At 35.7% G+C, this 72,089-nt stretch overlaps 2 protein-coding genes across 4 annotated transcripts; one reads left to right on the top strand and one right to left on the bottom strand.

The window, feature by feature from the left end:
* Nucleotides 1-27,113: 27,113 nt before the first annotated feature.
* On the top strand, nucleotides 27,114-68,314 carry LOC109044970 (rho-associated protein kinase 2-like). 3 transcript variants are annotated; one of them, XM_042737114.1, is made up of 31 exons: nucleotides 27,114-27,961; nucleotides 47,413-47,494; nucleotides 49,085-49,185; nucleotides 50,038-50,175; nucleotides 50,828-51,088; nucleotides 52,155-52,299; nucleotides 52,389-52,527; nucleotides 52,639-52,730; nucleotides 53,699-53,858; nucleotides 53,998-54,058; nucleotides 54,256-54,267; nucleotides 54,369-54,497; nucleotides 54,575-54,802; nucleotides 55,644-55,890; nucleotides 55,974-56,080; nucleotides 56,344-56,503; nucleotides 56,765-56,925; nucleotides 57,552-57,736; nucleotides 57,881-57,950; nucleotides 58,042-58,145; nucleotides 58,371-58,557; nucleotides 58,662-58,755; nucleotides 59,033-59,127; nucleotides 59,239-59,430; nucleotides 59,518-59,686; nucleotides 60,031-60,101; nucleotides 60,928-61,016; nucleotides 61,164-61,242; nucleotides 61,379-61,637; nucleotides 62,199-62,412; nucleotides 63,493-64,761. In XM_042737114.1, exons 1-31 carry the CDS (start codon nucleotides 27,863-27,865, stop codon nucleotides 63,761-63,763), a joined length of 4,401 nt encoding a protein of 1,466 aa, XP_042593048.1. In that variant the 5' UTR covers nucleotides 27,114-27,862; the 3' UTR covers nucleotides 63,764-64,761. The 3 variants fall into 3 exon arrangements, with proteins under 3 accessions (XP_042593048.1, XP_042593051.1, XP_042593050.1); XM_042737117.1 differs by lacking the exon at nucleotides 63,493-64,761 and adding an exon at nucleotides 65,743-68,314 and having other exon boundaries at nucleotides 27,116-27,961; XM_042737116.1 differs by lacking the exon at nucleotides 63,493-64,761 and adding an exon at nucleotides 65,356-65,730 and having other exon boundaries at nucleotides 27,116-27,961.
* An 18-nt stretch (nucleotides 68,315-68,332) lies between these two features.
* LOC109100736 (solute carrier family 66 member 3-like) lies at nucleotides 68,333-71,425 on the bottom strand. Its single transcript, XM_019114164.2, has 7 exons — nucleotides 70,979-71,425; nucleotides 69,249-69,331; nucleotides 69,094-69,163; nucleotides 68,955-69,012; nucleotides 68,678-68,798; nucleotides 68,560-68,601; nucleotides 68,333-68,477 (listed from the first exon to the last, which is right to left on the bottom strand). Exons 1-7 carry the CDS (start codon nucleotides 71,122-71,124, stop codon nucleotides 68,386-68,388), a joined length of 612 nt encoding a protein of 203 aa, XP_018969709.1. The 5' UTR covers nucleotides 71,125-71,425; the 3' UTR covers nucleotides 68,333-68,385.
* Between the last annotated feature and the right edge of the window lie 664 nt (nucleotides 71,426-72,089).

Here is a 72,089-nt window from a genome sequence, read left to right as displayed (position 1 = left end):
GCTGCGGCGCTAGCAGTATATTCGATTTGCTGAAATCTCTCCATTGAAGGTGGAGAGAGAGTGCCGGAACATGAAAATGGTAAACACTCAATAACCATGTAACACTAAAATACTAAAAATTAAGTATCATGGTAAAAATAAAAAAAATGGTAATCATTCAGTATCGTGGTACCACTGTTGTACTGTAAATGATGTGTTATTGGATTCTGTGAATTTAGTTTAATATAAAAGTATGATGCATTAAAAGCTTTTGAACAGATGCTTCTCTACAGCCTCTGTTTGGGCTTTGATGGTAGAAATTAGCCTTTTGTACCAAACCAGTATGAAAATGTGCACGTTTTTAACACAAAATTGCTTCCCTTTTATGAGGAGTTATAGAGATGGACTGAGAGAGAGAGATGCTCAGGTACTTGTTGTGACAAGCTGTGCACGACTGAGCCAGTGGAGGTTTACTGTCTATTACTGCAGCACACATGAAATGTGACAGTGTGTGTATGTTCGAGTGTCTTTTCAAAGCAGTGTCCCTGTGTGTGTTGAATTTGATGTGTGAGATTCAAATGCCTGCAGTGTAACAGCTCTAACATAGCAAGACCTGCCGCAATGCAGTGCATGTGTGTATTTGTGAATTCAAAGGCCATAATCTCTTTCAAATTTATTGCAGAACAAAATGCAATCTCATTATCACTCTCCCAGGCCATCTGTAGATAAAATGAAAATAAAGTCCTGATGAAACATTTAAATAAACAAATTTTGAGGTGGTCCACTTGATTTTCCCAGCCGTGCCATAAAGATGTTTTTTTTTAATGGTTTGTTTGATCTGTTTCAGCCACAGAAGAAGCGTTAACAACAAGTGCTGCGGTTGTTGATTTTATCTCATATGCTTGTTCTGTATTGAGCTCGTAATTGACTGTAAACCCATCACACCCTGAGTATGTACTGCACACATTGCAGCATATTTTTATGTCCTTTCTGAACTTATTACTGCTTGTGGTTGGAAATGCGATGTCTTTGCAGAGTGGAGATAAGAATGTAATCGACCACTGGTAAATTCATTCTGTTATTTAAATTTTCTAGAATCAAAATAAAAAAAAAAATTCTAAAAATATACATAATATTAAATTAATTTTCTAAAACAATATCATTAAGTGTGTATGTGTATATATACAATAATACTGTGAAATATTATTACAATTTAAAATAACTTTTAGATTTTAATATATTTTAAAGTAGTAAAAATCAAGTTTTTAACGTTATTAAAGACACACCATGTGCTAATTAATCAGTCAGTACCATTTATGAGCATTTTCTCTTTAAAATCGGGGTGTATCAATGTCTCAAAAACGCAGTTTAAAACAGCCCCTTGTTCTTTCTGTTACAAACATGAAATAAATCCCATCAACCTGCGGGGCGAGGCTTTTAGTGAGCACCAATCGCAGTATGACATCGAAGTACCGCGAGAGCAATTCAAAAGTGTAAAGAGACGTCTGCTCTCCAATCAAATCGTAGAGCTTCACTGAATATAACGGAAATTTGTGATATCACAATGAACTAAGATGAGTTTAGCTTTTTAGTGATTATAAGCGGAGCACTCTTGGCACGTTGTGTATAATCCATTTAGAATTTGAATAAATTCACTCTCTCTCAGGTTCCTCTGGTGCAAAAGCCCCTATATCAATGGATCTGCATATAACGAGGTAAGTATGTAAAGTTAAATTTAAGCCATTTTGAGACACAAAAGCTGTCGTCTAAAGATGTGAATATGTGAGTGATTGTGGAAAAGGGAAACGCTTGAGGATTTGTGAGAGATGTCATATGGTCCATTATTAGGCTAATTTAGCATTACGCTAATTATACAACCTTGATATCAGCAATGTCTTGCCCTGCTGATAATACCAATCTTAACTCTCCCTTCTCATCCTTTTCTTTGCCTCTTCCTCTTCTTCTCACATTTCACAGCTTCCTTTGAAGCCCCAGTAGAAGCAGAAATAAAAATTCGTTCAGATTGCCTTCAGCTTCGAACCCAGAGACGCTTTTGAAGAGCTCGTTTCCACAGGAAAACTCTGACCACCGCACATGGAAGTTCTTGTGCTGTTAGCATTTTGAGTTTCATATTGAGAATACTGAAATAGATCCGCATTCAGCAGTGAGTCTTGGGTAAAGTTCATCTCATCCTTTAATATCCCTGGAAATGAAAGAAGAAACCTCTCTTCTCCATTTCACCTCACACCACTGCAGTATATATTATTACAAATGTTTCTATAGATAACTGTAATAGAACTGCATTAAATACTATATAATTCAAGGTCTTGTGTGACAGGTAGCCAAATAAATGCACTTAAAGCCAATATATATCTGAATTGGTGAAGTGGAGAACTAGACAGATGCCATTACACTGAATACACATTGCAAATAACAAACAGATGCTATTTCCATTGTATATTTTTTTGAATAATTTCTTCTTTTTATTTTACATTTTAAATTAACACTTCTTTGAGCATAAATGGAAATAGGGAGAAAATGTGATTAAAAAAAGGTAGACTCAAGTTGGTTGCATGTAAAGCTAAATCTACTTTACTTGGTCTGTCTGACTTAGTGTTTAATGTTTATATCTAGTATGATGATATCTAGAAGAGTTTCTCTTATGTTTTTTGAGTTTTGTGGTTACCATTGTGCTAGGGGAGCTCGTGCTTAGCCTGTGGGAGGCTACATGATATATTGCAATATATGTGTGTTCCTTCATTCAGTGAGCAATAACTCTGCTAATGCTAGTACTGAGACCAGTCTCTTCTTACTTGCTCATCTGATATTACATATGATGGTAATAAATGTATTTGTCTTTAACATGCTGTTGCTAGTTAGTAACTTAAATCTATAAAGTAGGTTTGACAAAACATTTGTTTTAATTAACTTGCTTTAGTCTTCTTATACAGCCCTAAACTAATTGCATGGAAAATGTTTCCTTAATTTTTTTTTCAGACAGTGGTGGATGGAATTAGTGTAAATAGCCTTTGCCAACTGGCTACACTCTAAGAAAACTTAAGTTAATTTGGAGACATTTTGAAGGATTTTACACAGTTTAACCCGTATTTTTGATTGTTTTGTGTTTTAAGTGAAGTCAAGTCACCTTTATTTATATAGCACTTTATACAATATTGTGTCAAAGCAGCTTTACAGTATTAAACAGAAAAATAGTGTGCAAAAATAATGCAAAAGGTCAATAGTAAATACTAAATTTTCCAGTTAAAGTCAGTTCATCATTGATTCGGTGATGTCATCATCCAACTCAGTTCAGTTCAAATAGTATCTGTGCAATCAAGTCGACAATATTGCCGGAAATTAAGTAATTTAGGGCTAAATGAAGTTACCATTACACTTTCCATTTTCCGTGGATTTTTTATTTGCACTTATTTAAAATTGAAACTCTGTAAAGTAAATGCATACTCTTTACATATTTAAAGCCAAAGTTCTCCATTCACAATCCATTTTACACAATGTGATGCTGTTTCAGAGGAAGATGAAGTTTTGTTAAAAGATTACTGGAACCAACATATTTTATTATGAATGATGTGCATAAAAAAGTATAAAGTCCAATTGATTTCAGTTTTATGATAAGCTTTACTCTGCAGTGAATAATGCACATGCACACAAACACCCTCTCTTGTTCTCTCTCTCTCTTTGTGTTGTTTGCTTCACATGACTGTAAGAGGACAGCAGGTGAAACTGGATGGCTATTATATTTTGACCTTTACATGTCCTCATCCCCACCTCTATCAGAATCTCTCTCTCCATCCCTAACAATATCTTTCACTCTCTTTCCCTTCCTCCCTGGCTCTCTTTCCATTTAATTTTTCTGTTCAATGGTCTGGTGGTATTTAGAGTTTCCTGCTGAGCTGAAGAAGATGGAAAATGTTCAGAAAGAGAAAAGTGCTATTACTTTCTTTCCTTCATTCTTTTTTGTGGCCTGTGCTCTTTAAATTGATCAATAATCCATGGGCTCAGTGGAGAGGTTGCTGTGTGTATTTCAGTGAGAAAGAAAAAGAGTTTTTCTCTTGCAGATGGACGTGGGGAGCAGCAGGAAGCCTTCTGCCAGTCCACTCAACCTTGGCAGAATCATTTCTCTGTCTCACAGACAGATACAGAAGACTCAATTTACATGTTTTTAATATTTAGTGAGAGTTTCCAGAGACATTGTGCTGGTGGCTGCTACAGCTATTAGTACATAACATGTACAGCTATGCTCTTAGCAGATGTGCTCCTACCAAAACATCTTACAAGAAAATGCATCTGTCATGCTTGTGAATATTACTGTGTTTTTTGAAACATTCAGCACCAATGTGTGTGTGTGTGTGTTTGTGTGATAATATTAAAAATGTCAAACCTTCCAGCTTTTATTTAAATTTTTTTTTTGCAGCGACTCATTTACATACAGAATATATTAGATACTGAACATTTATTATTTGAATAATATACAATTTTGTGTGCTTTATGACTATTTAAACCTTTCTTTAGCTTGTTCTTTCTTTCTTTCTTTCTTTCTTTCTTTCCCCATCGCTCTCTCTTTTGTTCTGCGTTTTCCTCTATTTCTGTTATCTCTGCCTAATCAGGTTGTTCTGATGGTGACCTTTCTGTTGTGGCAGTCCACAGCACAATCAGTAATGGACATGTATCAGTAATTAAAGCTCATACACACAAACAGAAACAACATCATTAAATGCTTAGCAAACTTTTATGTGCTACATTTGTGATTTGAGAGGGGGACTAGAAATGCAGTGTATCGCTTACCACCGCGCACACACACACACACACACACACACACACACACACACACACACACACACACACACACACACACACACACACACACACACAGAGTGGGAGGTGAATGACTCAACATCATATCAGACAGCTGTGACTTCAGAGGTCTGTGGTCGTGTTGCTTTACTTGGAAGGGAGGTGATTTTTCAGTCCTCAATTATTATATACAATAAAGGAGAGCTTGTTACCATCCATCTTCTCATCCCTCCATCTTCAAGCTTCGGAGACCAGAATAAATGTAAATGGCTTTCAGAGCATTGAAAATGCTTCTATTTTGCCTTCTTCTGTGATATATTTTACATTATAAATTAGCATGTCATTAGCCTAAATGAAAATCTAAATTAAACAAAAATATACATTTCAGAAAGTCACACTATTTGGTTTGTTATTCTTTTGCTTTCATGACAGCAGCTCTTAAGCTGCATGAACTTCACACGTTTGTGTAAAATCTGGTGATCATGTTCTCCAGTATGATATGAGAAACATCCAAAGAACATCTTGTGCTTCAATGAAAGCAAGAACATATTACCTTTTGTAGAAATGTCCCTTCTAGTGACCTAGAATTGTGTACAAACTTAAATATTTGCAATGGATTGTGTCTTTTTTTTTTAATAATACTTTCAAGTCCTTAAACATTTTTATTTATTAAGTATTTATTTTTAGATTTAAATGAAAAAAAAATCAGATTTTGAGCGTGCGCTCAGACATTTGGTCACTGTGATTGTATGATTAAACAAAACCATGAGGAAAAGAAAGTTTGAATCAGTGGAGGATGCTTGAGGATAAACTTAAATGTGTGTGTACAGTATGTGTGAGATAATATGTATGTGTGTGTGTGAACTCCAGAACATTTAATAGGACGGTCTATTTTCAGTGAGGCTCGGTGAAGCAGGTCTGCTTGGCGAGAGGTTAATGAAGGAAGGGAAGACTCATCTAAATTATTCACACCATCCCCACTCCTCTTTTTCATCAGTCTATCACTGACCTCTACCTCTCCTCCAACTGCCCAGAGATATTAATGCCTCAACCTTTAAAACTTGATTTGTCTATGGTATGATTAGTTTTGTGTTTGTTGTCAGACAGACTTGAAGTTTATTCCGAAACGCACAGGCAGCATTTTGAAGGGAAAATAGATATTTGAGCTATGAGATTTGGATGTGTAGATGGTGCATACGTATAGAATCTGCTCTTCACAGAAACTGGTGTGCTTTTTTAAGGCGATTTTGTCCATATTTCCTGGAGTCTGAAGCGGGTGCAGTTGAGAGATGAGTGAAGGGCCATGGGGCACGACTATGAATAAGCAGTCAAGAGTGTCTTTGTGAAAGGTTTTCTCAGACTGAATCTCTGTGTAGGCTCTAAAGGCCCTCTGAGAGCTAAGGGACTCCTCTTGGTGACGTGTACAGAATACTCTGTATTACATTTTACTAAGCACCACTGGTTTGTGTGGCCTTACTGTGACTAATGGGCACATATTAATTGCAACCTGGAGTTCAGTGCCTAATTTTTAGTTGTGATTTTTATTTTAGTGTTTATTAATAGATACAAAATTGTTTTACTGTATTTTTGATAAAAATGCAGCTTTGATGAGCATAATACTTGGTTCCTGGGTCGCCTTTACTTGACACTGAACTTGCATTAGGTTTCCATCTTTTCTGGCTTCCTAGTGCCTTGTTGACGTTTGCGTTTTAATAGCAGCAGTGACTTCTGAAAGGTAACACTGAAAATAACAGTTCACTTCTCAGCATTAAGATTCGAAATAGCTCTACTTATCGGCTTTTTGAGTCAGACTGTTTTGTGTGTGAAGAGTGAAGGCTACTTTGAAGAGTTTCCTTCAATCCGTCTTCTAAACATTGTAGCTGCAGTTTATAAGGGTACCTCTACACTTCAGTCATGGACATATTGCTTATAAACTAGTGCAGTCCCTTAGGCAGCAGTGGGGAAATTTCAGGAAGGGTCCTCAAAGGTCCACTTTTCTTTACATTAAAAGGTGCTTTTGACTTTCACTTTACATGAAATCAATTCTAGTTTAGACTTTGGTGTGAAATAAAGCCTGTACGGCACATATAGGAAAAACTGATTTGTTTAATATAACCTAATGTGAAAATTAATATTTGAAACTCAGGGCATATGCAATTACATGTTTGGCTTTATTTTATTTATTTCATGTTTATTCTTTTACGCAGTGCTGCTGTGGTTTTTGCAGTCCCTGAATGGCATGTTAATTTATTTTATCACTGTATATATTTTTCCCTGCAGACAAGTGAAATCATGTCGAATAATCTTGGGAAACAGAATTGAGCCTGATCTTCGGGCCATTAGAAGAAAGGGTATATTTTGAAAGTGATTTCTAGATGTTCTTCCTCATGAGTCCAAACAATGGACCTGTATATTGTCACTGAATTTAGATAAATAATCCTAAAGAAATAATGTTTTGAATAGTATTTAAAACAAACACACACACACACACAAAAAAAAAAAAAAAAAAAAAAAAACACACACACACATTTCAGTCAATTTTCTTTGTAAATGATTTTTATATGACTAGATATTAAGTGTTCAAGAGATGCATCATGCTATTTACACCTTTGTAAAAAGAGCTAAAATATTTTTGAATGTATAGGTTTTATATATGCTAAATTTTGCAGTAAGTCAGTCATATTAATATTAATAAAATATGAACAAAAATTCAATTAAGAAATTCAATAGTTAATGAATATTAATAAAAATATTTTATTATATTAATAGTAATATAAATATAAGGGATTATTATTTATTTATTATTTATTTAAAAAAAAAATTAACAGTGTGAAGGCCTGATGCAGCAAGGAAAGCAAATATTAAATCATGTTGTTTTCCTTACTGCATCACACCTTCACACTCCTTTACAATTTTAATATCTTGAAATCCCAAATCTATGCGATTTACCGAACCCTTTTCACTCTCTCCTGTCTCTCTGTAGCACATGATGCTGTTGTGCAGCTTTCTAGGATCTACAGCATAAGTTCAGTGCAGTGATTAAAGTGCTAAGTCTTGCTCAGAAATTGATTAGCCTCTATAGCGTGCCCAGGGACAGCACATTACACCATAAAATTGCCGTAGACCAGAGGTACATGGATTAGAATGGATCAATACTAACAGAGATAAACACACTTAAGAATAAAACATGAACTTCCAGCATGCGGCATCCATGCAGTTTTAGATAAACATAGAAGATTCTTCAGGGACCATGTATGAATCTTGCAGTTTATGAAATAATATCAATTTCTCCCCATTTGCACCTAGAATAACAACAATGCAGACTCAGAACAGAAAAAAAACCTCAGGGAAAATGACCTTCTGGGGAGTCTTTTACAGCATCTGAGTGGGTTGCACGCCTACAGTGCTGGGTTCAAGGTCAGAATAATTTAAGAGGAAATGACAAGTGTGAAGCAGCCCCTAAAGTGATCATTAGGGGAAAATGAGAGAAAGGAAACACATTCTTTGTCAGACCAGAGGAGATAACATTAAGTGAAAGAGGAGTTCTATATCTCTGGAGGGAGGGATGCTGTCACAGTGGGCTTTAAAGCGTTTGTTTATCCTTAGTAAATACACATCAGACTTCAGCTTCATGCAGCCAGACTGTAAGATCATGGTTTCTGGCAAGACTTAATATGACAAATTAGCATATAAAGCAGTGAAGTGAGAAATTACTGCATGTTGAACTCTGCATCTTTGTCTGCTTTTCATGTTTTTGTTTTTTTCCTCCAAAAGAAGGAACATTTCCTAGACAAGACCTCCTCTTACTGATGCGTTATGGGTTGATAATCAAAGTACATTTAGGTAAATTAGTGCAAATGGCAAATGTACATAAAAATATATCTAAAACCAATACTATTTGTGTCAAAAATTACTTAAAGAAAGCAATAATTTAGTAAAAAAAATTAATTCTATCATTATTTACTCACCATCATTTTGCCTTCCATGGAACAATAAGTAAATACTGTAAATATAATTTTATATTTTTATTCATTTTATCTTATTTATTTTTTAAATATATGCCTTAATTATATTTGATATAAAATATTTATATATATATATATATATATATATATATATATATATATATATATATATATATAATATATATATATATATATTAATATATATCTATATATATATATATTTAATTTACATTTATATATAAAATGTATTTAAATATATGTACAGTTTTTCTTAATATTTAATTTAATTTTTAGTTTTAGTTATAAAGTTAAACTAAATAATAATGAGAAATTTTGCTTTGGAAACTAGCCGGAGTAAAATAAGTTTTTTATATTTTATTTTATTTCAGTTTTTTATGGTTATAAAAAGTTTTTATGGGTTTTGTTTTATTTAACTATAACTCTAAGATACACTGTAAAACCCAACAAATTAGGATAATTGTCATTTTAATTGAGGAAACCAATTAGCTTAATACATTTAAAGGGGTCACTGGATGCTACTTTTACAAGTTGTTTGAACTTGTTGGCAGTGTGTGTACACAACCACCCTATAATGATAAAAATCCACCCAGTGTTTTTTTTTTTAATCTTGTTAAATAATTTTCCCTTTATCAAATCGAGCCGATCTCAGATGCCTATCTTTGTGATGTCACACAGACAGGCCCCTCCCACGACAGTTAGACTGACAGTAGCGTTTCAGCACAGATTGGTCTGGTGTCTTACCTTAGACCCACCCTGAGTGAGCTGTCATCAGTCCACTATTGTTTCACCGCCGGATGTAGACAAGAATGTCTCCTAAGCAACTGAGTTGTTCTGTTGTTGGATGTAATAATGAACATAGCAGTAGTCATTTACTCCCAACATCTGAGCCGCTGAAGACGCAGTTGTTTACGTTTGTTTCTGAAGGGAATGCGCCCCGATCTATCTAAATGCGTCTATGTTCACGCAAACAGTCCCTCAGAGAACTGCTCGAAAGAGAGGGGCGGGGTCAGCAGAGCTCATTAACATTTAAAGGTAAATACTACAAAAAGACTTGCTCTGAAAAGAGCTGTTTTTGACAGGGTAAAAAAGGTGTGTTTTACACTAACATTGAAATTTCACTGTATCGATTAAAACCATTACATTTAGAAACATGGACTCAACTAGAAATCTGTTGTAACTCTTTCAGTTTGAGTTCTGCTTAATATCAGTCATTGACTTCACATAACTTTTTTTCTATTAAGTGCAGTGAAATTAACCTGTTTGATTGAATTAATTCGGCTTTTAGGTTTCACAGTGTATAATGAAATCATAAAGTTAGTCCATATTGTATTAATATTCACTGTAATTATGTTCCAAATTGAAAAACTCAACTTTTCATACTTTTTTCTTCACACAGTGTATGGCGCTAAAAGACTTAAAATATAGTGCACTAGTTTTGTGGACCACTTTTATGACTGTTCTTTTTGTCCTCTTTGGAGCTTGACAGCCCCATTCATTATGTAAAGAAATATCAGCATATACTTAAAAATTCCTTTTGTTCTGCCTTAAGCTTCACATGGGTTTAGAACTACATGAGGGTGAGTAAATGAGGACAGAAGTTTCATTTTTCATATTTCTTTTCTTCTATTTCTGTCGATAATTCAGACACACTGCCGTGGCTTTTCCATTAGTGCGAGAGAGATGTGGGCTCCCTCTCACCTGTCGGAGTGGGAGTCTGTTCCCCGCTGACTGCACCGTAAGGTCCCCTGTCTGCAGCTACAGTCTGGACGATTGTCCTGAATGAATCAGACACTGATTCACCGATGTGACCCGAACACAAATGGGCTTTCACAGAATGGCTTTAAAAAAAACAGAACCTGCGAGAGAATCATGATTAAAGTTCCTCAGGCCTTTCTCATGATGTGCAACACTTTTCAGACTGAGAGTAGAAAGTGCAGATGACTTCCCCCTGTTTTTCTCTTTTTGTTCATGAGCTTTAAATAACAGCTCTTTACAAAGAGGTACGTTTATGGTTGCAGAGAGAGGGGTTGGGGGTCTTGTTGCCTGGACAACGCCATTTGAGGACCTGTCAGTCGTCATTTTGGCGTGATTATCCTCCTGCTGATCGTCAGTTAGATGCTGTGGTGGTCAGAGGAAGGAAGCAAGGTTGAGAATTGCTCCCCTGTTTAGCCGTTTACCTGTTTGTGGAGAAGCTGGGTTAGTTACATAAGTTCATGTGAACTTGAAAGCTGCTTAGGTATGGAAATAGACTGTTTTATATGTTTTTTTTTTTATAACCTCTTACATAAAATAAGAAATAAAAGTATAGCCACATGTATTTGCAATATTGTTCTTTTAAAATTGACTAATTTGCATATATATATATATATATATATATATGTGTGTGTGTGTGTGTGTGTGTGTGTGTGTGTGTGTGTGTGTGTGTGTGTGTAAACATATGTATATTGTATATGTATACTGTAATGTATAACATTCTCTCCCATCAAGCTCTTTATGTCTTTTACTGGTTTGTCTTTCTTTTGGGCGATAGTTTACATCCATCTGTTAAATGTTTTATGTTCACCAAAATATTTATACTAAAATAATTAGCAAATAATTAATACTACAGTACATAGAAAAATATTTCACTTCTCAATGCCATGTTTAACCAATAAGAATTGAACTGAATTGAATTGAATTGAATTGAATTGAATTGAATTGAATTGAATTGAATTGAATTTAATTTAATTTAATTTAATTTAATTTAATTTAATTTAATTTAATTTAATTTAATTTTATTTTATTTTATTCACACAGGAAATATATAAAACATAATACAGTACTTAAACAAGGTCAGAAAAATAAGTACTAAATAAATCATCAAAAAGAACCGTCAAAATATTTATCTGTAAAATAAATGAGTGTGCAGATGTTCTCTTTACTTGTGTGATGTGTTTAAAGCACTCCGTGAAGATGTTGTTCTCATTAAACTTTGATGTGCTGCCTAGACTGAATTTACCAGAAGCATCCTAGGTTCTGTCAGGTCCTTGAGTTTTGCTCAGATAAGACTTCTAAAATATTCTAAATAAATAAATAAGAGCAAAACCTGTAAACACAATATTCTGCTTGCTAGTAATTCAGTGCGTTTGAGTGCAACATATTAAATGGCTTTTTTAGCATGTGCAAAAAGTGTGTAATACTTAAAGGATTTCTTTTGAAATACTGAGACACTAAAGGCTCTAAGGTTTTAGAAACACACTTTCAGACTTTAGAATAATTTTTTTTTGTTCTCAGGGCCTCCTTTGAGCAGAATATAACTTAGTGAATCCCGATCTGACCTATGCAGAGTTCTGATTCACATCCTGCAGTTCCAATACATCGATTTCTCAGTGAGTCATCAGCTAGTCCAAAACAGTATTTATATTTTAACAGAGTGTCCCATAATCAATTTGTTTGGCATCTGAAAAGAATATACGATGGGCGAGATCAATTTATCAAATAACGTTCTGACAGAAAGAGGTTTGTTGTGACACCGAAATGCATCTGGCAGTGCTGATACTCCCACAGGCCCTGTTCCTCCGGCTGCGCTGAGACTGCTCTGCCAGACTCTCTGTGAACATTTGCACACGAATAAAACGAATGCAATGGCAAGGAAGCAGAACTTTATGACTGACACACATTTTCTTAGAGAGCAAAAAGTCCATCTGACAGAATTCTTGTAGATTTACTAAAGTTTGGACAAGGATTGAGCAAAGAGATGTAGCGCTACCACATGGAATGGCACAAATAATGACTGTTTTCAAACAAGTTTCCAGAACACTCTCTTCCACTGTCATCTGTCAGATAAACAGATAGTCCCACCCCAAACTCACGCCATTGGTTGACTCAGTGTTGCAGTGTTGGGATCTTCAAACACTCAAAGCAATGTTTTGAAACCACTGTAGTTTTACACTTTCCAGGTAAACATTCATTTATTTTATTTTTTAGGTTTTTTGGTTTCTTTTTTTTAAGTTTTAGTAATTTTATGAGTAATTTTACTTTTTTCAGTTTTAGATTTAGTAATTTTTGGTTTTCCATCTAATATTTGTGTTTTATATTTACACTATTTCAGTTAGTGAAATGATTTTTAATAGTTATAGTTTTAGTTAACAATAGCAACACTGGAAAAAACCCCCAACACATTTATATTTGTCTCTATATTCACATGGGTTTGCAGAAAGTATCTGAATGTGCTTTTACTTTTATATTTTTAAGAAAGTATTTTCAGTTAAATGCTTCAGCTTTTAAGCAGTGGCTGGATTCTAAAAGTTGCCTTTTTTAGGTTCTGTAAAACAAGATTTTTCATTTTCATTTCATTTCATAAAATAAAATGATTACAGTTATTACAAAGACAATTATTTAATTTTGCAAACATTGTATTAATATATTTTTTCACACAAATCAACCTTATACGTATAGTACACACATACACACACACACACACACACACACACACACACAGTAAGTATACAGCTGCCTTTATATTTTATTAAAAGGTCCCTCACAAAGAGATCATATACGAGGATCCATGGCATAATAAAGTTTGAAAACCTCTGCTTACAAATATGACTATCATGGACTGCCTGAGCTTTGTATGACGCAACAAAATGTTTCAATAAGAGATTTATATTTTTGCTCTGTTGTATTTCTGATAGGGAGTTTATAGTAACCATTGCTTCCCTTAGGAATCACATCCTTTAAAGATATTGCATTGTGGATCCTCTTGTATATTTCTCAAACACCTGCATCACCTCTTTACTTCAGTGAGAAACTCCGCTGTTAGAATTACATAATCTTTCATGCTGTCCTGACCCACATAAACAAGCCCTCAAAATGTCCTTCAAGCCTATTCTACGCTCCATGAGTTCTCTAAACAGCGCATCAAAAGAAATCCCTCCTCAGAATAACATTTTTCTTTGTAGGATTACTTTTCCATCATCTTTCCATCCTCTATCGGAGCATCGCTTGCTTTCTCTTGTGGGTTAATCTGTTTGCTTAGTGTCTTGGGACAGATTCTCTGTGTCTTGGAGAGCCGGGAGCCGAGCAGGGTCTGGTGTGGAGGTGATAACTCTAAAAGGATTAACTTCACAGAGAGAGAGAAGAAAGAGAGACAGCCACAGAGAGTGGGAGAGTCAGGGGAGAGTTGGGAGAATTGGCCTGAGAGAATAAAACTGGCAGTGTTAGAGTAAGTCAAGGACAGTCTGGCTAGTAACTGGGCTGCTCAAATATACACAAACACAGTATTATCAGAGTTAATTACAGCTTTCTGTGTGCCAGAGCACATGTGCCCTCTCCTTAACATGGAAAAACCCCATTTAATACTAGTCTAGTGCTTCTTTTCATTGGCGTATACAACAGTGAAGATGTTAGCATTAATTCCTGAAGTATCATAGTTTTTCTGACTGACATTTCTTGCCTTTTTATGCACAAAAAATCAAGCCCCCTGTCTTTTTAAATTATACTCTTGAATGAAACTCATTAGTTGTACAAATAGAAGTAATTGTACAAAATATATCCATTTTTATTTCCATGTTTGTCTTTTGTTTTTCATTGACATTTTCCATCTTCTAGTAGTTCTAGAACTACTAGCTCATGTTAACTAGTCTTCTGAGTTATGTCTGCAGTAGGCCTGTATGTATTACTTTACACCAGTCTGTTTCTGTGGTAACATTTCCACACTCCTAAATATGACCCGCACAAAACGAAATGCTTTACCTCTCAGTCATATGGCCTTTTGGGCAGGCCTTGGCCATTCAAAGTGGCCAAGGTTCACAGACCTTCTGCTGTCAATCTGAAGGTCTGGCTACGCAAGACTACAATTAAAGCAACTGTGTATTTTTGTCTATCCCTCTACAGTTAAGTGAGTGGAATTCACTGTTGTATATATGGATATCTGTATGCATCCATTTGTTGCTGACATGAAGCAATTCACACTTTTTGTGTAATTTTGTACCTGCTCTCCAAACTTTTAATGCTTCCAGAACAGACCTTGTTTGCCTGCAGTGTACCATCAGAATGTTTTTTAAAAAAATAATAATAATAATAATTTACATAGACTTGCTTTAAGATGTCAGTCAGATGATCGCTTTCTGTCTAAAAGCATATTCTACTATAATGATAATAACTAGTGTCCACAGCAACAGATGATAACATTCTGTTTTTTTATAAACGACCACACAGTTTTGTCGTTTGCCACTTTAAATGCTGGAGTCAGGTGAGTTCCGATTGGCTCAATGTTTTTATCTATAAAAAATTTACTCTGAAAGAGGTTTCAACAAAATAATTTCTATGTGTAGTTATCATTATACAGTTATATATGTGTAGTTATCATACATATATGTAGTTGTGGTGTGAACTTTCCTATTCTCATAGGTTTAGAATGATTATTAAGACTTTACATTTAAAGTCTATAAACTTTATCGTTATCTTGGGTGTAAATTTGTCTTAAGTAGGAGGTACTTGGAAAGAATAAGATGCAATGAGAAATAGACCTCAAGCCACATCAGAAGCTGGCTGCGAGAGACGAAGGTCAACTTGTCTCAGACTGGGTGGTTTAAAGTGCCATAAACTGTGCTTCTTAAAAAGGTGGTTTATTGAATGTATAGATCCAATGACTTGTTCCATTAGTTCTGTTTCTTAAGAGTGTACAGAAACTAAGAGAACAAGAGGTCAAAAAGATCCTTTGCAGTCTGGAGCCCTTTTAGTTCTACTGCCTACTGATTAACAAAATAAATACCCTGGATGCATCTCATTTGGACAGATTAGCACAGTAATTAAAGCGATTTGGAACAGAAAATTAAGCTTTGTTTGTTCCATCCGAGGTGCCATAGCTGTATGCCAATTTACTAAAAACAGAATGCTGCTTTTCCTTGATGCATGACTTTATTCAGTAGCGTGAATGATTGGCGGTGTATTACTTTTGAGGTGATGTGCAGCGTTATGGCAGCTCTATTTTTGCTTTATTATTAGGAAATCATACGTGATGTCGATTGAAGTATGAAATCCGGCTGGTCAGTGTGTGTTCCTTGCTGTTACATGTGCATTTTAATGTTCTTATGATTTTGTTTTGGTTGCCTTGACGTCATCACTTCCCTAATTTTAGAGCGTGGTTGGTATGTTGTTGCTTGGTTACCAAGTCGTATGCTCAAGCTTCCTGTCGCCTGAAGAAACTTGAGGTGTTGGGAGAAAAATAAAGAGGCAAAACAACACAGAGACGCACAATGGTAGAGAAAAAGAAAGCATTTGACGTATGACAATCTCCATAAACAAAAGACAGACTAGTGCTTTTAAAGTGTTGTACTGTCATTCTTATTGAAATCATCAGGTTGCCCTGTCTTTTGTCATTCTCTTCTCCCTCTCTCTTTCTTTCTATCGCTTGCTGGTTTTTAATTACTGTCTTCAAGCATGTAAAAGCCCATAAATGCTGAATACAAACAGAGGCCTGTGTAATTAAATGGCTGATTAGTCGTATCTAAGGGAAACCGTGAGGCAGGGGCTCAATTCAGCTGCCACAAGTTATCAAACCCAACTCGCATATGCACTTACAAACACACCCACACTAATACTTGCATTAAAATGAACACACACATCCTTCCATCTTTTCAAATACACACAAATATATTTCATTTCCAATGGCTTTGCAGAAGTAATTGGTGAAAGGTGTGAGCAAAGAAAGAGAAAGGGACAGAATGAAATAGAAAGGGAATAAAGAACACAAGGTTTTACCGTTTCCTCTGCCAGGCGGGCAGCAGCCGTTCGCCCGATTTGTCTGCTTTGCGGCAGGATAATTACAGTCATCATGCCTCCATCTCTCTGTGGAAAGGATGCAGGGAAAAATAGCAATTATATAACAGCTTTAGAGAGGGTCATCAGACTGCAACCCCAAGGGACGATTTTGCTGTAAAAAGTAACTGCGGATTCCATCCCCGGTTCATTATCAGTCAGGGGTCAGCATGGTGTGTGATGGAAGCCCCCCATCTTGTGTGGGAAGAAGAATTAAGGAAAATAAAAGGAAGAATGACACGGTGGTGTCCTTATTTGACCCCTTTTTCTGTGTTTTGAGATTTCTGGAATTATTGTAAATGGTTTCTTCTGTTATTATGTGTAATTGTTGAGCGTAGACCCCTGAAAGATGTTTTTCTTAATGTTATAAAGTAACGTTTTTGTCTAATCTACCTTGACTGAATCTTTTTTTCTTGTTTTTCTTGCTTGGAAGCTTTCAGTATGCCTGGGCTTCATCAGAGATCACAAGCAGAAAAGCATTTGGGCTGCTAAAAAAAGCCAAGTGATTTCCAGTCAAGTGAGCTCTTGATTGCGAGGTGATTTGTGTCACTTTTTTGCACTTCCCCTTATAGTTTAGACTTCTTGTAAGGCATAAAGCAAGGTGACAGGGAGCAATGTAACTGCATCTGTGCAACTAAATCAAGAATGGAACAGAAATTGTTTGTTGGTGAAATTGTGTTCTTTGTGCATCTTTGAACAGAATATCTAAACTCACTGAACAGTGCAACAGGAGTTGTTGCATATTATTTTGGGGAGACTGAAGCTAGTTGTCATGCATAGAAGTTGTCAAATTGATTTTGTTTCAGCAAACATAAGGTTTTGAATCTAGAGTTAAGTGTGTGTTTTCTAGCTGTGGTTTTATATGTCGGTTTTAAACATCCTTCTTAAATGTTTTGTGAGTTCTGTCTTTCAAACAAAAAATGTAACATCATCATATTCTTGGATTGTCTTATGGTAAACCAGTGAACACACACACACACACACACACACACACACACACATACATACACACAGTAGAATACTTTCAGACTAGAGTCAACTATATGGTGAACTGAAGTGTTTTTCATAAGTGTGAGCCAGGTAGGGGGAAGCTGTCACATATGTTTCAAATGTAATCCTTTTGTAATTTTGTTTGACAAAAACAATTGCTTGGTGTTTTATGACACTTTTTTAAACATTCTTGTTTTTTAGATAATAATTTTACTGTTTAAATTATAACTATAACAGGCTATTTAATGCTAGTTTACCCCATATACTGTGCAAAAACATGCCCATTATTGCATGTTAAATGTACTGTGTCTGTTAAATGAACTGTATCTTTTCCTGGTCTTTCTTTTTCAGACTTTTCATGTATATGCCTATAGAGAAACTGACTTTAAAGATAAATCCACTTTAAGCAATATTCACAGGAGTAAAATGCGAGAGAACTTACCCTGATCTCTGTTCAAATGTTCATTCCACCACACAATTCAATATAACACACACACAGTAGAATACCACACAATTCGATATATAAATCAAATTGCTCTAAATGATCAATTTTCAGTTTTCTGAATGATATATCATGACACGAAACTAAAGTTCACTTAATATGACAACCGCAATGACATTTAAAATTTTTGATTATGTTATAGTGACTGTCATCTTTTTAAAATGCCTTTAAATGTAATTAGTGTTTTTGCCCCAATAATAAATGTATAATAAAAATGTAAAAGGCATGCACATCCATCCAATATGGATATTCCGTATAGGTGCAATGCAATAACCAATAAATAAATAAATAAATTCAAACACTGAAACTAATGCAACATTTCAATTAGCTCTTCATCAGACATTTTGTGCTTCATATAATTTCTCTCAGTACTTTTAGAACATGTTCAAGATCAGTGAAACTCATTTAAAATGAGGTTAAATAAATTATAGGCCTGCCGGCACACTCTTTTAGCTGCCAGGTCTGACCTGTGATCAGGTGGAGATGATGAGGGGAAAGGCAAGAGTGTTCATGTCCATCTCTCTATTAATCCCGTGTGACTACACTTTATTGAGGAGAAACATCTTGTGCATATGTGACTGTGATGTTTCCCTAACTAAAGAATCCATAAACATGTGATTTCAAAAAAATCCTGAAGGTGTTTTGGTATATGATCCTCCTGTATCATATGTTCAGAAGATGTTCATATGTTCATATGATGTTCAGAAGCAGTTAATTCTAATCCTAATCTTTATAAGTGGTTGTTCTTTTTGTGCCTTTGTCTCTTGGTGACTTTGTTTACATTGCTGGTTGTCATTTGATATACAGTCGAACATTTCTTATAATCAGACCAACATAGTAGCATCACATATACGACTGACAGGGTACTTTAAAGGATTTTAGGAATTGGGAATTTTAAAGCAAATGTATGAATCACTTAAGATCACTTGTACCTGCAAACTTTTGGTTGAGAGAGTTTTCTGTTTTACAGCAAATGGTAACATTGTCACCTTTTTGTTGATTTTTATATGTCTATAATTGACTGATTGTTGTATCTGTTATGCTATTTAATCGACAGGATGACTGACTGCTGTCAGATGTGATCACACTGCTGGAAAAGAACCTGCGGGAGAATAACACACAATCACATGCGCGCACACAGAGAGAGATTTTGGTGTATTTTAGTGCATTTCAGATTTATATTAGGTGATTTAATCAAAATAAGCGCCTGAGTACGATATAAATATCATTTTTTTCCTTAAATTACTTATCTATGGTTATATGGTGTATTGAATGATTGAATTTCCCTGGGACAAAGAGTAATGTTTAATTAAAATTTCTGAGATATTAAGGATACCAAAGAAACCACATCTCCCTCTAAACACCCACATGCAATTTCTCATGCCAGTGAACATTTCTCAGGCATATATTTAAGTCTGTACACACACACACACACACACACACACACTGACTCACTGCTAGACACACACACACACACACATACCTGTTTGTCTGCCTTTTTTTGCTGTTTTTTCCCCGCTGCCTCTCACACATACACTCTAGTATCATACAGCCAGCATTAACATGATGTTTTCTCACCATCTGATCAAAATAAAGTCACTTTGTGAATGTGTAGGAGGTCCTTTGAGGAAATAGGGATAAACTCTTTCTAAATTAATTAGCAGTCTCCAAAGACCAGATCAGAAAAGCAAACTCCTGATAGAACTGTGGATCACAGTCTCAATCAAACGACTTTTAATGAAATGACAGTTTCAGATTGGTAAAACCAGCCAGAAATAGTCCTTCTCTGATCTTATTGTAGCATTCAGAAAGGGATTTCATCTCTCTCGCTCTCTACCTTTTCCAACAATTTTGTCACCTTGAGTGAGGCTGATGGGAAGATGTGTGTGGGCGTTGTGCGTCAGGAATCGGATATCTATCCATAGGAAAAATTGCCTCTAATCATTTCATTAAATGCATTCATGGTGAAAGGCAGTAATTGGTTGGGGGTGATGAGTAAGCCTTGCCTAAAATGGGCTGGAAGACTACAGCACCCCACAAAGCTCTTGCAAATCAATATGGAGGTTGGCAGGATGTTTAAAAGCTGGAAAGTATGGACCTCTCCCCCTGCTGTGGTCGTGACTGTCTGACATGCCTTGGGTATCCTTAAAGTTTTTGATAATGGTTATGAGACGCTTTCTATCCTAAAAATGTATCTTGAGAAAATATCAGTATTACACTTTAAAGCAGAAGCAAAAGTTCAAAACATGAAAATTTTGTAGATGAAAGCTTATTTTCTATGAATAACTTAATCTGTACTGACAGTATCAGATCTCTCAGAGAACAGTTCTTAAAATAAACACTTTTTTCTCTATAAAGAACCTTTTGTGCAAATGTTCCATGGATGTTAATGATTATTTATAGAACCACAAATGCCAATAAAGAACCTTTATTTACGAATTTATATAATCTATTATCATCATCAGGCTAATTTTATAGAAATACACTATTTGTGTTTACATGTTTTTGTGTTTTTTTTAAACAATAGATCCATGTGACAGGACTGCATCCCAGTCATATAAAGATTCAATTCATAAAATCAAATCTGGCTTAAACTACAATTCAAGCAACTGAAAAAAGAAAAAAAAAATACTCTTTGAATAAATTTAGGCAGGCTGCTCATAGCGTTATTGCTCCTGGCTATAGTTTTGACTGCTATGACACAAAGTTGGCCAGTTCTTATTGAAATAAATTGATATGGAAAAGATCTTCATAATTTTAACCAGGTTATTCAAGCCCTGTCCAATATGATGTTCTCTATCTGCTATGGACATTCTCGTTTCCATTCGGTGTGCAGAACTGGACCTGTCTGACTCACTGCAGGTACAAACATCACCTGCACCCCAAAAGCTGAAGTCAGAACTACTGTCACAGTGAATCATAGGCTTTGCTGGACTCAGCTAAATTATTTAACGCTGTGACATGGTATGTGAACTCAGTTCATCCCACAGTCCTGAAAGAGAAAGGCAGAAACTGTTCTCTAAAAATATTTCATTGAGAAACTGTTAAACTCATACCATTTCATTATAGACTCAAAATTATAATTATAGGCTTAAAATTGTTCTTTTTTACTTTCCTCCCTCTCTCTTTCTCCCTGTCTCTTTAATTTACATTTGGGTGATTAACCTGCTGCTGCTGCTTACAAGTTGGCAAGCAAAATATGGAGTATACCGCCCCCTTTAGGGCAACAGGAAAACAAGCAAAACATCCCATAAAATGAGCACCTCCAACAATATTAAAGAAACATTGCATAGAACTTCAAAGAATTAATAATATTTTTCAGACAGCGGATTTAAGCACCACAATAATCTGGTCAAATGCTGGTCAAAAACCATCTAGACGTAATATGGCATGCTCTAAGAAAACAACTCAAAGCAAATTTACATGTTTCACTTAGTATTTACTTGGTACAACATACAATTTAAAATAAAAGCATGAAATTGTATTGTTCTGCCATTTAAATGATTAAAAAAATACACATTTTAAATATGTGACCCTTGAGCACAAAACCAGTCATAAGTAGCATGGGTATATTTGTAGCAATAGTGAACAATACATTGTATGGGCCAAAATTAAAGATTGTTCTTTTATGCCAAAAATCAGTAGGATTTCCATGAAGATATTTTGTAAATATCCTACTGTAAATATATCAAAACTTTGATTAGTTATATGCATTGCTAAGAACTTCATTCGGACAACTTTAAAGGCCATTTTCTCAATTATTAGTTTTTTTGCACCCTCAGATTCCAGATTTTCAAATAGTTGTGTCTCGGCCAAATATTTCCTATACTAACAAGCATACATCTGTTACGGAGTGAACAGATAAAGAGGCTTGCGGATCCATTTGCAAAGCTTTATTTAAAGGCGTGGTTAAAACAGGCTAGGGTCAGACAATGGCACACAGGTATATTGAGGGCAAGACAAAAGAGTAGTCCAGTAAACAGGCGTGGGTCAAACGAAGGCGAACATAATCCAACAGGCAAGACAATGAGAGATAATCCAGGTACACGGCAATAGTCCAGGCAGGGGCAAACAGAGTCTAAATGGCAAGATAAAAAGGTAATCCAAAATACACAGGCAAGAATCTGAACACGGGAAAGTAGGCAAGACAAGACTAGACTAGACTAGACTATACTAGGAAAACTAGAGCAGGCTCCATGAAGTAGCTATCAGCTAGGATGGCGATATGTGCTTACAATACTGGCCCCTGAACTATGGTTAGAGCCTCTTATTTATTGTGTGTGTGATTGGCTACAGGTGAGAGTGTGATTAGTAAAATGGAACCTGGGAAATGTAGTCCAGGGTGACATGTACCAATCTGTGTATTGTGAGAGTCAATGTAATGAGAAGACGACCTCTGGTGGCGAGCGGACGGAAGACCACGGACAGGATTCATGACAACATCTAAATGATGATGTAGAAATATCAATTTCCAAAAATTGACCATGGTTTTGTAGTAAAGAGTCATATATTTCAAAATGTTTTACAAAAGTAAAATTTAAGAGAAAGGCTATGTAAAGCAGTATTATTTTAGTAAAATTGGTATACTATCATATTTTTGTTAAAATTTGGACTTAGATTTTTTTCATTTTAAAGTTATTTAAAATGTCATTATTTTATGTGATTTGTAGTTACTGTATTTTAATTATATCTATATAGTTGTATTTAGTGTTTTAGTTTACATTTTTGTTTATTTATTTTTTTATTTTACTTAAGTACTGGTTTTAACTATTTTATTTCATTTCATTAAACGTTTATTTTATTTCAACTACTTTCAACAATTGTTTCTTTTATAATTATAAACCTGGTTACAGGCCTTTTTATGTTAACAGAGCAGATCACAGTAACCTCTTATTTAGAGATCAAATGTCACCATGTAACAATTCATGATTGTTTAAAAAAATACTCACAATAACACCCTATACCCTCTGCAAAAAAAAATCCTCTAAAAACACAATATCTTTTTTAATTCAATTAAGTAGGCCTACATGTTTGTTCTAATCATTGCACAGGCATTACCTGCACAAAACTGCAGCTTTGGATGAATTAACTACTGCCACAAACTTAAAGAACAGGCTACTTTTGCATGCAGTTGAAGACATAAGGAAAAAATAATATGTCAGTGTGTTTTTTCTTTTCTTTTTTCTCATATTTGAACATTTTTGTTGAATAGCTGCTCTTTTATGTAGGCCCACGTGCACTGTTATGTCACCAGTCTGTCAGTCTTTGGCTTTTGTAATACTAATTTGCTGCATTGTTGCATTGGATGTCTCGCCTCCTCGTGAATTAACAAAAGCTTTGAGAGGGTCTCCCAGCATCTCTAGGCTGTCTCCCGGGGAAACGTCCCGGTAAACAAGAGCCAGCGACAGTGGCAGCAGCTCTCGTGTTGTGATTGCTGGAACTGGCTCGCCACACGTCCCTCCACCTCAGAGCAAGACAGGGAGGTTTGCTAAAAAGAAAATCTCTTACATTAAGACAACAGTTTAAGTCAAGTGGCTAAATAGGTAAATAATTTACTTTACAGTGTCTTAAATATATGTTTGTGTTTGACTGACAAGCTCAAGGACTGAGTGATGGATAGGAAAGGAAACATACGGTGCGCCACTTCAGCTGGGTACCGTTTACCGGATTGACCCAATGATCCTCTCGCCTCTCAAGTGTGTGCGGAGCAAACCAGTGTGATAGAATAGTAAGAAAGAGAATTGCATTCACTAAAAAAGAGATTTGGAGAGAGTTTGTGTGTGCGGAGCAAACCAGTGTGATAGAATAGTAAGAAAGAGAATTGCATTCACTTTCTTAGAAATGTTATGGGGTTGCTGGTTTGTTTTCTCACTTTCTCTGGAGTTACGTTACTAATCTTTATTTTCACCTCTTAAATGTGGCATTGTTTGACCCGTTATTTGATAAGGGATGGATTGTGGTTGACCAGGTGCCCCTTGGACGGTGTGCATTATGGTTACTCATCTCTTGTTCTTTACCAACTACTGTATACTGTATATACAGCCGTGGTTACTGTACACACAAACTCCATCATATAATAAAACAATCACAATTTCGCTACTAAATAATTCATTGCATTGTATCGTCTGGAGATGCTTCATGATTGTTTTATTACAGGGAGAAGAACTGGAGTTTCCTGATGAACTTTTACCAGCTGGTAAGAAACCCACTTATCAGTGATGACCCAGAACTGTTACTCATGAGTTTTATTGCAATATTGTTAAAATGTAAATTTAATTCATATGTATTGCAAATATAAATCACTATACTGTTTAAAGGTTTGGGATCAGTAAGTTTTTCCTAAAACAATTTAATATTTTTTTTATGCATTAAATTGAACAAAAAAAAAAGAGTAAAGATATTTATTGTTACAAAATATTTACAATTCAGATAAATTCTGTTATTTTTATATGTTTATTCATCTAATAATCCTGAAAGATTATAGCACAGTTTCTGGAATGATTTACGGAAGGAAATTTACAAAATATCTTCATGGAACATGATTTTTACTTAATATCCTAATGATTTTTGGCATTAAAGAAAAATCGAAAATATTGACCCATACAATGTCTTGTTTGCTATTGCTACAAATATACCCATGCTACTTATGACTAGTTTTGTGGTCTAGGGTCACATGTTTATAGTTTTCTCAATTCATGCTCAAGGTGCTTTACGAAGCATTTATTATTATTAATATTATTTTATTAAAGCTTTTATTCATCTTTATTTTAGGTGAATATTTTCAAGGTTAGTTGACATGATGGAGTACCTCAAGCTGCATTTTTAAGCCTATATGTCAATTTAGTTATATTTCCCTTGTCACTCTCACAGGGTCATCTGCGTACAGAAACTCTTCTCCCCAGCTCTGTGTCTTTTTACTCACACAGAGTCCCAAACACCAAGAAGCAAATGTTCGGCAGTGGCCTGTACACTGAGCTGAGCAAAGAGCTGATTCGCCTGGACAATCTGCTAACCCTGACAGCCAACCACTGCAAGACCAAAAGGAATCCAGAGATGCAACCCTGCTGAGGTTTACCAGGCAAAGGATGTGTTCAAAACTTTTTTTAGTGTATTAGCAGAGATTGGTTGCCTTCTCTAGAGACCTACCCTTGGGTCGTTCTGTTTGTCTTGCCTTTACCTGTATAACTAGACAAACTCAAGGGTGTTCAGTGGGTGACTGTTTGTTTTATATGTATTTTTTTTTCCTCTGGACAGCCCAAATACCAGCTGCCAACTTGTGTATGTATGTGTGTGTTTGCTGTTTGTTTTGACAGTGTGCTGAGAGCTTCTGTTTTTATATTAGATTTTGTGTTGACATTAATATGCATCTCTCAGACTACTGTAATATGTTGATAAAGGCAGTAAAGATGACCCTGACTTTAGAATATACTATTTGCATATTCATTTTTTAGATGAACGCTGTTACTCCTCAGTGTATAAATGCTAATTAGTTACAGAACTGGATTAAAACTCCTAGATCAGAGGGATTTATTTTTCTGTACTTGAAAGGGTTAGATTTGTTTGCATCTCAAGAGAAAAGAGGAATTAGATGTGTCGGGTAATTCTTCACAGTTCAGTTTACAAACAGTCCTAGCCAATTTAGACATTTTATCCATGGAACATTAGAGGATTAGAACTAGAATATTTTGCCAAGACCTTCTACATTTGTAATGTTTAAAAATATACATCTGATCTTACCAAATTATTTTCCAATAAAGTTTTTCTCCTTTTAAATGGCTACACCGTGTGCCTTTTTTGGCCACAGATGTGATGCAGTCAAAAGATTTCAAAATACATTGACATATTTGTTTTTTTTATTATCTGTACTCTTTGAGAGAAAGAGGGATGAAATGGTTTTGACAGGCTAGCTTACTGCAGCTCCAAATTGCTTTAACTTCTTATTTTCATAGTAATTTTATGTGCAATAATTATGATTGATTTGAAACTTGAGGCAGGGTAGGAATGCATAAAATGTGAAGTCGGTTTAATCTTGCTTGTGATACCAAATATATTTTAGTTAATATTACTACAGCACAGCCAGGTTGTTTCTCATGTGTGTCCCATTAGAGATAAAACACGCCCTCTAGTGGAAGAATTCTCCTTCTTAACAATATCAACAAGTGAAAATTTACTTCAATGGAGTTGTACCAAGAGGTCACTGTTGCACTCATTCATGAGGTTTTGTTGCTTTAGTGTTCCCAAAATTGGTTTGAGAATAAATTCATAAAAGACTCAGAATTTTATGAATAAACCAATATAAGCCATTTATGAGGAACAACTGCATTTTCATTTAATTTGAAAACTTCATACACATGCTATTCTTAATTTGATTCTCCTCATAAATAAACAAATAAAAAGGCAATTTACAATGTAAACCACTCTGCAGCAACATGATTCAATGCGATAATTTTAACATCCTGTGTTCAGTCACCTCTCATTTCAGACTCAGTTCATTCAACTCACGTTCAGTAAAGCACAACCTTTACTGAACATTGTGTTTAGAAACGATGTGGAGTAAATTAATGAAACTAATAGCCGAGTGATGTTCCGTGATACTTCTGTGATATGTGTTAGGTTTGGGAATGCTATCCCGTGTGCCGCCGTTCATGGGCGAGACAGAGAGAAGAGAGACTTATGGGTAAAGACTGCTGTTGTCGTCGACGTTAGTGATGGATTCATTTGAGCGAATCGGTTCTTTTGGCCGACTCATTTCAAAGAATCATTTACATAAACGATCCAAGAATTAATTTACGTCATGACGCACTCGCGTCATCACGTGGTTCTTGACATCCAAGTATTGCCTACTGTAAAACCTTTATATAAGCCATATTCAGGCACGTTTATTGCAATTCCATGTGTTTTCATTTAATTTAAATTTTTGTAATAAGAAACTTAAATAAATATATTAGTTAACTCGAGAATCTTTCGGACCATTATTGTGAGTCGGATAAACTGATTCATTCAAAAAGTTCCGAGTCAAAAGAACGATTCGCTCACGGATCGGACATCGCTAGTTGATGTCAGAGAAACGAACTCGAAGCTCGAGCTACCTGCTGGAATACCGAAGAACCGATCCGCGGAACTGGCGCGAGCGACCAAATCCACGAACGACATGCGGAGGCACTTTAAGAAAGCGCTTGCGAATAACTTAAAATAATTAACTTTGTAAGGAATTATTAATATTACGCATAAAACGCACCGGTTCCGTTTCACGTCGCAGTTTGTGTGTTGCAGCAATGCGTTGGAGTTTGTGGTCTTGTCGACTCCAACAGATGCTCGCCTTTGAACAACAGCAGAGTTGTTTATGAACTGGGGAAGATTTGAAGTCAGGCTCAGCCAGAGGGGGAGAGGAGGCGAGGGGAGGGAGGAGAGAGGCGGGGAGGAGAGGAGAGGAGAGGGGCGCCCAGAAAACGCCCTGCTGCTCAATCCTCTCAAAATTAAAAGTTTATCGCGCCATTGACGGTAGGCTTGCATTAAAGGATGGGAAGTCTGAATCAGCTCAGTTGTTTAGAGTAACCAGTTCATAGATTGTTTTGAGAGGCAAAGTTTGGAAAACCTCAGTTGTTCCCATTGGATTATTTTTTTTCGCTTTATTCTGGACAAGCCCGGGGTACTTTTTGGAGGGCGGCGAGTCGGAGGCTGTCTAGGCCCGCTGCTCGACAACTTGAAAGAAGATCTTGTATCTTTAATGTGAACCAGAAAAGTTGGGCAGATCGCTCTTCGTTGCTCAGACTGGCGCGAGGACAGGGCAAAAATGTCGCTAGGAGCGGAGAGAAGGATGGAAAACCGGCTGAGACAACTGGAAGCCATGCTCAAAGAGCCGCGGTCCGCGATCAACGTGGAGAGTTTGCTGGTAAGTTCACCGTCCTTTTTCATGAATGTTTAATGCGCCTCGAAGATCCGTTTCCTAGTGACACTGAGGGGAAAAAAGAAAGAAATAGCAACAACCTAACCGCGATGTTGCATTGCAGAAACATCAACTGTGAGGAAGCTCAGATTGATGTCTCTTTTAATATCCTCGGTATTTGAACATAAACATCGCCCCACTTCCTTCTTTCCTTGTCAATAACTTGTGGCTAACCTCAAGTCCCAATCTCCGCGTATAAAAGTATTCTCGCATACACTTGCCATATTTGAATAACTCCGCTGCGTCAAGTTCTGAGTTCATCTGTTGCCTCGCTCCAAATATAGTAATATTGTTGGCCTACAACATGACAATTTCGTAATTCCCCTTTCCTGCTGTTTTGATGGTTTGTTTGGTTCTGGAAGTATACTGCTATTAACTTGCATGCAGGTGAAGGTATTGGACACACATTTCTGAGAGCAGAAATCTTCACAGATTATTCTAATCTTTTCGAAGTGCACTTCATATAATTAATTTAATTATTTACTTATTTGTAAACTGATAGATGAACGTCCAGCGCCCTTACGTGTTTGTGGGCACACGTGCGAAGTGATAATATCTCGAGAGCTCGTCAAGATAGGCAGGATGCCAGAAGTTAGATAAATCTGAGAAAACCTTCTTTTATGGACACCATCAAAAATAAAAAAATTAAGAAACTGCATATACTGAATGAAAATTATTTAAAAAGTTTATTATAGAAGACTGTGATTGTAAATAACTTTACTTAAAAGCAAGAGAAATTAATTGTAATGCTCGACAGATATGTTTTTTTTAATGACTAAACTCTTAGAGAGCAGAATAGCCAATATATTGGTGATATAGCCTAATAAAATTAAAATAAGCAATCGAAATGTACTTGAGCTAAAATGGAACATTTTTGTATGCAATATTTACACTACTGTTTAAAAGTTTGGGATCAGTGATATATTATTGCTGTCAAACGATTAATCGCATCCAAAATAAAAGTTTTTGTTTACATAATATATGTGTGTACTGTGTATATTTATTATGCATATATATATAAATGTATGTGTGTATGTATGTATGTATGTATGTATGTGTATGTATATAAGACACACACATACAGCATATATTTTGAAAATATTTAGATGTATTTATATACGTATAAATTATATCATATATAAATGTTTAATATCTAAACGTAACATTTTTCTTAAATGTATACATGCATGTGTGTGTATTTATATTTACATGATTAATATACACAGTTCACACATATATTATGTAAACAAAAACTTTTATTTTGGATGCGATTAATCGTTTGATAGCACTAATATACATTACCGGTTAAAAGTTTGGGATCAGTAAGATTTGTAATGCTTTTTAAAGAAGTCTCTTATGCTCATCAAGGCTGCATTTATTTGATCAAAAATACAGAAAAAACAGTAATCTTGCAAAACTGTTATTACAATATAAAATGTTGTTTTCTATTTTAATATCCTTTAAAATATAATTTATTTATGTGATGCTGGCAACGCTGAATTTCCATCAGCCATTATTCCAGTATAAAGTGTCACATGATCCTTAAGAAATCATTCTAATATACTGATTTATTATTAGAATTATCAATGTTGGCAACAGTTGTGCTGCCAAATATTGTTTACTGTGATACTTTTTCCAGGATTCTTTGATGAATAAAAAGTTCAAAAGAACAGCATTTATTCAAAATATAAATCTTTTCTAACAATGTAAATCTTTACTATCACTTCTTAACAATTTAACACATCCCTGCTGAATAAAAGTTTTAATTTCTTTCAAAAAAGAAAGAATAAAAATTTACTGACCCCGAACTTTTGAACTGTAGTGTATATTGTTAGAAAAGATTTCTATTTTAAATAAATGCTCTTATTTTTAACTTCTTATTCATCAAAGAATCCTGAAAAAAAGTAACACAGGTTCCAAAAAATATTAAGTAGCACAACAGTTTCCAGCACTGATAATAAATCAGCATATTAGAATGATTTCTGAAGGATCACGTGACACTGAAGACTGGAGTAAAGATGCTGAAAATTCAGCTTTGCATCACAGGAATAAATTAGATTTTAATGTATATTAAAATTGAAAAACCTTATTTTACATCATAATAATATTTCACAATATAAAATTTTTCCCTGTATTTTTGATCAAATAAATGCAGCCTTGATGAGCACAAGAAATTCCTTTAAAAACATTAAAAATCATTCTGATCCCAAACTTTTGACCTACACACACTTTTAGCCACCAAGGATGCATTAAATTGATCAAAAGTGTCAGTAAAGACATGTATAGTGTTACTTAAGATTTCTGTTTCAAATAAATGCTGTTCTATTAAATATTAAGCAGCACAAACATTTTCCACATTGGTAGTAATAAGAAATGTTTTCAATGGACCAAATCAGAATATTAGAATGATTTTTAAATGATCATGTAACACTGACGACTGTAGTTATGGCTGATGATAATTCAAATTTGCCATCACAGGAATAAATTACATTTAAAATCTCAGTTTTACCATTTTTTTGATTAAATAAATTAAGCAAAACATGTCAATTGAAAAGAAACCGTACATTATTGACAAAACAAATACTGATTATTGGCAGATTCCAATAGTTTTATCACTAGTTAAGTCCTAAATTTGATAGTTAATGCTTAATTGTCTAATTTCTGCAACAATAATGACATTAAACAGAAAACAAAACTCCCCTATGATGATTTTGTTAGTATGATATTTAGTCCCACCACAAACTCTTGCTGTTGGTTAAATCAGTGGTGTTATGTTGGGCTGGTTGTGATACATAAACTAACAGTCATGATTTGACAGAACAACAGTGTTCACTGTTCAGGGAAACCAGCCTATTAATGGATTACTTATGATTTTGGATAAGATAACAAACTACTTGCACGCCTAAAAGAAAGTATTTTATATCAGAATAATTGTGTTAGCTTTACGTATGTGTGTTTGGACTTCATCACAGATACATGAAGTAGTTGTGAAACTTACTGCTCACAAGTGAAGTGATTCATTTGAGGCAGTCAAGGAGGCAGTTCTTTTGGTACTGAATGTTCCTGCATGCATAAACTACTGCATGTAAAATGTCAGATCTGTGTGGTTGATTAAAGTTAATCTGGTCCAAAACTAAACAATTCTCCGAAGACACTTGATGAAGCATGATTTGACTCACTGTATCAGGGCCAGAGTTTGGTCTAGCTATAAGCAGGTATCTGAGAGAAAGATATGGGTCATCCTTTCTGAGAGAATCGCTGTGTATGTTTATCAAGGAGGTGTGTGTGTGTTGTCCATTATGAGAGTGCTGGTGACAGAGTTTCTCCACAGCTGAAGAATGTGTGTGTTTCCTGAGGAGGAGACGAGCAGAGGAGAAGTGGGAAGCAGTGAGTGGGAGTGAACAGGCTTCACTCTCGTTCTCTCTTTCTGTCTTTCTCCCTGCCATTTTTAGCTCAACTCCCTCTCTGGTTTAGCTCAGGGCAGGAGATAGCTCTGTGTGAGAGTGTTTAGCTGTAACGAGATGCTTCTAGAAAATCACAGATATTTTCATTTTGTTAGTGCAATATTCTTCCAATAAGAAGTTGAGAATGCAAACACTTCTTATCCCCAAAAAGACAAATATTCTCTCTTACTCTTTGCTTTCACCCCTCTTCATGAATTCTTTAACTTGTCATTAATTATAGCTCAAGCTGATTACTGACAGTTATCCAGCACAATGCGATTGATTTCAAGCCTTTAAATCAAGTATTTGAGCCTGAGATTATACCCGCTTCAGCCAGTATGTGTGTGTTTGGAAGAGTGATGCCAAGCGAATTCATCAGGAATTTTTGGAATTTTCCGGGTATGATTGCAAAGGCACTTTTCCATATTTACGGTGTAATGTAGGCCTTATTTTTTAGTCTGATTACTACATTGTCTTATTGTGACAATTTCCTGCACTACAGGTACAAAAAGGTTCCAACAGTTCTTGAATCAATTTAGTTAATGTCAGAAACTGTATTTTTACCTGTCACATATATATATATATATATATTATATTATATTATATTATATTATATTAAATTATATTATATTATATTAGGGCTGGGCGATATATCTAACGATATAATCATAATCGATATAATCATGCGCATCTAGTCAGTAATTCTGGTTCCTTGATTACCACTAAATCGCCATCACCTGCTTTCAAATGGAGTGGCATTTAATACACAGAGCCGTAGATCACTGACAAGCTACGCAATATCGCGTTCATTATCGCAGATGATTCGCCTTCGATAATGAACGCGATATTGCGTAGCTTGTCAGTGATCTACGGCTCTGTCTATTAAATGCCGGTAATATATATAATTATATATAATATATATATAATTTTTTTATTTATTTTTTAACAGCTGATGTGAATGCCGATGTATGACAAGTTTTAATTTAAAAGGTAGTAAATAACATATGCATAAGAATTGTAAGCAAAATGTAGTATTAAAGGGGTAATATGATGCTGCTAAAAAGGACATTATTTTGTGTATTTGGTGTAATGAAATGTGTTTAAGCAGTTTAAGGTTTAAAAAACACATTATTTTCCATATAATGTACATTATTGTTTCTCCTCTATGCCCCGCCTTTCTGAAACGCATTGACTTTTACAAAGCTCATCGTTCTGAAAAGCACATCTTTTGCTGTAGTGTGTCAGTAGGAAATATCAGTTTACATTTCCAAACAGTAATTTTGCCATTAATTTTAATAATAATCTAGTGAGATTTTTGAATGCACAAGCAGTCTGACAACAGCCGGTGCTCCACATGGAGATCTGATCTCAACATCATCAAATCTGTCTGTGATTACATGAAGAACAAGGAGACATACACTAGGAATCATGTTTCCCTTAAATAAATACACACAGCGCACAATGGAATATTTGAAAGAATAAATACATGTTGTGCATGTTATGTCTGCTAGTCCAACTTAAAAAAAACAGACTGGTATGAATTCAGTTTAGACTAAAGTGTTTAAATGACAATAGCGACAGAACATTATTTGTCTTGTCACATACATCTGAATGTAGCAGAATATTGAAAAGAAAAAAAATGTAGTCATTTGTTTAATCTGTTTGTTGTTGATTGGATGGAGGCAGATCTGAATGCAAGCTTTCAGTCAGTTGTACGAAAGGAGCTGGGTTTACAAGGACAAAATAATTGGAGAAGTCCAGAGAGAAGTCTGTTGTTTCACTAGAAGATTGGGTAATTTAGATGAAGAAAAAAATGAACATATGCATGAAAAAAAATCACACGCACAATAATTTCAATAACCTGCATTTTGAAATTTTATGCAAAATTGTTTTAAGTCATGCATGTAAATGTACTTACTGTGGATTCTGTGACAGTATTCTAATCCAGATGTGACCTGTTGAACTGAAGTTCAGAAATGGCAACCACGCCAACATTCCAGAGAGTGGATTTCTCCACTTCACCTGAAGATGATGTAATACTGATGATGTAATATTCCTGCTAAATTTAAACTGACACTCACTTTACCAAAACTCTTTAATCTTTTAACAAATTATATTTAATCATTAAGATGGTTGCATTGTACAGTTAAAGTTGCTCCAGGTGGCAGTGTGGTCTGAGAGAAAGGGCAAAGGTCAGGCTCAGGAGGGAAGGTTAATGAATAACCAGTCTTGCCATTTATTTAGTGGCTGTCAGAAAGGCAGCACTTACACAGATAATTGTAGCACGCACAATCCCAGGCTAACCGTAAAACCAGACTGCTGTTCTTTATTCCTAGAAATCAGGTCTTGTGTTGCTCTGGATTGGGTTAAAGTGGAATGTTTCAGTTGCGGGGTGTTTTTTAAGACACTTGGTTTGCAACCCTGAATAGGTCTGGCTAAGATAACCGGTAGTCACGCTGTAGCCTGGAATGTTGATGGGCCTTATCTCTGTTCCCTTCTTCCCTTGAGGTGTGTGGATAGCGTTTGCTTATATGGTTTGTGTGTGTTTGTACAGTTGCAGTGGGTAAGAGATGCTGACCACAGTGTTCAAATTCCACCATTGTTCCGCACATGCACATTAGACCAGTGTTTTGCAGCTTGCAAATAAGCTACTTTTTAGGGTGAACTTTCCGTTTTATACTTTTTCATTTTTATATGAAGATTGTGTTAAAAATTTTCTTAATCTTGCCTTCATGATGTTTGTTTTAAGCTTTTAAAATCCCTTTAAACCATTTATAGCTTTTTTATCTCAGACTTTTAATCTTTCTTTGAACAAAACTTAGTGTACTTTTTTACAAAAGAGACACCAGTAAAAGGCTTGGGATGGAAAAATGAGATGTGTGATGTGTGAGGAAAAATAACGTAAATCAAATTTGTGAAACTTGTGAATTTTGACACTGGCTATAAAATTAGCATTAACAAGACTATGCTAATGTCATTCCACCAATTTTTTCCCCAAAAAAGGTCATTTTCATCATTTTCATTTCCACCTCACAATGCTGTTAAACACAATACATCATTAGAGTTTTGGTTAAAAAAAAAATATAAACATATTTTGTTGAATTTCGAAAAGAAAATAGAAAAGGCTTTGGTCAAAGTAGTGCTTTTTTGGAAACATTAATATTTTTATTTATAAAAGGAATACATGATATGCTGTTCATTTTCACTTTCTATTCATCAAAAAATAGAAAGGTCAGGATTAATGGGTTCTGAAATTTTGCTTTGCATCGTAGGTACATTTAAAAATATATTAAAATGGTAAAAATTATAATAATATTTGACAGTTTTTCTGTTTTTACTGTATTTATTTGATCAAATAAATTCAGCCTTGTTGAGTGTAAGAGCCTTATTTTATAAAAATGATTTTACCGAAGACCAGGCATCTGAAACATTAAGACATCTCTGAGTGTCTGAATCCTCACTGTTACTGTAACTGTATCTAGTGCTGGGTATTGAGTTTGATACTTTTAAGGCACCGACCGAATTGCCTCAATACCATCGAGTATCGAAAAACACCTCATTGTTAGGTACAAAATTTCAGTACCTAAGTGGTTAATCTCATCAGCGTCAGTGAGCCAATAAGGCTGCAGCACTAGCCGTTGTGTTCGACTAGAGGTGCAGCGCAGATCGATCAGTGTTTGACATCTGCGAGAGCAATTCGAAAGCGCACGGAGCAGTCCGCTCTCTATAGCTCTCGTGGTACTGTTATACACCAATTGGTCTGCACAGTCGGTCCACGTCAAGTCGAACACACTTACTAGTGTACACCGGTTACACTCAGAGATGTGGCGCACACATGAGGCTGTACCATCAACCCTACACATAATCCTTAAATAAAACTCTACATTTACACTTTTAAAATTAAAACTAAAAACTTAAAACTATCCTTTCCACACTCACATCAACCCTGTGTTTCAAGCCGGCTTTCCACTATCTCTGACAAACAACAAGTGACAGACCAGAAGTCATTAATTTCCAAAGGAAAGTGCATCTAATGTGTGTCTAATGTGGGTTTTGGCCATGTAATGTTGCTGAAATTGAATGTTATTACCTCTGAGTCATAGCAGCGATCATGGAAGAGAGAACAAATGCTCATCAGTAAGTCAGTGGAAAATAAATAGAAATCATGATTCTGACATCTGAGCGATGCATTTTAAAATGAACACGCACTAGTGTAAATGTAGCCTAACAGATGTGTAAACTGAAGACTATTTGAGCTTTATTAAAACTATTTGCACGGATTTATTCTGTTGGTAACATTTCGTTCCTTTGTGCAATGGCTCAGGAGATGAGTCTTTAAGTTTGTATAAACATCAACAAGCTGAAAAATAAAACCAAAGTTTTTTTTTAGATAATGTAATCTTGTTAAAATTGATTTCATAAAATTGGTATCGAAAAAAGTATCGTTCAGGAACCGGTATCGAAGTCAAGGTATTGGTATCGATATTAGGGTTGGGTATCGTTTGAATTTTATCGATTCCGATTTTTATTTTTTTATGGAAGTTGTGGTTCTCTCCTGATTCTAAAGAAAAAAAACCAACATTAGACAACTAAACAAAATCACATATAATTTCTGAATTAGTGATTAAATGACTCACTAAAGATGTACTTGTTTCATTACTGGATGAATCAGTGTTCTTGAACGAATCTCTTGTATGATTCAAAGACAAATTAATTTTAACAGCCCCTTATCGCCACCTACTAGCATAACAATGTCATGATAAATCAACTAAATCAAATTACTTTCAAAAGGTGTTTTACTCTATTTTAATCGCTACCATACACATCGTACACACAGTTTATATCTGAACTATAAACCTTTATCCCAGTACTTCTCTTTAGGTCAATGGCAGCGCCAACACAAATGTAAATGTTCAAATCACACTGATATGATCGTACTCTGTACGGATGAACCAAAAAGTGATCACAACATTGTAATCGCACTCATCAAAGGATGAGGAATGAAACAGATGAATCATTGTAATTTAGGAATAGAATCACATTGGTGTTTGAATCGTGTTCACGATCTTAACAATCTATTAAATTAAAGTGCTTTGTCATGTTGGCGTTGACACCTCTCTTGCAACATATTTAGCCATCAAAGATATTATAGCTTTTTTGGCTTCTGATCACAAATGAGGCCAAACTTTGGGCCGCTTAGATTAGTGAGCAAGATCTTGGCAGATCGCTAGGTCCAGTCTTCACAGATGAAAAGAAAAAAAATTTTAATTTGACATTAAGTACCCGATTCCTGACCTTAAGTAACTGATTCTGGAATCGGAATCGATTTTCGATTCCCAACCCTAATCGATATGGAAAAATTTTGAACGATACCCAGCCCTAATTGTATCTATGTGCTGGTGTCTGAGCTCCTGTATCTTACAGTAGTGTTACAACTGGCACGTCTTCCACACTGAAGCAACAACATGAGCACACACAGACTCCTGTGAAAGCTGTTGTGTTTGTAAGGTTTATCCTGAAACATCTGGGATAAGCAGGAGTCCAGCTGGATCCTGATACTGTTATTGTTTGTTGTCATTGTTGGATCTTATCAGTTCGGAGCAGGTTTAATCTCATCAGGAGAGGATCTGTTCTGCAGTGGGAGAGGAGATGTGATTTCATGCTGCTAACATTCATACCTGTCCTGTGTACTTCACTGTATGTTGGATAATGGATATGGAATTTCATTAGATTCTGTGCTGATGAGGCCTCCCCATGTACTCGTAAACGTCCTGTGTCTTGTACTGGTGGAGCTGGATATTGTATTGTGTATGTCAACACTGTTAGCAGAAGCTACTGTTTTGCTGGAGAATCCAAGAAGTTTTGCTTCTGTAGTGTGTGTTTGTGTGTGTGTGTGGCTACAGGCGGATTATAATGTCTCCGGAAGAAGGGCAAATTACAACTTTCTCTTTTTAGACTTGAAACTTTCCTCAAGAATGATCAGGTTTCTCTGACACCTGATATTTACATACATTAACTTTTGGTGTAATCTTACATTTAAAGGATAGTGCACAAAAATCTAAATCTGTCACCGTTTACTCAACCTCATGTAGCTCTGAATGTACTTTCTTTTGTGAAAAACAAAAAAAAAAAACTAACACAAAAAAAATATACCAATCACTCCATAAAAAACATTTAAAAAAAAAAAGCAATAAAATCTTGCTAGTTTACAAGGGAATTTAACGTAACATTGTAAAAAAAACAAAGCAAACTATTTGTTAACAAACATATTTCGAGCTAAATCTTTTCAAATAAAATTTTGATCCAATTCATAGTACTATGAAAAATTTGTTTTTCAAATCAACTGATTCACTTTTAGAGTTAGACTCACTGACTCAAGGTTGAATATTATCAGTGAATAACAACTTGATATCAAAGCTATCAGAAGAGTTTAAATATATCATCCACTCATATTTTTGTGATGATCATGCATGCTTTTTGAAACTTTACTGCCGTAGTCTTTGTTCTTTTTTATTAAGACTGGTCTGGAGAAATGCACATGCATTGTAAGGTGCATAACAAGGCATAATTAATGCATTCAATCTACTTTCATAATGCATTATACATGAAGGCTTTTAGTAAAGTGTTATTGGTTTGGAACATGATGGTGAGTAAATGATGACAGAATTTTTATTTTTGGGTGAACTAATCTTTTAATGAAATAAAACTTGTTCTATGTTTCTGAAATATGGTTTCTGAGAAAATACTGGGTTGTCAAAAGGTTCTCCCTGAACACCTGCTTCATAGAACAGAAATGGTGACTGAAATGAAAGGTTTGGCCAGCGTGGTTTCTTTATACCAAACCTCTTGGTACAAAATACCAGAATACATCAACCACATTAAAAACTGACCAACAGTGGCTTCAGGAGTGATTTAAGGGCAAATGGAGCTTCACAGCAAGATGTATTTAATGCAGAGCTTCGTAAGCAGACGGCAGGTGAGCAGGATGTACACTGTAGTCCAGTCTAATGTTCAGGACAGCAGCAGTGTTTGTTTATGTTGTTTTATGATATGGTATTGTGCTGAAGAGAAGTTCCACACCCATGTTGTGTGTTGTCATTAAGTTTTATCTGATTGCCATGGTGGACGTGAGATGTGTCATCTTCAGGAGATGTGTTTTTTGAAGACCTCTGTCTAGAAGTGTTGAAGGAAAACCCTCAATATATATTGCATTTATTTGAAAAAAAAAGTAATATATTGTAAAATATTACAATTAATATAACAAAGTAAATATTTATATTTTGAAGTGTAATTAAAATCTGTGATGGCAAAGCTGAATTTTAAGCAGCATTATTCCAGTCTTCAGTGTCACGTGATCCTTCAGAAATGATTATAATATACCAATTTTGTGGTCAAGAAACATTTCTTAATTATTATCAATGTTGAAAACAGTTGTGATGCTTAATATTTATGTGGAAACTGATACTTTTTGATGATTAGAAAGTTAAATACAAAAATCTTTTGTAACATTATACTGTCTTGTATATGTCTTCACTGATCATTTTAAAGCTAAATAAAAACATTAATTTCTAAAACAACAACAACAAAAAAGCGAACTAATGTATGTATAATTTGTAGATATTTGAGGTAGCTGTCTGAAATTGTTTATTAACTCTGACAAGCTTTTTTCCATTTTGACTGAAACCGATCTTTGTCAGTGTAATTTATGAACAGATGTTTTGAATGTTCCTTGTCCATGTCTCAATTTCCACTGGAATATTGTGCTTTTTTTGGCCTGCACTCTGTGTTCATATAATCCTGCCTCTGTGTGCGTTAAAGGATGAGATGCGTTTTAACTGGACTAGTGGCATAAGTAAATTAGGCTAATTAAAACGTCTGACTAACTAATGGACGCAAGAGAATGCCGTTGAACATTCTTTAGCAACTCATCAAGGGTGGTATATGATGCTGACCAGCTTCATGCTGTAGCATTTACAGAGTTTCATTCAAATCGGATATGATTCATTATGCACTGGAAAAACCACTGATCTACATTCTTCAGCAATCTGTCTGGCTGACACATTAATAAACACATGAGTTATGGAGACTGGTGAATTTATCAGGTGTGTATGGTTGTCTTCGAGAAGTACCTCTCATCACATTCCTATCAAGCCCGAGTTCATGCGCGTGTTTGCACTTTGCTTTGTGATCTCTGACTCTGAGGGACGGAGATTCTGCTGACTGCTGTAATCCAGCATTATATTGTTGACGAGCAGCTGTTTAATGTAGCTCTATTCACTTTTCATAAATAATGTATCTTTTTTTAGAGGTTACAAGATCTCTCAGCAGTGAAACTGAAGTGTGGCATCCCCTCGCACAGTGGTTCCAAGACCTAGTGAGGCACCTTGTTGTCTACTGCATACATAGGCATTTGTCTTCTAATTACTCTCTGTAACTGAAATTAAACCTCATTATTGGTACCTATATTAGGCAGAAAGGCCTACAAATAGTGGGACTCACAACTGAGTTCCTCTGACACAAATTTTGGATAAAATAGTCATTTTTTTAATTTCCAATCTTTCCCCTTTGCTGTGCTTGATTGTAGGTTGCACAGTTTGGCTAAAACATATAATAATAATAATAATAATAATAATAAACGTGACTTTAATAATGATAACGACAATAATTGTAATAATTAGTAATTACAATTGTTTTAATAATAATACTAGTAATAATAATGCTTATTATTACTAAATAAAAATCCGAAATAGGAAATTACTATCAGATATCACTGCAGGATAAATGGATTGATAGATGAGTGAATAAAAGTTTTTTTTTTTTTTTTTGGTAGAAAACTGCAGGGAGACCATGAAACTTTGCTTTTGTTAGGAAACTCTTATAAGCTCTTAAGTTTGGGAGGATGATTGTCTCCTGAAATGTACTACAAACAAACTTCATTTTGACCTTATTTTGATTGAAATGATGTCACACCAGTTTGTTCTTTGATTTTGCTTAAAGTTTATTAAGGTTTTTAATACATGGGCAGCTCATTATGTTTTAAAACACAGCCAGTATTATTCATTGTTTTCCACAGGTGGATACTGCACTTCTTAGGACTTCCCGTCATTGATAAAAAAAACAAGTGACAAAAAAAAATTGTGTCTGTGCGCATTCATTAGCTTCACTTACCAAAGTAAGGAGCAGGAACGCTGCGTTCAATTCATCTTCAGTACATTTTAATTCACTGAATAGCCACTACAGGATAGATGGATAGATAGAGAAGTGGAACACTTTATTTCTGTTACTCAGCACAAATGTGCTTTTACTTTAAGAGGGACCCCACCACAAGTAAAAGTGGTTTGTTGGACAATCATCAAATTACACTTCAAACACACGAGTTACAGGAACCATTTGCAGTTCTTGTCCTAAGGTGCTCAGATAATGACTTTGACGGATAGGAATGTGTAAAGTCTGTTTTGACAGGTCAGTTTGAAATCACGTGGGAATGCAGCTGATGAAATTTTCAGTGGTTACAGGAAATTCAACTTAGTCAACTAGTTAACTAATACATGGTTTATAAGAATGCAAATGCAAGCATACATGCAGAAGATGTTTGTATATTCATGATGAAGCTTTGATTTCTGCTTTGACAGATTCTAAGAAGGAAACCCTCTTTACTATGTGTTGCATGCCATATTTGTGTCTTGAATGAGAACATTAATATATAAAAGTATCTTGTAAAGTTCGACTCTTTAATTCTTTCCAGAACTTATCAGGTCCCTCCCTCCTTTCATACTCTCACTCTCTCTCTCTCTCTCTCTCTCTCTCTCTCTCTCTCTCTCTCTCTCTCTCTCTCTCTCTCTCTCTCTCTCTCTCTCTCTGTGGGCAGATAGGAGAAACACAGCCATATAAGGTGGTGTGATAGTGGCCTTGTCCATTTTTACTCGGGAACAGCAGCTGTTCCCCTCGCCCCTCAGTTAAAACAACCAGGAAACCTTTTCCCAATACTTTCTAAGATTTACAGAAATCCTGCCCTCTGTGACACTTTCTCTGCCTGTCTATTGTTGACCAGGAAATCTTCTCATAGTGAAATCTCTGTAACATGCAGGTTCTCGTGCAAAAGCAATATTCTAAAATACATACAATTATTTTTTTTTTTGAAAGGATTCCTTTTACAGCTGCATTTATTTGATTAAAAATACAGTAAAATATAGTTACAGTTTAAAAAAAAAAACTCTTTTAAAATGTGTTTTTCCTTAGTCAACACCTCCAGTCTTAAGTGTCCATTCAGAAATGCTGATTTGGTTCTCAAGATTATCAATTTTAAATACAGTTGTGCTGTTTAACATTTTTATGGAAACATGATTCTTTGCTGAATAGAAAGTTGAGAAGAGCAGCATTTATTTGAAATAGACATTTATAATGTCTATTTCAGTAACATTATTAATGTCACTGTAATTTTTGGTCAGTTACTTACATCATTGCTGAATACAATAATTAATTTATATATAAAAAAAAAAACTGTTTGTGGTATTATGTATGTTTAAAAATAGTTAAATTTATTAGTCATAATAATAAGAATAAACTAGTGGTTTAACGGATTGCAAAACTCCCAGTTTGGATCATATTGCATTTCTGAGTCAAGGATCAAATCATTTTCAGATCAGATTTTTTTATGTGTATCATTGTGACTTTGCGTTCCATTATTACTTAATTACTTATTCTTCAACACTACAGCAAAAACTACTACTAAACTTCTGAACTAAGAAAGTTCATACATAATTGAATACAAGTAAAAAAAAAAGACAAACAAATACAATATAACAAAGTTACAAATGAAATAAAGTTGTACAGAAATTTAATATTTAAGTGTAAAATAAAAGTGCATAGTGTTCACTGTATTAATTAAATCTAGATTCATCTTTGTCAAAGCTGTGGGGAATAACTCAGTGTTTGCTTGCTGTCTGAAATGCCCCTCTGTGTGTGAGCGGCTGAACGCACTGAAGACCGTAGCGAATTGAGTTCTCTTTTGCCTCTTCTTGTGCTGGAATGGTTTAAAATCACTTGAATGGGTAAATTGGCAAAGCAAAACGTACAAATGATGCACTTTTTCTCTATGATTGTTCAATTTTGCAATTAATCCGTGAATCATATGCGCAACGAACCGTGGTGCCTGGACTGTAAGGATAATGGATCAACTACCATCCTAGAATAAACTGATTTTGATTTTAAATCTTTGAGGTTTTGATTTTCGTATTGATAGTTTTGAAAAATGTGTTATAGGTTTCAGGAAAGACTCTTAGCAAGTGTGAACAACTGTAAAATTCTGATGCAAGTGACACACCAATGTATCTGCCAGACCAATTAAACAGCAGAATGTTTTATTTTGAGATTATCTGCATTGATTGAAAACTGCTTGGTGGATTTACAGAAGTGGTTGTTCCCTTTTTGTCTGTTCCAAAATCTGCCAACAGCTTTGTCAATAGATAATAAACATTTTCTGATCAAATGTTTGTAGTTAATGTTGAGTAAATATTGAGCAGCATCTAACATTTAATTTCAGCATGTCTCCTTGCCATCATAAAAGTTTATTACATAATATAAACATTGATGTTATATCAGCCATCTGCCACCCTTCTCTCTAGATACTGGCATCAGCATCAGTTCAGTTAAAGTGTTTGGCTTCCTAAACAGCTCTTAACTAAATACATCAGGCTGCATGATGGTGAGAAATGATTGCTGAATATAGTTTAGTATGCAGAAGCAAAGGATTTCTCACTTCTACTGTAAACAGTGTGCAATGAATTTACCACGTTGGCACATTTGTATTGGGGCATGTTGTCATGTGCTTTACATGTTGTGATGTCACTCGCTGTGTTATTCCAGTTTCCTTGATATTTAATTTGTTTAATTTAGCCACATATTTTTGCAAAACCCTGCTTTCAGTTGTTCGGACTTCAGATTATTTTATAACATCCTGAGTGATGCTTATTTCAAATTTCCAAATATCGGTCCGCTAATCAGCATGTTGTATCAGTGTACAGCTAATTGCTACACACAAGGGAACTAATAAACTGAGAGTTTGTCAGGCACATGAGGTTGAAAGTGTGAGATAAGGGGTGTGAGAGCCAGAGGATGTCTGCGTTGATAATCATTTGTCATTATTGCAGTTAGTGTTGGCGGTTGTGTGTGTGTAGGTTGGAGTGACTCACCATTTGTGTGTGTGTGTGTGTGTGTGTGTGAGGTAATGTTAAAGTGCCAAGATGCAGTTTTTTTTAACTCCCACTCATGTTTCAGTGTTTTCATTTGCTTTTTGCATTAACATGAGTTTCATGCATGATTCATAATAACGTTTTTTTTTTTTTTTTTCTTCATTAATGTGTGAGTCTGTAACTCTAAATTATACTTGGTCATAGTCCGTCATAGGTCACTTTTAGATATTTATTTTTTGTTTGCTTTGTCATTTTTACTGGTTTTTTTGTAAATTTACAGTTTTTGTAACCTCTTTTCCCAATGTAACGAGAAAATCATAGAGGACTTTGTGTAAGTTAAACACTTCATTCATGAAAGAAAAACAATCTTTGCATCTGTTTGAATGACACAAAAAGGGTTTTCTTCCACCATGTGTGCTGGGTAACTCTTGAATACATTAATGGTGATTAGACCCTCAGGCACACTTAATATTATAAATAAATAATTGTATAGCCATTTTTACTTTTTTTTTTTTTTTTTTTCTTTTATTCCATGAGGGTTCCATGCCCTCATTGACCTAATCAAAATGATTGAAGTCTTTAAAGAAATGGTATCCACAACCTACAATGCTTTTAAAATTTTATTTTATTTTATTTTTTCCTGGCCTGTAGATGCTGAAGGTCAATTCTAACCTTTTGCACATCAACAGAGGTTTGTTGAGCTCTGTAAGGACATTCAGTTAAAGGTTAAGTGTTAAAATGCTTGTCTCAGGTTAATGTGCAAAATGGCATATATTTAGTGGTGCAAACTTTCAAGTTAAACTTTAAGCAAAAAACAGGCAAAAGTTGATACTCTGCATGTGTTGGGTTGAAAATGGAGCCGCGGTTTTAAACTGAAGTTCCAGTGTGGTTGTCCTTTGTGGGTGTTTGTACAGGTGGGTTACATGTGTGTTCATGGGTACCGGTGGCCCCTTATATTTTTGGGCTTTCCAGCACACCTCACACCATCCTCATGTTTTAAATGTTTACTTTGGTGTGTTTTGGTATGTTCTGTTTCATGTCTCTGATGGCTGTATAGGAGAGGGGGTCACAGGAAGAAATGATGTCATCTCTAAACTGCACTATGACACTACAGCAGTTTCACTGGAGCCTCTGGTGGCAGGTGTCATTTCCTGCCTAAGTGTGCTTTGAGATAGCCAGTGTGTTTTTCCTTAAATAGAAGTTTTATATTTGAAGTTCTCTGTTTTGGGAAATGTGCTGTTGATATGGTAAAATGTAGCGGGCACACACAAAAGTTCAGTCAAATGCCAACTCTTGTCCCATGATGCTATGCAGTGTTTCCTACAGAATTCAGCTAAAGAGTGGTATAGTCACATGTTTAATATGTCAAAGCAGTTACTAAATTAACAGGTTTAACTGATTCATAGTTTGAGTCTTTTGGAATGATTCTTTTAAAGAACTGACTCTTTAATTGACTGTATGTTTCATTTGCAAACAGTAACCTTTTTTTAAACAAATACAATATTGGTCCCACTTTATATTAGATTATTTTAACTACTATGGACTTACATAAAAAAAAATTGTTAGGTTAAAAAAATACTTGTTGCAAATTGTTTTTGATGCTAGTGAGGAGGGGTACGGTGAAGGTTAGGAAGAGGTCTCAGGGTTTCCAATATATTGATTTATCTGTGGCGGCCCACCACAATATCCACGTTGACTGCCACAAATAACCACCGCCCCCTGCCATCAGCTCCCACGTCTCATACACGAGCACGACTTTAGCTCTATATTTTGCAACTTTCACACCCTTTAAGCAACTTTTTTCTGTAAAAGGTACATGCTGACGAACCTAGCGACTTTTTTGGATAAACCTTAGCTATGGTTCTGTCAAGTTGGAAGATTTCGAGTCTCACAAAACCCTGTGGGAAACATTGGGTCTTGTGTTATGGTTAAGGGTGGGTTAAGGGGTAGGGGTATGGTCAGCAGTGTAGTTATAGATGTAATTGCAGAAATTATAGATTTAATTACATGCAGGTGTTTTTATGTAATAAGTACAATGTAAAACCATGTTTGTGAAAAGTAAGTGCAAATAATTTAAATAGTTTACATGTTAGTACATAGTAGTTAAAAACACTTAATATGAAGTGAGTCCAAATTATTTATTTAATAAACTTAGAATAATTAAAAATATATATATTTTTATTATTAACTTGCATTGTTATATAGCATCCAGTCTTTGTGATATTATTATATTTAATTCACTAAAACCTTTCTTGTTCCCAAACCTGGAAAGAAAAAAGAAGGACCATCATTATGATGCAAAATCAACATGACGTAAAAGAACCATCATCATTATGCTGGTAAAATATGAAATAGTCATACGTCATTAAAATATCTTGTACTGGTACTTAGTCATGACATGGAGCAAATCTGGCCCACTGGTGCAGTCTAATGGCCAAATAAAAAGTGCATTAAAATAATCACTATGTTAAAAATAGTGGTTCTGTTATGATATATATCACCCTGCCCTGCTATAGAGTAAAGTGAGACAGAACAGATGCATTTATAAAGAAATAGAGTGACGATTTGTGTCCATAAAGATTTCACATTGTGCAGTAAAGGGTAGAGAACTTTTGGAAGTTGAAGGCAGGGCAGCAGAGAGAGTGAAAACAGGAGAGGAGGGGGAGAGGTGTGGCTGCTGAACATTCCGAATGCTTTTCCGGAAAGGGTTTCCAGCGAGACCATGCCTGATATGTCAGTCACAACAGACCTGGTCTTGCTTCAAAGCGCTTTACAAGTGTAGCAGTGCCGAATCCACCAGCCATCACTTCAGTCTGCATGTGCAGGAACAAATCCATGTGCCTGGTGGCCTCAATGTCTGCTTAATTGTTTTAAATGCATTTCCGTTCATTATACGCTGCATTCCCTCAGGGCAGATGCCCATCTAGATGCCCAAAAAAGGTGAAGTGTGCTCTGGGTACCAAAGGCTGTAATAAAAAAAAAAAAAAAATGATGAATGACTTGTCAGATCAGCCTTCAAGAGAAGTGCATGTTATTTTATTATCTACTGACTGTAAAGCCTTGCTGACTTATCAATCTTAATTTCTTCAGGCTGGAAGTTCTGCCTAGCCATTAAACTTCCTGTCCTTGAAATATTCCTGTAGCTCATTCCACTCAGGGTTTAAGTAAAAGAGATATCGCTTAACATTTGTTTTTTCCCCAGACAAAAACTTTTTTTTTTTGACTACAATTATATACATAAAATGCTTCTCATTTTATGTACTGCTTCTGATTCTCTGACATTTTTCTGTTGTGTGGAGTAGTTGTGACAAAAGTTTATATTCATGCATCCAGAGCACATGTGGTTTTATTTTATTAAAACATGTTTAGAATTAAGGAAATATATGAATTAAGATCATATTTCTAAGAGCAATTCTTCTATACTGGCCTTACGAAGCAGTTTATTTGATCGGACCTTTATTGATTTTTACATCGTATAGGATGCCAGCAGCACTTTTGCCACAAAATTGGCAAAAAAAGTTTTATAATCTATAATGAAGGTACACTGGGTGGCAAACAGGTTTTGACAAAGGTTGACATAAATGAGAGGTATTGTAAAAATTAATGGAATTAGAAATGACTAAAAAAACAGTAGATTATTTGCTTCACAAATTTTCCAGGGTTGTGTAAGAAAAACACAGACATGTTCGGTTTGAATAAATGCTGTTTGTAAGGAGACCGTTATTTTAATGCGTTACTCAAAGTGTTTGTTTTTGTGTTTCAGGATTCCATGAATGCCTTGGTTTTAGATTTGGACTTTCCGGCCTTGCGTAAAAATAAGAACATCGAGACCTTCTTGAACAGATGTGAGTATCTGCTTTTAAGAGGCCATGTTTTTCTCTGATTGTTGTTCTGTGTTATTCTGCAGTTTAAGGAAATACTTAATGGTGGCATCAAATTTTACAATGAGGCTGCTTCCTGCAGCAACATCAACAGCATTTATTTGAGTTGAATTGTTTTGAGTGGCTCTTCCTAATTTGGGCCCCTCACTTAACAACACTGAAGCTTGTCACGTAAATAATGAACTGTCAACACAGACTGTGAAAACTGCATTTTTGTGTGTGTTTGGTATGAAGAAATGGCTTGGAGTTGATGTCATGGAGGATTTTAATGCACTTTCTGTGCAGTTCTTTGCAGGACACTTGTGGCTTTCATTTTTAGGTCTGGCACATTTAGCAAAGTCTGACTGTACAGTTCTGGATGTGCACATTCTCATAAGCTAAAGACGTTTTGGTTTGGTTAATATTAGAGACTGTATGGGAATACCAGGTGCTGTAATATTTGCTCTGTGATGGACTGGTCATCCAGTCTTCCTGCCTATGGCCCAGTACCTTTGAATACGCTTCAGCATCCCCATGCCAGATCGTTGGGCAAGCAGTTTGGAGAATGGTTGGATGGATGCAGACATGTATTGTATTTTTCAACACAGTTCATCTAATTTGAACATTTGTTACCAAAAATAAAGTATTAAAATATTCTTAAGTTATCACTGATATTTGTTTAAATTCAGTAGCCAGTACCATGTCTGTGTGAATGCATCTGTGTCTGCGTTCTATTCATGCGCTATTAAACTTTTGACTAATTATCACATTCTGTCCCGATTTTGTTCCTGATTCTGCCTGTTGTCATGGAGACCAGTAGGGCTGTATGGACATTATAATGTTTGGTTTGGAAGAGAGAGTGTGACTCAACAGTCCTCTCATCCAGACTGTGTGAACTCTCTGCTCTGGCCTTTGATAATTGTCACTCCTGATGTTATTTTCACACTAAACATGCGCAATGTTTTGATGAATAACTACTGAACTTTACAGTATATTCTGAAGATTTGTTTGGGGGGCGGGGGTTTGTGAGAAAAATGTCAATGGATCTATGAATCTTTTTTGCAGGCCAATTATAATTCATGTGCGTGTTTAAAATACTTAATAGACGTCATATTGAATTTAATGCAAATGAAAATGAGGCAGTGAGGAATCAATTTAATGTCTTTACAGTTGCTTGCACTGTACAAAGGTCCTGAATCATGTAATTTTCCCAGCTCGCAACTTTCAAAATAAAGTCTGTTTTATGGAGTCTGGAATCGAAAAAGTTTTTCAGAAAGACGTTTTGTCAACAGTACAATCAATTGAATGCATGTACTTCCATTCCTCACAGCCTCTTTTTCATTACTGTCAAAAATTAAATATGGCACTACCCTGATTAAGGAGTATTATGGGTAAATACTGGCCAATTAATAATTTTTATAATTATTATTATTTTATATTATTTCTATTATAATTATGTAAATGTTATATTAGTCAGTCTTTACTATTAACAGACCTGACAGGTCACCGGAAAACTAAATCTGACTGTTCATGACATGACCAAGGAAATGTGATATTAATGTGTTGTGTGTACAGATGAGAAGGTTATGGGCCAAATAAGGGAGCTCCAGATGAAGCCAGATGATTTTGACCGAGTGAAGGTGATCGGTAGAGGAGCATTCGGAGAAGTCCAGCTGGTAAGGAAACACTGTTTTTGAAAGAATTTCAGGATGCATTTAAACATATATGTGTTGACTGCTAAGAAAACTTACAAATCTTTCCCACTGCTTCTTTCTTTTGTGTCTGATGTTATAATCCTGTACCCAGTTTATTAGTAAATTTAGTGCAAAGGCAATTTATTTGCACATAAGTTGCACATACACTGCATAATAAATCTGCGGCATCAACATGTTCCTCGATGCATCACATTTTAAAAGCACTACGTTAACGCCGTTAAAATTAGATTAATTGCAATAATCTAGATCTATTAATAGCCATGCTTTAAGTAATGTAATGTAATGTATAATCTGTATGGATGGGTTAAGTTTGTGCACATTCATCCAAATGCTGCAAGCAGTTCTGTGTGGTCCCATGTCGAATGGGACCTCATGTAATTGTGTATTTACATGTCAGATATAAAAAAGAAAGCATGTGTAGATTTGTATTGTGTTGTCACTCTGGGTGTGTGTTTGTGATAGTCAGGGGAGAGATGCAGTGGGATACGTCTGGACAAGCCTGCAGACACAAACAACATGATTACCCAGTATTCTCCTCTGTCAGTTGTCTGACAGGGGCTGTGTGGGTGTGTTATGCCTAAAGCACAACAACAGAGGATGCTTTAAAATGTGGCTTGTCTGTGTTGAAGGCAAAACAGCCTCTCAGAGAGTATTTATTAGTTTTATTTTTAAATCGTTTTGGGAGTGAGGCAAAATGCCTGTTAGACATTGAATAATGTAGTTTGTTAGTAATGCATTAGTGAACGTCTAGCTAGTTTTCTCACGGAAGGTATGTGATGTAGTTTGTTATGATCTGGTTGTGTGTTTGTGTAGGTTAGGCATAAGGCCTCTCAGAAGGTGTATGCAATGAAGGTGCTCAGCAAGTTTGAAATGATCAAGCGTTCAGATTCTGCCTTCTTTTGGGAGGAACGTGACATCATGGCGTTTGCTGACAGCCCATGGGTCGTGCAGGTAAGATGCACTGACATTTTTTTTTTTTTTTTTTTTTTTTTTTTTAAGCCAGAAACTGGTCCTTTTTGAAAGCCCACTCACATGTGCAACAATGCTTTTTTTACACACAAGTACTCACTAAGGTTTGATCTATGAATATAAGGAACATGCTGTTTCCAAGTGTTAAATATCACAATTATCCAATATGCACACTATCATTCAAAAGTTAGGGAACAGTAAGATTTTTATGTAAAGAAGTTAAAAACGGTTATTTTTAAAGTGTAATTATATTTTATAGATTTGCTGTTTTTACTGTATTTTGCTGTATTTACTGCTTCACAAAAGCATCATTGGTAAGCCGAAGAGGCTTCTTTAAGAAACATGAAAAAAAAAAACAATCTTTACAACCCAAAATGATGTAGGTGTATGTTTTTACTGAATCCTATTATGATTATTCCGATCATATTATATATTTTAAATTAATTAGGTAATTAGCTAGCTGCTCCAGTTAAAATGCTTAAAGTTAAATTATGTGTTATGTTAATCGGACTATAAATATATCAGAGTATCTCTAGTTTGATCACAACACAATTATACACAAAAATAAATAAATTAATGAATTAATAATAGTAATTCTTTTTCTTTTCTCAATTCTTTCTCATCTTTTCCTCAGCTGTGCTGTGCGTTCCAGGATGACCGTTCTCTCTACATGGTAATGGAATATATGCCAGGAGGAGATCTTGTCAATCTCACCAGTACATATGACGTTCCAGAGAAGTGGGCAAAGTTTTACACTGCTGAGGTTGTGTTGGCTCTGGACGCCATTCACTCCATGGGCTTTATTCACCGAGACGTCAAACCGGACAACATGCTGCTGGACCGCTACGGACACCTCAAACTTGCTGACTTTGGGACATGCATGAAAATGGATGGGGTAAGAGGATAACCAGTTATTGCAATGCCAAATTTTAGTAGTTCACAGACTCTCATCAAAATCACAGGCTCACTCTGGTCAGCTTTTGACCAGGGGCTTTCACCTTAAATGCCGGGATTTTTGTGTCACTCTTGGATGTAATTGCATGACAGATACCTTGAACACATGCCAGTTCTTGTCCAAACTCAAAGGAGCAAAGAAAAACTCAGCCTTCCTCTCATTCCTTTATGTCTGAGTGAGGAAGACCTCAGATGGGTTCAGAGGTCTTAGGGTCATACTGAGGCTAAGAAGCTGTTGTTTTTTAAAAATGCTCAGTTTGTTGAATAAAGATAGCCACCCCATCTGTTCTGGTGTTATAGGATATCAGCACAAAGAGCTCAGTTGTGTCACTGAGGGTAACATTGTGATCCTGTCCTGTACATTTTCTGCTTTATCACTATCATATGTGGTAATTATAGAGCAATAGCTCTAAAATATTGGATCTATAGGTCTGGGATACTTAAATGTTATGAGCTTGGTGGACTCATGAAAAAAGATCTAAATAAAACATAAAAACAGAAGGTGAACGCCAATCTTAAATTTAAATGGCAAATATATCAATATGTTTCTATTTATTCAACAGTGGTCACCTCAGGGGCACTGAACTCAAGACTAGATAGGCCTAGAATAGAAGGTTATGAAATACATCAGATGTTATGTAACAGATACTAATATAAGAAAATCACTACAGGGATTTTTTTGTTTTTTTTTTGCCCCACAATTTGCATATCTGGGGCATTTTTGTCAATTTTATTGCCAGTTATTTCCCACAAGTCCTGGTTAATTTCTGACCCTGCCATTTAGTGCCACAATCCAGCCACAAAAACTAGGACATACTGCTTAGTGATATTATAGTGCCATCTAGAGTAGAGAAGCAGAACTACACTCGAAGAAAAATCCATTTGTGTGTAATGTAATGTAACGTGATATTACTTTTTGTAAATTGTATATATTGCTGTGTTGAGTCTCTAGACCTAGATCGAAAAGATCCTATCAGTTGACTTATTGATTGGTTGGTTGATGATAGACGGGGATGGTTCATTGTGACACTGCGGTTGGAACCCCTGATTACATCTCGCCGGAGGTTCTCAAGTCTCAGGGAGGGGACGGATACTATGGACGCGAGTGTGACTGGTGGTCGGTGGGAGTATTTATCTACGAGATGCTGGTTGGTGAGTCAGAAATGTGAATCTGTGCTTTTGCCTAAATTGTGCATTCGTGGTATTGATTTATTAAATGAGATAAATGTTTGTGTGTGTAGGTGATACGCCGTTTTACGCCGATTCTCTGGTGGGGACCTACAGTAAGATTATGGACCACAAGAACTCTCTTAACTTTCCTGATGACGTTGAGATCTCTCAAGAAGCCAAAAACATCATCTGTGCCTTCCTAATAGACAGGTGAGCTTTTACATTCACAGATAGATGTACATGTATTTCCATATTGATGGTCAACTGCCAGCGTTCACGCCTGTTTGACAAAATGTTTTTGCGGATGATTGCATTTGGTAGGGAGGTTCGCCTGGGTCGAAATGGCATAGAAGAAATTAAAAGACATCCTTTCTTTAAAAATGACCAGTGGACCTTCAGCACCATTAGAGAGAGTGAGTAAATGTCCATCACACTTGCATATGTTTTACAGTGCATTTTAAACAGAAAATATCTTTGAAGTAATTAAAACGTTTATGGAATTTGTCATATCACAGGAAAATAAAATAAAAATCAATAACGTGAATGTATGTGTTTCTCAAACACCTTCTTGCCTTTATGGAACATTGCCCTTGTGGAAAAAAGTGCACAACTGAACAAATATTAAAAAAAACTGTTCTTGCATGTAATATAATATTAATGAATTAAATGTCATTAAATACATTTCTTAACTTTTTTTTTTTTTTAAGAAGTGCACTAAAGTTCTACTTTAAAGTGAATTTTTAAACCTTTTTAATAATCTTTTTAACATCATTTTGGCACATGTAATATTTAGAATGGAAATATTTATATTTATTCAATAGAAATATTAGTTCAGCTGATTGCATTTAGTTTCAACTAACATGCAGTTAAGTGTCCAAAAACATTACATTTAGTTAGTTTGGATGTAGTATTAAACCACAATTTCATAAACACCATACTAAAAATTTTTATTCTTTTTAATTTAGTATTTTTTCACAAGGGTATATATATCATTCTATGAATAAAAATTGTTCTTTCAAAAGATCTCTCTTTAGAAACTATGAAATATTGCAGTAAATATTTTTAGTATTAGTATTTAGTATTAATATTAGTGCACACCTCAACAATTTATGTCCCATTAAAACAAACATATTTAAACTGATATAAAAAAACAAACAAAATGAAAATGAAAAAGTTCTAAAACTATAATAACTGTGCTCAATACACATTCGTATTCCAGTGTTACCCAACTAAAGACAAAGCAAGACTGTGAGGTAGAAGTGTATATTTATGAGCAATATTATTATTATTATTATTATTATTATTATCTCTACTATCAGTGTTGTTTACATCAGCTGTTATAAACGCACAGTGACCCTTTTTTTGTCCATTCTCTCTCCAGCTGCAGCACCTGTGGTTCCAGAGCTGAGCAGTGATATAGACACCAGTAATTTCGATGAGATAGAGGAAGATAAAGGAGAAGTAGAGACCTTTCCCACATCCAAAGCCTTTGTTGGCAATCAGCTGCCATTTGTGGGGTTCACCTACTTTAAAGAAGACCAGTAAGACCAGATTATTATTTTTTTTTTCACTTTGCACAATAAACCATTTCTTGGTACAGTGTTGGATCTGTACTTGTTGTCCTGATGCAAAACCAGTTGATAACTACCGTCACAGATTACCTGATGTGTTTTTGTGTAGGTTGTTGAATGCTGTTAACAGTTCAGCAATGAAAAAAGATCACCCAGCATCCAAGACAGAGGTAAGACACAGATACACTCCCACCTTTGTCGGCTTATACATTTAATTTAACTGCATTATGCTCTGTAGAGACTTTACATCATACAGTAGTCCCTGGTGGTTAGAGACTTAATATTAGACTGGGACTTAAAATGATTAGTGCTTTTTTCAGCATTGGTTGTAACATTTTTTTTTCTTTTCTATTTTTATTACCCACAGGACAATTTAGCAGTAAGTATTCACTTTCTCTCTGCTGGATATATAGGTCTTGTTAGGTAATTCATACATTTAAGAGATTTATACCATATGAAATTGCTTTATTTTCCACTCAGCTCCAGAAGAAACTTCACTCTCTAGAAGAGCAGCTCAACAATGAAATGCAGGCCAAAGATGAGCTGGAGCAAAAATACAGAAGCAACTGTAGCCGCCTAGAGAAGATCACCAAAGAGCTTGATGAAGAAGTGAGTGGGTGTTTCATCTCTGAGATCTCAGCAATTTGTGTGCAGGAATTTGCATTAATCTTACCACGTGTTTATAGATAAATAGCAGAAAAGGATTGGAGACGACTCTGAGACAGTTGGAGAGAGAGAAAGCTCTCCTACAGCACAAGAGCGTGGAGAGTCACCGCAGGGCAGAGAGTGAAGCTGACCGCAAACGCTGCTTGGAAAACGAAGTGAACAGTCTGAGGGATCAGCTGGATGAAATGAAGAAGAAAAACCAGAACTCGCACATCTCCAATGAGAAGAACATCCACCTGCAGAAACAGGTTTGTGGGTTAGAGAAAAAAAAAACAACACACATACACACATACATACATACATACATACATACATACACACACACACACACACAAACACACACACATATCTATCTATAGATAGATAGATAGATAGATAGATAGATAGATAGATGTTCAAACAATTGGGGGTCAGTAAGTTTTCTTTTTTTGTAAGAAATGAATGCTTTCATTCAGCAAGGATGCATTAAATTGATCAAAAGTGCCTGTAAAGACAATTATAATGTGATAAAAAAAAAAAAAAAAAAAAAAAAATGGTATTTGAAATTTGTTCACATAGAATCCTGAAAAAACTTGTGATCATGTGACACTGAAGACTGGAATAATGGAAGCTGAAAAAATCCCAGGAATAATTAATATTTTAAAATACAGAAGACAGTCATTTAAATATTAAAATAGAAAAGTTATGTTAAATTGTAATAATTTTTCACTATTACTGTTTTTACTGTATTTTTGATCAAATAAATCCAGCTTGGGTGAGCAAAAGAGACTTCCGACCCCAAACGTTTAAACTGTAATTAATATAATATACATATTAATATAATATAAATATTTATTTATCATTTTCTTTTTTTAATGGTTTAGAAATTAAACATTTATGTGAATATTTTATACTTGTGACATTTTGTTGCATAGACAGCATCTGTTAAAAGCATCATTCAGTTACTTAAAAGTAGAGTTCCCAGAATTTCAGTCTTCCTGGAGCAACACGTGGCTAAGTGTTTTTCTCATGTGTGATCAAGTAACAGAGTGATCCTAGAAACATGGCGCCATGTCCCCATTATAAACTCTCTCTTTCTCTCTCCGGCAGCTGGATGAGGCAAATGCGTTACTGCGGGCAGAATCTGATGCTGCTGCGCGGCTGCGTAAAACTCATACCGAGAGCTCAAAACAGCTGCAGCAGCTGGAGGCTCACGTGAGAGAACTTCAGGACAAATGCTGCATGCTAGAGAACAGCAAACTCACGCTAGAGAGGGATAACATCAGCCTGCAGGCCGCGCTGGACACAGAGAAACGAGAGCAAACCCAGGGCTCTGAGACCATCTCTGATCTACAGGGTAAGTGCATATCCTCTGTTTTGAATGTGTGTGTTCATTTCACACTCAAACATATTCATCCACATTCCACCTCTTGTCTGCAGCACGCATCTCTGGTTTGGAGGAGGAAGTGAAACAGGTGAGACAGGCACTATCTAAAGCTGAGACGGAGAAGAGGCAACTTCAGGAGAAGCTTACAGACCTGGAAAAGGTAAACAAGCCATTCTCATTTCTTCTTTCCTTGTTGAGACAGTTGTGACATCATTATAGGCTACAGTTGTGGATTCAGACATCATTAATGCCTTCATCGCACAGTGTTGATCATTCCCAGCATTCCCTGCTGAAATAATGATGTACACAAATGTCTATTAGAAAGCTGTAGACTTGATTTACTTGAGTTTACTCACTGTTAATTGCATTTTATGTCCAACCACTCTTTTAATGTCCTTCCCCCTCATTTTATGCACCCAATAGGAGAAGAGCAATAACCAGATTGACATGACCTATAAGCTGAAGATGTTGCAGCAGGGTTTGGAGCAGGAGGAGGCGGCACACAAGGCCACAAAAGCTCGACTTGCTGACAAGAACAAAATCAGCGAGTCCATCCAAGGAGCGAAATCTGAAGCTGTGAAGGGTATTTAAAGAGATGAAAGATCCACTGAAATTAACATTTGTTTTATGTGTGTTTCCATATTTCCTATCGAAACAGGAAGCTTGAGAGTAAAGTTTACTTTGAAATGTGCAGTGAAGAATACAGTGTTTTTGATTTAGAGTTGGTGGTTTAGTCAATAGCTACATTGAAGGAGATTTGATTGGGGGATTGCTGGTTTTCTAAAACATCTAACAAAGATTTAATGGCTGGTTAACATGTCTGTCTGTGTGTGTGTTCCCCTAGAGCTGGAGCAGAAGCTGCAGGAGGAGCGTTTGTCTAAACTGCGTGTGGAGAACAGGATGTTAGAACTGGAGAAGAAGAACTCCATGCTTGACTGCGACTATAAACAGTCACTGCAGAAACTAGAGGAACTGCGACGACACAAGGAGAGACTCACAGAAGAGGTGTGTGGAGGATATAAATATATTTTTTGCAACAACTGCAGATGGCCAGTACACTGAGAAAATTTATTGGCTGTAAATGTGTCTTACTGGACATGAAACTGTATTTTGCATTTATTTATTTATTTACACTACTGTTAAAAAATCAGTTGGGATCATTGTTTTTTTTTTTTTTTTTTAAATACGCAGGGCCAGGGATGCATTAAAATGATTAAAAGTGATGGAGAAGATATTTATGGTGTTTCAAATATATGCTGTTCTTTTGAACTTTTTATTCATCAAAGAATCCTGGACAAAAGCATCATGGTGTCCACAAAAAATATGAAGCAGAACATATGTTTTCAATAGAAATAGAAAGCATTAACATTACATTTCAATAATATACTACAAAACTTTACTATTATACAAAATTATTAATCAAATTTAAGAATAAACTGCAACAACAAACTAAAACATTTCAAAACCATTAAAAACCCACTGGTCTCAAACGTTTTTTTACTTGTGTATTTTTGACATGCAGAGCCGGTCATTTCACTAGAAGCATGTTTATCATATATAACAAAAACTTGTTTTTTTCCATTGCAATAAAAATTTAAATAGATTCTCCTGCTTTCTCTCTCTCTCTCTAGGTGAAGAATCTGAGTCTGAAGATCGAGCAAGAGGTTCAGAAACGCACTTTGACTCAGAATGACCTGAAGGTTCAGAACCAGCAGCTTAGCACCCTTCGAACATCAGAGAAACAGCTCAAACAGGAGATAAACCACCTGTTGGAAATCAAACGTAGCCTGGAAAAACAAAATATGGAACTGCGCAAGTATGCAGCACATGCATATGAACTCACTGAATATTCATTACCTTACTCACAAACACACAACTTAAATTTGTGATTGAGAACCTCTTCTGTTTTTGCAAAAACATTGAAATTATACATATATTAAATAATTTTCTGTGATCCTAGGGAGCGTCAGGATTCTGACGGACAGATGAAGGAACTGCAGGATCAGTTGGAGGCAGAGCAGTATTTTTCTGTGAGAAGTCTAAATACTCTTTCCCTCTAGAAACAAATTAAACACTCAAACGTCTAACATGACTTTGTGTGTGCCTGTGCATTGTGTATAGACGCTGTACAAGACACAGGTGCGGGAGCTGAAGGAAGAGTGTGAGGAGAAAAATAAACTCTATAAAGACATGCAACAGAACCTACAGGAGCTTCAGGAGGAAAGGTAAGATATATATTCAATAACAAGCAGAAAAAACAGCCTAGTGTGCAAAATGTGTTCAGTTTCATTATTAAAATTAAAATGACAGGATTTAAACAATGTAAACATTTTTTATGTCAAAATACCAGTTTATTTATTTATTTATTTTTACATTGCAAATTGAAAAGTATGTATTGTGTACATGTTGGTTTAAATTTGGTATAACTTTTTCTCACATCTTATTCTCAGGGATTCTCTTGCGGCCCAGTTGGAGATCACACTAACGAAAGCTGACTCAGAGCAGCTGGCGCGCTCCATTGCGGAGGAGCAGTATTCTGACCTGGAGAAGGAGAAGATCATGAAGGAGCTGGAGATCAAAGAGATGATGGCCAGACACAGACAGGAGCTCGCTGAAAAAGACACCACCATCACCTCAGTGAGTTACACCACACTTCAGCTATTAGCCGCTGTTACAGAAATCACATTTAGATTTGCAGCAGTCTTGATGGTGTTGGGTTTAATTGTCCCATCCTTCCACAGTTAGAGGAAGCTAATCGCACATTGACGAATGATGTAGCAAACCTGGCCAATGAGAAGGAAGAACTCAACAACAAGCTTAAGGAAACACAGGACTGTAAGTTACCCAGATCTTACACTGATGGTGGCTAAATACATCAACCATTATATTATATTATATTATATTATATTATATTATATTATATTATATTATATTATATTATATTATATTATATTTGCTTAATTTGATCATTTTAAAATACAAATATATTCAAATATTTTAAAATGAGTTTTTACCTGTTCATGCAGGTTTCCAGCTGAATAACAGGTTTCACAGGGGTTGAATTTGGCTTTTTGTGTCTCTGTGATGACTGAGAGAATTTTTTCATTTTCAGACCTGCAGAATCTCAAGAATGAAGAGCAGTCCATCACTCAAGTGAAACTTGCCCTTGAGAAACAGCTTCAGTCAGAGAGAACTCTCAAAACACAGGTGCACCATAATGTTGTCCTTGCAGCCGATGTGAATCAAATTGAGCTTGTTGATTTTTATTTACTGACACAGTTACTACTTTTTCTAAATTTTATTGGCTTTTTACTCTAGGCGGTGAACAAGCTGGCAGAGATCATGAACAGAAAGGAGGTCAGAGGTGGTGGAAGTCGCCGTGGAAATGATACAGACGTGAGGAGGAAGGAGAAAGAAAACAGGAAGTTGCAGCTGGAGCTGCGTTCCGAGAAGGAGAAGCTCAACAGCACTATCATCAAATACCAGAGAGAAATCAATGACATGCAAGCGGTATGACCGCTAATCAGTCTGAAGAATGCCACACTGCTTGACATATAGCCAGAATGCTTGCTTCTTACTCTTGTTTATTTCCTGCAGCAACTGGCAGACGAGTCTCAGGTGCGTATCGAGCTGCAGATGGCTCTGGACAGTAAAGACAGTGATATTGAGCAGCTGCGCAGCCTGTTGAACTCTCTTAACATCCAGTCACTCGACTCTGCCAGTATGAGCAGCGGCCCAGACATGGACACTGACGAGTCACTATCAGGTACTGTGAAGTACTTTTCCAAACTTCTTTTCATTCTGTTTTCCTTTTTCATAACTTCTCTTTTTAATTCACTTACCTTGTGTTTTCTTCACATCGTTCCAAACCACCCTCCTTTCTTTCTGCTTAGTTTTGGTCTGGTTCTCAGTTCAGCTTTTGATCTTTCACTCTTCACCACACTGCAGAGCCTGACCCTACAGGTGATCTGCATGGCGTTCAGTGCACAACCTTTTGACCTCTTAAAACTTGCGTGGACCTTATGCTTTCCCTTGACAGGGTTTTCTCCAATGTAGTTTTATAAAACTGCTCTGTTTTTTTATACATGTCTTTCTCTGTGTGTTGTACAGAATCAAGACTGGAGGGTTGGCTGTCTTTACCAGTGAGGAACAACACCAAACGCTTCGGGTGGGAAAGGAAGGTATATTTTGCATGTTTAAAACAAGTAGTTAGCTAAAGATGCTATGATGCTATGCTGTTAAAAAAGTGCAGTAGTATTAACATCAACATGACATTAAAATGGACCAGTCACTTAAGTAATCAGTGCATCATTTAAAAAAAGAAAAAAAAGGCCAGTAAGACAATTATGAACAAAAAAAAACAACAAGTGTAACTTGTTGCCAATATATCTGTGTTATCATTTAATTTAGATCGATTTTTGAATTAATTTATGGCATCATGATATGACATCATGGTGGATGTGCATGGGAATACAAATTAGTGATTATTCAAGCTAAATTAATGTGTTCATTTTTATCTTGAACTCAAACTATTAAAAATAATTGTTGGTAATTTAAATAAAGCTGAAATAAAATATTAATATTCAATGAATTTAGAAATGTTGCCTTGGCAAGTAACTGAAAAAGAATTTCAATTGAAGTATTAAAATGACTGAAACAAAAATTGAAATAAAAATAAATTAAACTAAATGTAAATATAAAATGCTACAACTTAAACTATAATTAAAATGAAATATACAAATAAAAGTATATCCATAATACTAAAATGACACTTTGTTGTTATAGTGAGTGAATAAACTACTTAACTATTTAATAAACCTGTCCTATTATGCAACCACATGACAAATACTAATTACCTGGACTAAACCTAAACTTTAAGTGACTTTTCAAACAGGAGCTAAAGCACTGGAGTTGTAGTGCTAGACACCGATAAACTTGCATTAGAAATCCCATCCAACCCTATCATGCAGGATCCAGTGAGTCTTTTGTGTCTTTTCTCTCCTCTAGTATGTTGTGGTGAGCAGCAAGAAGATTCTTTTCTACAACAGCGAGCAGGACAAAGAGCATTCTAATCCTTACATGGTTTTGGACATAGAGTGAGTCCTTTTATTCTTTAAATACATTTGGTTATACAAGTTAATTGTGTCCCAGTTTTAAAAAAAATCCCCTTTATGTTTTTGACTGACTTAAGTCATTTCTGTCATCTTGTCATTATCTTAATTTCTCTGGTATTCCCTTGACAGTAAACTTTTCCATGTACGTTCGGTAACCCAGACAGACGTCTATCGCGCTGACGCCAAAGAGATCCCCAGAATATTCCAGGTATATTGGTACTTCAGATAACACAGGCAGGGTATCAGAGAACTTGAAACCTGTAGAAGTTTTATAAAATCATCTTTGAATCCTAAGAATAACGGCTGTAAGCTAAGGACTCACAGCTTATCATTGCTTCCCCCAGATCTTGTACGCTAATGAGGGTGAGAGCAAGAAAGAGCAAGAACTGGAACCTCTTCCTGGAGACAAGTCCAGCTACATTTGCCATAAGGGTCATGAGTTCATTCCCACCCTGTACCACTTCCCCACTAACTGTGAAGCCTGTACCAAACCCCTGTGGAACATGTTCAAACCACCTCCAGCTCTCGAATGCAGACGATGCCACATCAAGTGCCACAAAGACCACATGGACAAGAAAGAGGAAGTCATCGCTCCCTGCAGAGGTGAAAGGGGCTCTCTTCTTTACTACCTTAATGAGTAAAAAAAAAAAGGGTTAACTGGCTCCTGGAAAACCTGGGATATAAGTTGGTTCTTTGAAGACCGATCATGCCGCTGCATTGTGAATCATTTGTAAAGTTTTGACTGTGCATAATGGAAGTTCAGCCAGAATAGCATTGCAGTAGTCCAGCCTAGAAATGACAAGGGCCTGGACAAGAAGTTGTGCAGCATGTTCCGTTAGTAAGGGCCTGATTTTTCTGATGTTGTGCAATGCAAACCTGCAAGATCGAGCAGTCTTTGCACTGTGGTCTTTGAAGGTCAGCTGATCATCAAATATTACACCAAGCTGTATTCTTTATTTATTTTTTAACCTAATCAAAATAACCCAACTGCAACTTGATTGAGATTAATTGGAATGCACAATGAAAAAACATGATTCTTGAAAATTGTTAAAAACTGAGTTATCTGTTTTTGCAAATGAACTATATATATACATATACATTTTTTTTTCTTGTCCCATTCACTTGTTCTCCTCATCCACTCTTCTTTTCTGCGTCTGTCTCTAGTGAACTACGACGTGTCTACGGCTAAAAATCTGCTGCTGTTGGCATTGTCTCAGGAAGACCAGCAGAAATGGGTTAGTCGGCTCATGAAGAAGGTCCCTAAAAAACCTCCAGCACCAGAAGCCTCTCACCGCTCCTCTCCCAGAGTTCCTGTTAAACTACCAAGCAGTCAATCCATGAGGAGACCCAGCCGACAAATACCCTCCAGCAAACCCAGGTGAGCACTAAGCCTTGACATGCCTTTTAAAATGCAAAATTCAGTTATGCGGCTGTGTCCAGTTTTATCTTGTGTTTTCATGAGTTTACGCTGTGTTAGTTCAGATATATTGACCAAGTTGTTGACTCATCAGAGTCAGTCTCTAGAGTAAGAGGATTACATAAAGGCCTGGTTTTCGTTCACAGATCCTTTCAGACCAGTTTGTACAAAAATGAAAACTGTCATCATTTACTCATTCTCAAGTCATTCCTGTATGGCTCACAATAAGTTTAGCAGAACGCCCAAACTGCTGTTTTACATACAATACAAAAAAAAAAAGAAAATCTGTAGTATGTTTAAAAACAGAAAAAAGCTTTTTTGAAGTGGTATTGCAATTACATGTCCATTGGTGTATACACATGAATCCGTTTTTTTTCTTTCTTTTTTTTCACAATTCTGACTTGGAATTGCGTGTTATAAAGTCAGAACTGCACGCAATTGTGAGAAGTCACAATTACCTTTTTTATTTTTTATTCAGTGACAGAAACGGCCTTCCATAGTATTGTTGTTAACATTTTGCTGTCATGGTGACATTTTTGGTACACTGAAAAAAAATCTGTGTTGGATTTAATTTGAAACAATTTTCAGAATTTATTTTCAGTGTTACAAATTTCACAAGAAATCTCAGATTTTTGCAAAGAAACAAGTAACACATTGAGTTTTATAAAGTAAAAAGATTGAAATTGTATTTTCTGGAAAACGTCACTTTAGTTATCTTTGCTCAATTTACAATTTCAAAAAATAATTTGCCAGTTCTTGGTCACTGTCTTCTTTCATTTTTATATAAAAAATGCATCTTGGTTTACATTGTAAAATATCTTTTATGTTGCATGGAATAAATGGTCATACGAGTTTGGAACAACATTAGAGTGAGTGAATGATGACAAGTTACTGTTTTTCATTTTTGTGTGAACTCTCCCTTTACCATCTTGCTCTGTAAAGTTAGATTCTAAGATGGCTGGTCATAAAATCAATGCAGAAGCGCTAGACACGTGTTTGGCACTGGTTACACACTAGAGTGCTACTCTGTATGATACACAGGTCTGTGCACAACATAAAGGAACCAACTACGTGTCCGGAGAAATCTGGCTTCATCTACCACAAGGGACATGAGTTTATTCCTTTATTCTACCACTTTCCTGCCAACTGTGAGGCCTGTACCAAACCCCTGTGGAACATGTTCAAACCTCCTCTGGCTCTGGAGTGCCAGAGATGCCAGATCAAATGCCACAAAGAGCACATGGACAACAAAGAGGAAAGTCTCAGGCCCTGTGCCCCAGACCTGTTCAACCCCCAGTTCAACACGGGGTGAGAGGAGAACATGGCCGACCTGGAAGTTGGATGGAGGATGTTTAGCATGCTTCAGTAACATCATTCAAGAGCTTTCAGGGTTTAAATCGCAGTGCTTGACTAGCAGAATAACATTTGCGGTCTTTGCTAATGGTGGCTAACCGGATATAAAGTTATGCTGGGCTACTTTTTGTAACTTGGGATGCAAGATGACAGCTTGGGCATTAACAAAGCACCTTTTCTCTTTTGTATCCAATTTAAAGGCTAAATACTAAAAGTATGCATCAAACTTCTCACACAGAAGTCTGTGTCTTCAACTTGATTGCACATTTAGCACCAAACTCAAGATGCATACAGATGTACAGCCTTTAAAGCTTCAGCAGACATCGAGCGGTGGCCAGTCTTATTTTTAAGGTTTAGCTCAGTTATAGTAATTACCTCTTATATGCCAAGTTCTGGCTTCACCTTAGCGAACTACCTCCAGACCTTACCGAGACAATCTGTAGTGAGGTTGGTGAAGGCTTCATTCATTCTCCTCCACCTGCAGGCCTCTGGATTCGGAGCTTCAGGACTGGCACTGGGCTCTGGATGACGTGGATGATGTAGATTATGACCATACGTTTAATCTCTGAGGAGCATGTGTAGGGTTCAAACAGGGTAACTACTTACATTGGGGCTCTGTTCCAAAACCTCCTTATCCACCTGCTTTGGCATGATTTAGATTTTTTGCTGTAATGTAATGCACAAGAGGGGAATCTTAACAGTCAGTAATTCTAGTAATTTGGTATTATAAATGTTATCAGATGCTAAATGTCAATTAAATTAAGATATTTTTGATGAAATCTGAGAGCTCTCTGACCCTCCCATAGACTGCAAGTGTCCTTACACAATCAAGTTTCAGAAACATAGCAAGAAGATTGTTAAAATAATCCATGTGACATCAGGGGTTCAACCGTAATTTTACGAAGCTGCCAGAATACTATTTGTGCACAAAAGAAAAAAAAAAAAGACTTTATTAAACAATTCACCTTGGATTATTTTACCGATCTCCTTGCCATGTTTCTGGACCTTGATCAAAAATATCTTAATTTGTGTTCCAAAGATGTGGTCTTACAACATGAGGATAATTAATGACAGAATTTTAATTTTTGGGTGAACTATCCCTTTAAAATAAAGGGTTACCATAAAATGATATTAAAGTGGTGTTAATTATAAACGTAATTAACCAGTTAAATCCAATTGAAAATGCTATTTATCCAGCATTTGTATGTGGAAATAATTTTGTGCTAACACTAAACTCTAAACTGCTCACTTGGTTTTGGAACAGAGTCATGCAGTGCCTATTTTTCTGTGTGCAGTGGGATTCATTTGCTGTTGAAGCAAATTTAAGCATGTGAGTGTGTTAACTCTTTGTGTGAAAGATTTGGCCAAAATGGGATATGGAGAATTTGCCATAATCCAACAGAAATTTCTGTACCAATTCTCATAAACACCTTCTGCCCTCCAATGCAAAACTGAAATGTTGTTCCAATCTAATGAAGAAGAGGTTTGTTCAGAGAATTGGTATTTGGGCTGCTTGTGTTTCTTATTTGACCTTTGACCCTCTTACCCTAGTCCCTCTCGACTGGACACTCCAAAGATGAGGCGAGAAGACTCCACCAACAGCCTTCTGAACAAATGAGTCCGTTTGATTACTGTGTTTACAAACTGTTTATCAAGAAGACATTTCAGCTGTACTGTAAAAGGAAAACACTAAATGAGAGAATGTGCATCAAAACAGTATTTTTATTTTTTAGGTCTGTTTTGTTCCCTTTTGCAATAAAAGTTTGAGACCTGTTGTGTGTTTGCAGGTGTGTTAATCTGCTTCTCTTGGGCATGATGGCACGCTGTGGTGTGTTTTTTTTTTTTTTTTTTTAAATGACCGAAGGATTTTTCTTTCCTCTTGGGTTTTAATGTGGTGAAACTAACTTTCTCTTTCTCGATTTCTCCCTCATTCTCTAGTTAACCCTATATTGGGATTCTGGTGCTGCTACATGGTGATTTGGGGTTCTTCCTGTCACACCAACAAAAGACCTTTGTCGTAACTTTTTGCACATTTTGGCAAATCCAAAAAAAGTGAGAGTGCACAAATATTGATGAAGGCTTTGCTGTCGTGATATGGCTTTTATTCTCTGGGCATACGGTTGCTTCGACTTCAAGAGCACAACAGATCTACACAGAACTGAAGGGTCCGCGTCACACCAAACTTCTTACTCATTTGAGGCCAGATTTGACTTGAACACTAAGACTGAACCGGCCAGAGAATGTGGACGACAGCTGGGTCTGACCATTGACAGTAGTGCAACACACCACATAAACGGCTAGAAAACACCACTACATATGTTTCTCATTCCTTCATAAATGCAATGAAACTGAAGCGTTTCTTGTAGTGTTTTTACCATTGTTTACTCCACTGTGTCATCAAAGCTTGATTAAACCTTCTCTGATCATGAATGCATCCCATAATGCTCTCCTGGACACCTGTGCTGCTCACTCCTTAGAGTCGAATGTAATCTGAGGAGGAACCTTAATTAACGGGACATGATGGTATGATTAACAGAGATCAGCGTCTAGATGTGAGCTCTGCATGTGGCAGGAGTTTCTAGAATGTTTCCAGCAGTCAGTTTTTGGTCGGTCATCTTATAAATTTGATTATCAGCTGTTAAAAGTTGAAATTTTGGGTCTCATGCTACGACTTGCGCCAAAAACTGATTCATTTTGCAAGCACATAACTGAAATGTTCATAAGACGGTGTCTGAATGTCTGAAAACCACATTTAAATTCACTAAGTATTTTGTAGTTTTTTTTTTATTTTTTTATTTTGTGATTTGAAGTGGTCATTGTTTTTTTTTGTGTGTATCTTCACCCTACCAAACAGTGTATCTCTGGGTGTGCTGTGAATGCATATCTGTGTTCTTTTACACGTTATATATATAAATATATGAATATACAGCGTATATTTGACCTGCCATCTTACCAGTTGGTTTGCTATTTATACAGGTCTGGGCACTTTTTTTATTTTAAAGCGTTGCCTCCAGATTTGCATGTTTTATGTTGATGTACTGTTTGACCATAAAATGAAAAGCATATGTAGCCGTGTTGTTTGGAAACCCTGTATAACATTTGCTTATTTTTGTAAACAAAAGTAGTGAGTTAAATAGGTATATAGCTGTGAATGTAGTAAAAGGAAGTAAAGTTTTAATATAAACAATGTGGTCGTACTTTTCTGTCCGCTTTAAACACAGGAATAACATACATTCTCAATACACATATGATAGTTATTGCACTCAAATAACACTCGATTAATTGGGTGTTCAGTTGATTACCATAAAAGAATATTTCTGAAAATTAAATGTATAGAACATGATCATTTTTTTTTTTAATTTATTTTTTTTATTATACTATTGAGTTCTGCAATTAAACAAATCCCCACATTTTCACACAAAAGTAATGTTTATTGATTTATAAAATACAAAAGAACATATATTAAAGTACTCACAAAAGAAACATTTGTTGTGCTTTAGACGTAATAGTTATTGAAATCATTTTCTAAGTAATAATCTTTTTGTACTAGAACACTGGCGACTTCAAAAGAGTCCTATGGTTTATTGGTTTTGCATTAATAATTACCATTGGTTCATTATATCGCCAGATAATACAGATCAATATAGATGAAGCTCAATATAAATATAGTGCACATTTCAGTGTATGTAAACCTCACCCCTTTATGAACTACAGTAGCAACCTGATATCATTAATCAATTAAAGTTCTTAAGCTTGAAAATTGCTCAAAAAATATTTTCCTTTCTGAGAAAAAAAAGACTTACTAAACTTCTTCCAGTATAACAACTATAAACAGTATATCTGAACACGTACAAATGCAGGGAGGTACAGGCAAGAAAACTACAAAGAATTATAAAAAAAAGTGTTGGAATGAGTGAAGGATAGGAATGTTTTTACTGTTTCATAACACTATTTGGTTAGACTTCTGATTTATACTAATATTAAGTATAATTCATCATTTGTGAGTCTACAACATTCATATCTGTTTTCCTTCACTGGAATATGAGATTTAAAGCAATTATACTGGAGAAAAAAAAAAAAAACTGTCCCACATCCCGAAACATAATAGATTTGCATGTTCTGGAGAAAATACCAGTGCTTGCAAGGAAGCGAAATAAAAGTGTGGAAAATTTTAACTTTAAGCTGACCATAAGTATCAAAGTGTAAAGCCGGCAAGAAAGACAAGACCAATTACATTTCAGTATGCAAATAGATTAATTGAAACAAGACCAATTGCAATTCAAAATGCAAATAATATAATGTCGTCACTGTTGCATTTTGAATTAAACATATTATATATATATAAAGCACACCTAAGATTAAAACTTTCAACAAAAATGTGGCTTGCAAATTTTTGGTTGTACACACTTACCCAAAGTCAGTAAACCTTAAATCTTTTAAACTGCAATATAGAAAGTGTTGCATCCAAATAGCACCTGACCTGAATCTAGTTTAGTTCTTCTTCTTCTTCTTCTTCAAAAACCCTCCAACAGCAGACAGAGAATACATAAAGATAAACTGTACGCAAAAAGTTGCATCCCCTTAATCCTGCTTCACTGCATGAGGTTTGTAGTAGATGACTGTGACTGTGACCCACATGTTCAGAATGCTCATGACGACAAACCGTATAAGAACTGGAGAAGAAAGAAAGGAAAGATAAAGATGACAATCAACACTTCACTTCAGTTCACATCTCATCAGGAAGCTCTTACTGACCTTGTGCGTCTCCTGTGGTGATGATGGTAGTGAAGATCCGTGCTGAACAACAGAGCAAACACTCAATATCAATACAACAGACTGGAGAAGTGCTTAGTTTTTCTTTCATGTCACTTACCCAGGCATGTATATGTGGCCAGAGCCCAGGTGAGAGCGCTGACCTGCCCAGAGTCCTTTGAGCGCCACAGACACTGAAGCTGTGCCAGTTTACTGCCAGCACTAATGAAAGTGCACAAACTCTTGAAAGACAATGGCAAAAAAACTTATTACCATCGAAAAGTTTGTACGATTTTTTTTTCCCAGAGAAATTGCAAAAATGCTTTACCTTTAGTCTGAATCTATTAATATATGACACTAATGCAAATGCATATGAATCAGTAGTGATATGTTCTCACCATGGCCAGATCAATCACCCACTTCTGTACTGTAAGCAACTGCCATCCACCCACAAACCTGATTCTTACAGTAAAGGAATATTTATGCTATTGAGATATTATTCTTGACATAACCAGACAGCATGGGTCTGAAGGATACAGGGCTGCGTATATGAGGCTGTGTTTCATGTTCCTGTTGTAGTGCAGGATTAACAGGAGCACAATGACATCTGTGGACACACAAGATTGGAATTACAGCTGAGACTGGATTTGGAGTGCTTGAGCATCAGAATCTGGTCTGTCAGCTGTGCTCACCTTGTGCAATGAGGATGGGATACTCCAGGTATGTGACCGGTGGGTAGTCATAAAACATCTGATAGGACATGAACACTATAAACCTACACACACAGGAAGAAGAGGAAAAACTTGGGTTGGACACTTTTTGGCCATCCATAAAAACATACATCTGATATTTAACTCCGGGGTCCACCAACTATCTTTAATTGATATTTAAAATCTGATAATAAATATAAGTGTAAAGTGAAAGTGACGTGACATTCAGCCAAGTATGGTGAACCCATACTCAGAATTCGTGCTCTGCATTTAAACCCATCCGAAGTGCACACACACAAGAGCAGTGAACACACACACACACTGTGAACACACACACACCCGGAGCAGTGGGCAGCCATTTTTTTATGCTGCGGCGCCCGGGGGGGAGCAAGTGGGGGGTTCGATGCCTTGCTCAAGGGCACCTAAGTCATGGTATTGAAGGTGGAGAGAGAACTGTACATGCTCCCCCCACCCACAATTCCTGCCGGCCCGAGACTCGAACTCACAACCCTTCGATTGGGAGTCCCCGACTCTCTAACCATTAGGCCACGACTTCCCCAGTATGAAAATAATTTCATATGGTAGAATACAATACACACAGGTTTTCAGGCCACTGTTATTTTAGTATAACTGATATACTTTTATTAGTTTTTGTAAATATTTGAAATTTTATTTTATTTTTATATTTTCAGTTTTTTTTTGTCACTTTTATTAGTTTAAAAAAAATGTCTGTGTATGTCTCTTTTCTTAAAATTTTTCTTCAGTTTAGTACTTTAAAATAAAATATCATTAAAATAAAATAAGTTTGTTTTTTTATATTTTATTTCAGATAATGTTTATTTTGTTTCAAGTGAAAAAAAGGTTTTATATTTTTATTTTTAATTACAGATAATAACACTGTTTAAGATTTGTGTTGTTTACAATGATTAGTCATAAAAGCCCTAAAAAAGTCATACAATTTTTACAAATAATGGAAATTCATATAAATGTAAAATGTCATGAAGTCAAATGTTTTGAAATGAATCAAGGTTACTGAAATTTCTGAAATTATAATTCTTTTTTTTAATTTCTGATATTTCTTAAAAAACGAATAAAAGTGAAAAAAAAAACAACAACAAAATTACTAAAGCTTTAACAATTATAGTGTGTGGATTGCTGTGTGAAGAAATATGTGTAGAAAAACATATATACAAATTAATTTAATGCATACGCACAATTATAGTGCAGTGAACATTTCCATTCATCTCCATTCTAAAAAAAAAGGAAATTATTTATTTATGTTATTTTTTTTGTTTGTTTTTTTTGGAGTGCAAATATTTTTATACTGCTGTGAAAGTCATGGTTTGGGAAACCCTGCTTTATACAAAGTGTAACAATGGGTCCCACTGTACATCAGGGGGTCCCTGGGATGCAAAAGTTGAAGACCCCCATCTACTATTGTAATACATTCACTGTTCATACTTTAGTGAATAGTGCACCAATGTATATATATATATAATAAACTTTGGTTTCATTGAATTGGTGAAAATTATTCTGAAATGTTCTTAAAGCAACATCAGAACATATCAATAACCCCTGTAACATGCACAAACACTTGTCTTATGTCTCTTGAGCATCCATATATTTGTATGAATGACAGTCGGAAGCAGCTCAGGCCGGATGTCGTCCTGCAGCAGAATGATTTCAGAGATGAATGAGTGTGAGGTTCTTACCCGAGCAGCTCGAGCAGCAGACTGTTCAGACTGACTCCAGCGGTGGCTCTGGCCCGCATCAGCGCGAAGATCTGCGGGAACTTCAGCACCATACACACGAATAGAGTGCTGAAGTTCGCCAGATGCAGAGTCAAATTGCCGTCCATCTCTGTTAATCCCTCTCTGTGATCCGCTCGTGGGATCCTGGCACGAAGCGGCTCCAGATGTTAGCATCTGATTCAGAGGCACTTCCGCACACATCAGCGCGCCGCGCGAGATTTGACCCTCCGCAGCGCCCGTAGCTCAATGTGTTCCCAACTTAGCAACTTTTCATACTCATACTACACTAACAACTTTTTTCCCTAAAGCACCTAGCAACAAATTTAGCTACTTTAAAAATTTATTTGGCAACTTTTGATAAGTGATTTAAAGGCACACATTTTCCATCTAAATTACACAAGAGGAAACCAAAGATGTCTAGTAACCTAGCCTAGTACAAACATCACATGAAAAAAGTGAGCTGCTATTTGCAATTGTTAAATTTAATAATAATAATTGGATAATTGAATAATTGTTCATTTATGATACACCTTGTTCCTGACCACTGATCTATAATAGAGAATATTATATAGATCAGTGGTTGTAACCCTGTTACCCGAAAACAATACAATGCGTAATTTAAAATGCAGGTAAAAAAAACCTGTGAAAAATCAATACGGAAAATTCCTTCACATTAACATAAACTATTTTTACAGACTTTTTTTTTTTTTTTTTTAAGTGTAACGTTAGCACACTAACTACTAATACACTGCTTGAAACAGTAAAAAAAACATAGTTTAATTGTTCAAAAATGTGTGTGTTCAATAATTCACCGTTGTATTTAAAAATACAGTTATATTTTAATATTACATTAACTTATTATTTTACGAACAAATCTAAATTATTAACATATATAGGATAAAATATATTTTTGCTGAGAATTGATGTATTGACACAATTGAGCGTCGTAATTAGGCAATGATGTCATCGTGCAATGACATCACAACGTCATTTAGCAACTTTTAGCAACAAATCGAGCTTCCTTTAGCAACTTCCCCTGAAAATCAGTTGGCAACACTGTCAACGCTGCAGC

Source organism: Cyprinus carpio, chromosome B13 (assembly GCF_018340385.1).
Source record: "Cyprinus carpio isolate SPL01 chromosome B13, ASM1834038v1, whole genome shotgun sequence".
Taxonomy (NCBI): Eukaryota; Metazoa; Chordata; class Actinopteri; order Cypriniformes; family Cyprinidae; genus Cyprinus; species Cyprinus carpio.
Note: the sequence above shows the minus strand (reverse complement) of the source record. Positions and strands in the feature narration are given on the sequence as shown.

Bases quoted from the DNA above. Each gene is read 5' to 3' on its own strand.
- LOC109044970 (XM_042737114.1), top strand. From the start codon at position 27,863: ATGTCGCTAGGAGCGGAGAGAAGGATGGAAAACCGGCTGAGACAACTG. The intron at 47,495-49,084 runs GTGAGTATCTGC...TTGTGTGTACAG, and splicing joins CGAGACCTTCTTGAACAGAT to ATGAGAAGGTTATGGGCCAA. The intron at 55,891-55,973 runs GTAAGTGCATAT...TCTTGTCTGCAG, and splicing joins GACCATCTCTGATCTACAGG to CACGCATCTCTGGTTTGGAG.
- LOC109100736 (XM_019114164.2), bottom strand. From the start codon at position 71,124: ATGGACGGCAATTTGACTCTGCATCTGGCGAACTTCAGCACTCTATTC. The intron at 69,332-70,978 runs GTAAGAACCTCA...CTGTGTGTGTAG, and splicing joins CTGCTGCTCGAGCTGCTCGG to GTTTATAGTGTTCATGTCCT. The intron at 69,013-69,093 runs GTATCCTTCAGA...TGTAAGAATCAG, and splicing joins AGCCTCATATACGCAGCCCT to GTTTGTGGGTGGATGGCAGT.